The sequence below is a fragment of the Thalassophryne amazonica genome, chromosome 20 (genome assembly GCF_902500255.1).
Source record: "Thalassophryne amazonica chromosome 20, fThaAma1.1, whole genome shotgun sequence".
In the NCBI taxonomy this organism is placed as follows: Eukaryota; Metazoa; Chordata; class Actinopteri; order Batrachoidiformes; family Batrachoididae; genus Thalassophryne; species Thalassophryne amazonica.
The window spans coordinates 37,597,782-37,669,870 of NC_047122.1; the positions used below are offsets into that span (position 1 = coordinate 37,597,782).

The 72,089-nt window shown below is 42.5% G+C and overlaps 3 protein-coding genes across 3 annotated transcripts in view; 2 read left to right on the forward strand and 1 right to left on the reverse strand.

Annotated features, from left to right (window-relative positions):
* Positions 1 to 9,980: 9,980 nt before the first annotated feature.
* Positions 9,981 to 39,422, reverse strand: LOC117501865 (SH2 domain-containing adapter protein E-like). Its single transcript, XM_034160829.1, has 7 exons — positions 39,371 to 39,422; positions 34,543 to 35,490; positions 30,434 to 30,560; positions 17,904 to 18,140; positions 15,427 to 15,631; positions 11,172 to 11,291; positions 9,981 to 10,223 (listed from the first exon to the last, which is right to left on the reverse strand). The coding sequence occupies exons 2-7, from the start codon at positions 35,035 to 35,037 to the stop codon at positions 10,040 to 10,042; spliced, it is 1,368 nt and encodes a 455-aa protein (XP_034016720.1). The 5' UTR covers positions 35,038 to 35,490; positions 39,371 to 39,422; the 3' UTR covers positions 9,981 to 10,039.
* On the forward strand, positions 38,652 to 53,365 carry pygo2 (pygopus homolog 2 (Drosophila)). Its single transcript, XM_034160828.1, is given in 4 exon segments — positions 38,652 to 39,583; positions 40,177 to 40,229; positions 50,234 to 51,007; positions 51,010 to 53,365. Coding segments are annotated over 4 exon segments (1,755 nt in total). The 5' UTR covers positions 38,652 to 39,525; the 3' UTR covers positions 51,880 to 53,365.
* A 2,362-nt stretch (positions 53,366 to 55,727) lies between these two features.
* cgnb (cingulin b) overlaps positions 55,728 to 72,089 on the forward strand; it is a 66,795-nt gene continuing 50,433 nt past the window's right edge. The window contains 4 exon segments of the mRNA XM_034160389.1: positions 55,728 to 55,913; positions 65,545 to 66,481; positions 66,483 to 66,662; positions 66,751 to 66,845. Coding sequence (XP_034016280.1) covers positions 65,564 to 66,481; positions 66,483 to 66,662; positions 66,751 to 66,845 — 1,193 coding nt within the window. The 5' untranslated portion in view covers positions 55,728 to 55,913; positions 65,545 to 65,563.

The window sequence follows — 72,089 nt, forward strand, 5'->3', positions numbered from 1 at the left end:
AGTGTATGGCCAGTAAAATACCACAAAATACAGTTGCAAATGATCATGCAATATTAAAATGATTGTAAAACACAATTACTCATAGATGAAATTGCGATATCTGAAATAGTGTTTGAGGTCCTGCAACTTATGCTGTAGTGTGATTTATATTAAAGTTATTATTATTATTAAAGTTGAAATTCATCACACGTTTCATTTCTTTATGGATTATTTGTGGAGTTATCAGGTTTTCATCATTTTTAATGCTTTTATAATGAATTAAATGTGACTAAAACATTTGCACAGTAGAGGTGCCTAAATTCTTACCTTTGAAGGGTCATAAATCAATGTAGATGGAGAGCCATGGACCAGAAGAATATGTTGATGATGTGTGATTACATACAAAAAAAATTCATAATATTTTCACTTTATTTTATAGAAATTAACATTCTACAAAAAATTTAAAAAAGACCCAAAACATTTTCAAGATAACACAGTACTGTTTGGTTTCTCTTTCTCTGCCCTTTTAATCCTACATAGTCCCTGAGGTACAGTGTATCCAGAAAGTATTCACAGTGCTTTACTATTTCCACATTTTGTAATGTTACGCTCTAATTCCAAAATATAGTAAATTAATTTCCCCTGAAACTTCTACTCACAACACCCCATAATGACAACATGAAAAAAGTTTTTGGAAAATTTTACATCTTTTTTTCTGTTACAACCTTATTCCAAAACATGAAATTCATTTTTTTTTCCCTCAGACTTCTACACGCAATATCCCACAATGACAATGTGAAAAAGTTTTGTTTTTTTTAGATTTTTGCAAATTTATTAAAAATCAAAAACCAAGAAATCACGTGTACAAAAAGTATTCACAGCTTTTGCCATGAAGCTCAAAATTGGTTATCAGGAGCATTCTGTTTCCACTGATCATCCTTGAGATGTTTTCTACGGCTTAATTGGAGTCCACCTGGGGTAAATTCAGTTGATTGGACATGATTTGGAAAGACGCACACCTGTCTACATATAAGGTCCCACAGTTGACAGTGCACGTCAGAGCACAAACCAAGCATGAAGTCAAAGGAATTGTCTGTAGACCTCTGAAACAGGATCGTCTTGAGACACAAATCTGGGGAAGGGTACAGAAACATTTCTGCTGCTTTGAAGGTTAGACCTCAGACTGGGGAGGTGGTTCATCTTTCAGCAGGACAGTGACCCTAAACACACAGTCAAAATATCAAAGGAGTGGCTTCAGGACAACTCTGTGAATGTCCTTAAGTGGCCCAGCCTGAATCTGATTGAACATCTCTGGAGAGATCTGAAAATGGCTGTCCCCATCCAACCTGATGGTGCTTGAGAGGTGCTACAAAGAGGAATGGACAACACTGGCCAAAGATAGGTGCACCAAGCTTGAGTCATCATATTCAAGAAGACTTGAGGCTGTAATTGCTGCCAAAGGTGCATCAACAAAGTATTGAGCAAAGGGTGTGAATACATATGTACATGTGACCTCTTAGTTTTTATTTTTAATAATTTGCAAAAATTAAAAAAAAAAAAAAAAAAAAAAAAAAAAAAACGGTTTTCATGTTGTTTCATTATGAGTAGAATTTTGAGTGAAAAAATGAATTTAGCCCATTTTGGTATAAGGCTGTAACATAACAAAATGTGGGAAAAGTGAAGTGAATCCTGTCTGGATGCACTGTATATTCAACTTAGGCTTTGCATCAATTTGCAGATTATGTTGATAATAATGGCATCTGTATTAGTATATTCTTTACTGAAGAACTAGTTCAAAGTGCTTTGCAACATTCATGCAACACAAGGGTTTTAAAACATATTTAAAGCCATTTAAAAAGTTTAAAATAACAAAAATATAAAAAAAAAATTCATTGTCAGAACATTAAAATAATAACATAGTTTTAAAAGTTAACTGATAATTGAATATAGAATAATATCATTTTGACTTAGAAAAACTCTAAAACAAAGTTTTTGCAGTGCTTGACATAAATCATAAAATAAGAAAAAATGTTTTCTTTTGATAAATTATTCACTTATTTACTTATTTTAGCAAAATTGAAAATAGAATCTACAGTATACATGGTATACACACTTGGATATGCCACATGCTATACATGTTTCTTTTTCTGTGCTACTACAGTCTTTCTCCTGATTATGTTTCTCTTCTTCCCTCTCTGCCACAGTCTGAATTTCAGTCAAATGTTCACTGAATTTTTGTCATATGACTGCAGGTCTCAGCTAAATTATTCAAGACTTAAATGTTGCACAGAGGAATGCAAACATTTTGGTTTTAACAGAATGTAAATAGAACAAATGTTTGTTGTTGTTGTTTGTTTGTTTGTTTGTTTTGGTTGAAAGTTAAAATGAGAAGTACATGAATGAATTTAATAAAATATCACTACTGGGTTTGGACTTTAGTTAGTTTAAGTTTAAGGGCCTTGTAAAAATTTACAAAAACTTTTTTCATGTTGTCATTATGGGGTGTGGTGAGTAGAATTTTGAGGGGAAAATGAATTTACTCGGTTTGGAATAAGGCTGTAACATTACAATATGTGGAAAAAGTGAAGCGCTGTGAATACTTTCTGGGCCTACTGCATACTGGTGCTCATCCTCAGATTCTGTAGCATAAAGCAGATGAGAGTCTATGACTCTCTGTGGATGGGACACCAGTCCATTCCACATTACTTGCACAGCCAAGGCTGGTTAACCACATACAGCTGAGTGGACTGAGACAATACAGATAAAGTGTCTAGTCCAAGGAAACAAACTGGCAGCATGACTGGGCCTCAAACCCAAATCTGCTTACGAGTAGCCCAACTCCTTATCCCACTGAGCTGCTGTTTCATCTGCTTAAAATTAATTCATTAACTTGTAGAAAGTGTATCAGTTGTCATGGTGGGCCAAAACAAAGGGAGTGTAGATCAAATGTGTTCCACAGGCTCTACATTAGGAAATAGAGAATGAAGTCGTATCCTGGCTCCAAAAATGTGTGTTATTTGTGTTTTTGCACAGCTGCTGTTAAAAAGACTGGTTTATTTCTCTGATTTAGTACATTTCTCTACATGAACATTCTCTCTTTCACTCTCTCTCTCACACACACACACACCCAGACCACTGTGTACTTCACTCAGTCATCTCCTTTGCTCCATTTTTCCGCCGCTGACACAATTTCTGTTGCTGTCACTTTAAAAGGTAAGGAACTGTTGCTTCCCACATGGAACCACTCCATCTGTCTTCCACTGATCATGTGGGTGTGTCACACACAGCACACGCCATCTCAGTGGGCGTGTCTCATACAGAAAACAAAAGTCCAGATATGGAATTCTGTGACCTATGTTACAAAAGTCTGAAATGTCTATTCTTGTCTAAGTTTTTTGCTTAAAGTATCACAATTCTGTTTAATATCAAACCCACCTGTAAAATGTTGATTTAATTTTAAATTTTATTTATTTATTTTTGGCGGCATATGATATTTTTTTTAGCGTGTGCACATTATATAAATGTTCGTAGTTCCTTGTTTTGTGGTTTTAGCATCCAGGGATAAGTCAGATCTTGATTAGATTAGATTAGATTAGATTAGATTAGATTAGATTAGATTAGATTAGATTAGATAGAACGTTATTAATCCCTTGGGAAGGCTCCCTCAGGGAAATTAAGGTTCCAGCAGCATTGTATAGCAGCACACAGGGTAAGAAGCACACAGAGCATCAAAAGTGAAAGTAAAAAAATTATAATAATATATACATAATAATAAACTATAACATACTTCTTTTGTGATTGTTTTTATCCCCTTATTTAAATTCTGACACATTTTCCATGAATAGACCTGAACCTTTTCCATGTTTTTACTACATGTCACATCAGCGTTGGCAGGCCCATCATTCATAAATAACCTGAATCATTTTCTCAGAGATATTGCTTGAAATAAACAAAGTTACTTATCAAAAACTGGTGTTTATTGGTGGTTTCAGTTCTTTAAAGCCAAATGGCACATTGCATCAGGGTGAATCACTCATTGCTTCACACTGCAGCTAAACAGTTGAAAACAATTCCCTCATTCACAGTAAAACGGTGGAGATCCTCAAAGGACAGATAGTGGTTACGCAAAACTAACAGGGATAAAGGCATAAATTAGAAATTTGCCACCAGGCGAAACAGAGCATAAGTGGTCTTTGTTCACATCTTGATGTGGAATGACATGATACATGGATCATGAAAATAAAATAAAATCTTTAATTTTGTAGGCTGGTGTAGTGAACCATTGTATCCACAAGACGGAGGCAGTGAAGCAAAATTTGAAGGGATTGCCTCCACACAGGAAAAACACTATTTTTACAAAACACTATTTTTAATCTTTAATGGAGACTAATACATCACATCTTTGTATTTGTATATGTATTTGCATATGTATCTATGTACTTTCCACATCCATCTACAAGCATCAGTCACGTTTGATCCATAAAAGTGCTTTGCCATCTGTGATGGTTTCCCCTTGTGTTTACATGCAAAACACAAGCAGGATGTTTTGCATCAGATGCACATCAAAACAAATCCAGAAGAAGCCACCCAGAGAGTGAGCACAAAGAGTGTTCAATCGATCAAACTGAACTGCAAAAGCAGAAAAGCCTAGAAGGGCACCTATACATCCACTAAGGTCAAACAGTCCTTTGATCCTGATCCTTCACCTTTGGTCCCTAGAGCTGATACTTGATCCTAATGCCTGATCTTTGAACCTGGGTGACACAGGGTTAGCAGACTGTTCTCAATTTATATCTGGAGTTATGTCAGGAATGGCAAATGGTGTAAAAGTTGTGGTAAATCAGCATGAACCTCTGTGGTTCTCAATGCTGGTGTTTAATCTTTATCGTTCGGCTTTGATCCTGATTACTCATCCGAAATTCAAAACTTTGAGCTTTATTCTTTGATCCTCTCAAAGCAGATTATGTTGTTGCTTGCTTGCGTGTTTGTAGTGTATCTCTCATATTGTTTCCTTTGATCTGATCTTTGAAGCCTCTACTGGTGGTTGTCTCTCACTGCGGTATTGTATCACTTCCTGTTCCGGAGCACAGCGGTGTTTTGCTGTATCTGTTAGCTGTTTAATCTGCGCAGTTAGATTGATCTAGTTATCTAGATAACGATTTGTTTCCCAGTGTAATCTTCACGTGCCTTAACTAAAGCACTCCTTCTGCTGAATCACCTCTAAATTATTTACACATTATTCACTTTGCGTGTTTTTAGGAATCTGCTAGCTTAGCGCAGCTACTAGCTCTTAGCCGATTTAGCATGGCGGCTTCTCCTGTCTCTCCCGCACTTTTCTGCTCTGGGTGTGAAATGTTTAGTTATTCCTCGGCCTCCTTTAGCAGTAATGGTACTTGTAATAAGTGTAGCTTATTCATAGCTTTGGAGGCCAGGCTGGGCGAATTGGAGACTCGGCTCCGCACCGTGGAAAATTCTACAGCTAGCCAGGCCCCTGTAGTCAGTGCGGACCAAGGTAGCTTAGCCGCCGTTAGTTTCCCTCTGGCAGATCCCGAGCAGCCGGGAAAGCAGGCTGACTGGGTGACTGTGAGGAGGAAGCGTAGTTCTAAACAGAAGCCCCGTGTACACCGCCAACCCGTTCACATTTCTAACCGTTTTTTCCCACTCGACGACACACCCGCCGAGGATCAAACTCTGGTTATTGGCGACTCTGTTTTGAGAAATATGAAGTTAGCGACACCAGCAACCATAGTCAATTGTCTTCCGGGGGCCAGAGCAGGCGACATTGAAGGAAATTTGAAACTGCTGGCTAAGGCTAAGCGTAAATTTGGTAAGATTGTAATTCACGTCGACAGTAATGACACCCGGTTACGCCAATCGGAGGTCACTAAAATTAACATTGAATCGGTGTGTAACTTTGCAAAAACAATGTCGGACTCTGTAGTTTTCTCTGGGCCCCTCCCCAATCGGACCGGGAGTGACATGTTTAGCCGCATGTTCTCCTTGAATTGCTGGCTGTCTGAGTGGTGTCCAAAAAATGAGGTGGGCTTCATAGATAATTGGCAAAGCTTCTGGGGAAAACCTGGTCTTGTTAGGAGAGACGGCATCCATCCCACTTTGGATGGAGCAGCTCTCATTTCTAGAAATCTGGCCAATTTTCTTAAATCCTCCAAACCGTGACTATCCAGGGTTGGGACCAGGAAGCAGAGTTGTAGTCCTACACACCTCTCTGCAGCTTCTCTCCCCCTGCCATCCCCTCATTACCCCATCCCCGTAGAGACGGTGTCTGCTCCCAGACCACCAATAACCAGCAAAAATCTATTTAAGCACAAAAATTAAAAAAGAAAAAATAATATAGCGCCTTCAACTGCACCACAGACTAAAACAGTTAAATGTGGTCTATTAAACATTAGGTCTCTCTCTTCTAAGTCCCTGTTGGTAAATGATATAATAATTGATCAACATATTGATTTATTCTGCCTTACAGAAACCTGGTTACAGCAGGATGAATATGTTAGTTTAAATGAGTCAACACCCCCGAGTCACACTAACTGTCAGAATGCTCGTAGCACGGGCCGAGGCAGAGGATTAGCAGCAATCTTCCATTCCAGCTTATTAATTAATCAAAAACCCAGACACAGCTTTAATTCATTTGAAAGCTTGACTCTTAGTCTTGTCCATCCAAATTGGAAGTCCCAAAAACCAGTTTTATTTGTTATTATCTATCTTCCACCTGGTCGTTACTGTGAGTTTCTCTGTGAATTTTCAGACCTTTTGTCTGACTTAGTGCTTAGCTCAGATAAGATAATTATAGTGGGTGATTTTAACATCCACACAGATGCTGAGAATGACAGCCTCAACACTGCATTTAATCTATTATTAGACTCTATTGGCTTTGCTCAAAATGTAAATGAGTCCACCCACCACTTTAATCATATCTTAGATCTTGTTCTGACTTATGGTATGGAAATTGAAGACTTAACAGTATTCCCTGAAAACTCCCTTCTGTCTGATCATTTCTTAATAACATTTACATTTACTCTGATGGACTACCCAGCAGTGGGGAATAAGTTTCATTACACTAGAAGTCTTTCAGAAAGCGCTGTAACTAGGTTTAAGGATATGATTCCTTCTTTATGTTCTCTAATGCCATATGCCAACACAGTGCAGAGTAGCTACCTAAACTCTGTAAGTGAGATAGAGTATCTCGTCAATAGTTTTACATCCTCATTGAAGACAACTTTGGATGCTGTAGCTCCTCTGAAAAAGAGAGCTTTAAATCAGAAGTGCCTGACTCCGTGGTATAACTCACAAACTCGTAGCTTAAAGCAGATAACCCGTAAGTTGGAGAGGAAATGGCGTCTCACTAATTTAGAAGATCTTCACTTAGCCTGGAAAAAGAGTCTGTTGCTCTATAAAAAAAGCCCTCTGTAAAGCTAGGACATCTTTCTACTCATCACTAATTGAAGAAAATAAGAACAACCCCAGGTTTCTTTTCAGCATTGTAGCCAGGCTGACAAAGAGTCAGAGCTCTATTGAGCTGAGTATTCCATTAACTTTAACTAGTAATGACTTCATGACTTTCTTTGCTAACAAAATTTTAACTATTAGAGAAAAAAATTACTCATAACCATCCCAAAGACGTATCGTTATCTTTGGCTGTTTTCAGTGATGCCGGTATTTGGTTAGACTCTTTCTCTCCGATTGTCCTGTCTGAGTTATTTTCATTAGTTACTTCATCCAAACCATCAACATGTTTATTAGACCCCATTCCTACCAGGCTGCTCAAGGAAGCCCTACCATTATTTAATGCTTTGATCTTAAATATGATCAATCTATCTTTGTTAGTTGGCTATGTACCACAGGCTTTTAAGGTGGCAGTAATTAAACCATTACTTAAAAAGCCATCACTTGACCCAGCTATCTTAGCTAATTATAGGCCAATCTCCAACCTTCCTTTTCTCTCAAAAAAATCTTGAAAGGGTAGTTGTAAAACAGCTAACTGATCATCTGCAGAGGAATGGTCTATTTGAAGAGTTTCAGTCAGGTTTTAGAATTCATCATAGTACAGAAACAGCATTAGTGAAGGTTACAAATGATCTTCTTATGGCTTCGGACAGTGGACTCATCTCTGTGCTTGTTCTGTTAGACCTCAGTGCTGCTTTTGATACTGTTGACCATAAAATTTTATTACAGAGATTAGAGCATGCCATAGGTATTAAAGGCACTGCGCTGCGGTGGTTTGAATCATATTTGTCTAATAGATTACAATTTGTTCATGTAAATGGGGAATCTTCTTCACAGACTAAAGTTAATTATGGAGTTCCACAAGGTTCTGTGCTAGGACCAATTTTATTCACTTTATACATGCTTCCCTTAGGCAGTATTATTAGACAGCATTGCTTAAATTTTCATTGTTACGCAGATGATACCCAGCTTTATCTATCCATGAAGCCAGAGGACACACACCAATTAGCTAAACTGCAGGATTGTCTTACAGACATAAAGACATGGATGACCTCTAATTTCCTGCTTTTAAACTCAGATAAAACTGAAGTTATTGTACTTGGCCCCACAAATCTTAGAAACATGGTGTCTAACCAGATCCTTACTCTGGATGGCATTACCCTGACCTCTAGTAATACTGTGAGAAATCTTGGAGTCATTTTTGATCAGGATATGTCATTCAAAGCGCATATTAAACAAATATGTAGGACTGCTTTTTTGCATTTACGCAATATCTCTAAAATTAGAAAGGTCTTGTCTCAGAGTGATGCTGAAAAACTAATTCATGCATTTATTTCCTCTAGGCTGGACTATTGTAATTCATTATTATCAGGTTGTCCTAAAAGTTCCCTAAAAAGCCTTCAGTTAATTCAAAATGCTGCAGCTACAGTACTAACGGGGACTAGAAGGACAGAGCATATCTCTCCCATATTGGCCTCTCTTCATTGGCTTCCTGTTAATTCTAGAATAGAATTTAAAATTCTTCTTCTTACTTATAAGGTTTTGAATAATCAGGTCCCATCTTATCTTAGGGACCCCGTAGTACCATATCACCCCAATAGAGCGCTTCGCTCTCAGACTGCAGGCTTACTTGTAGTTCCTAGGGTTTGTAAGAGTAGAATGGGAGGCAGAGCCTTCAGCTTTCAGGCTCCTCTCCTGTGGAACCAGCTCCCAATTCAGATCAGGGAGACAGACACCCTCTCTACTTTTAAGATTAGGCTTAAAACTTTCCTTTTTGCTAAAGCTTATAGTTAGGGCTGGATCAGGTGACCCTGAACCATCCCTTAGTTATGCTGCTATAGACGTAGACTGCTGGGGGGTTCCCATGATGCACTGTTTCTTTCTCTTTTTGCTCTGTATGCACCACTCTGCATTTAATCATTAGTGATCGATCTCTGCTCCCCTCCACAGCATGTCTTTTTCCTGGTTCTCTCCCTCAGCCCCAACCAGTCCCAGCAGAAGACTGCCCCTCCCTGAGCCTGGTTCTGCTGGAGGTTTCTTCCTGTTAAAAGGGAGTTTTTCCTTCCCACTGTAGCCAAGTGCTTGCTCACAGGGGGTCGTTTTGACCGTTGGGGTTTTTCATAATTATTGTATGGCCTTGCCTTACAATATAAAGCGCCTTGGGGCAACAGTTTGTTGTGATTTGGCGCTATATAAAAAAAAAATTGATTGATTGATTGATTGATTCAACAATCAGGATTGCTGTAATCAAGATCAAAGATCAGCAGCAGAGTCACAATCAAAGGAATAAAGATTAAAGGTCAATGATCAAAGGCAAGCTAAATCCTTTGATCTGGATCTGCACCAAATTTTTAACAACTCTTCTTTGACCTAAAGCCTGCCTCACTACCAAACTAAATTACTAACTAACTAATACAAATAGCACCACAAACATAACTTCCTTGGTGGGGTTTTAAAAACGGGGCCACGTCTACATTTTAAAAATAGGAAACAGACACCTGTCAAAAATGCTTTAGTGGTAGAAGCACAGTTTTTGCCCAACCAGTCAGATGTCAGAAGGTGATTTTCCAGACGTGTGCTTGTTTTTTCCCAAGAGTTAGGGGATGCGAGGCACGGGGTGCAACAGGGTCATGTGTTCGGCACCGTTGAAAGGCAGCCGCTGATTGCAGTAGTAATGCACCACCTCTGGTATGCTGGGAAACACGCAGCTGCTCTGGTCCAGTGTGTAGCCATTTTCTTTGGTCTGGGCAACAATGATATGAACGCAGCTTTGACTCGTCCTGAAAGAAAAGAATGAAAAGGGGTTGTTATGCAGCTTTTCAGTAAGCTCATACAGGACATATGGTAGCTTAAGAGCAGATTTTAACACATGGACGCCAAAAATGCATCAACCTAGTGCCTATTGCTTTAAATGAAAAGGAACTGCTGCTCACCGCACCCCAACGGAATAGATGGGGAGCAGGCTGTGTTCTACGAAGATTTGGCCTTCCAAGACTGCAGAGGTGAGATGGTCTGGCTGGCTCTACCCCCTGTTGTCTAGCAATCTTTCATGCCACAAGCTACCACGGTGTGCATCACTCATACATTAGTAATCGTTTTTCAATATTTATTTCAACTTTACTTAATTTATTGAATTATAATTGTATATGTGCAGCCCAAAATTGTGCTTTTGTGTTGTTTAATTCACCAACCATTTTGACGAACAGGGATTGTTTGGGCTATGAAGGATACACCTGTTGCATCCTTTGTTTTCAGGAGAACGAAAGCTGCATTTTAGATGTAAAACAGCCTAGTTATGATGTATGCAGTTGACAAATGCATCCTTCAAAGGATGCAGCCCCTGAATTGAAACACAGCGAATGTGACTGATAGTCTGTCACTCCCTCCCATGGACTCTATGGACATGTTGCAAAAGGACCAAATACAACTCCAGGTCTTATTTTTGCTGATAACAGTGTTGGTTATATACATATAAAGACGGAGATCTGCGAGACTTTGAGGATGTTTAACATGAAACTCCAGCCATAGTTAACAATGAAACACAGATATTGATTTTGCGCAACGGGACCCCTGTAAAAACTGAGGAGTTAAACACTAAAACTCAAAGTGAGACATGTGCATGTCATCTGCAATCATTACACTGTAAATTCCATTGATAAGGTATGTGATTGATCAGTAAGTGGTGTAATGTCTGGATCAGTATAGCTGTAACTTCAGGTTGCACTCACTTGAGGGCGATGGAGTACTTGCTACTGTCTGATTCACTGTTCCTCACCAGGAAACTGGCCTCTTTGCAGGCCTGCAGCTGAAACTCCGCCTCCTGGCGAGTCACACATCCATGGTACCAGCTGAGACAGGGGAGGGAGTGAAGGCATTACATTTCATCTGCTATTGATAAAGTCCGGAAACAACAAAGCTTCACTCAAACCCTTAAAAATTAATAATAGTCTTCCACAATGCTGAAAGCCATTAAAATTCTGGGCTAAGACATGTTCCAAAGAAAGAAAAGAAAACACATGTAGCACAGCATTTTGATTTAGGACCAGTAGCAACACCAGAGGATATTTTTTGATGATTATGATGGGGTAGTGTATAAAAGATGGTCATCTTTGATAAGACAAAGTATGTTCCCCAATGCCCACCCACGAGAGCCACCTCATGGTTGGCCCTGGATACTAGAGGTGGGCGGATCAATCCTAATATCGATAATATCAATACCAACGCAAAAAAAAAAAAATCAAAGTCTCCTTAGTGTCTGTAAGAGCAGCACTTTTCTTTCTTTATTTATACTTTCTTTATTTAATTTTCACTTAATGTTTTTATTTTGTTTAAAGCCAGAAGTGCACTGAAGGGAGGAAATTCCTTATTCTTTGTATTATTTTCTTGTATTGTTTGACGTGAAAAATAACAAGTTTGAAACTGTTTAAAATATTTGTTGTGGTGTGTTATAGTTTTTCTCTATTGTGGTTTGTCAGCTCTCTAACCTCAGAAGATTGTTTTAATTTGCTTTAAGTTCTATTTTTTTACATTCTTTATTTAAGAAACAACGTAGAGAAGTGCACTGAAGGGAAGAAATTCCTTATTTTTTGTATTATTTTATTGTACTGTTCGACTTGAAAAACAGAATAAGTTTGAAACTGTTTACAGTATTTGTTGCGGTGTGTTAACTTTGTTGTATTGTGGTTTGTCAGCCCTCTACCTCAGGAGATTTTGTTTTAAGTTGCATTGAGTGATAGGTTTTTAAACAAAAATGTTGATTGTGATAATAAAGTATTTTGTTGTCACATACAATGTTTGGTGAAATTCTATCCTAGGTCTTTTGGATCCTTTGGATCCATGAAGCTTAAATATGAAAAAGTATTGGTATCTATATCAATATCGATATTGGCGATACTGGGCCTGTATTTACTTGGTATCGGATCATTACCAAAATTCCCAGTATCGCCCACCTCTACTGGATACCACCATGTCGTAGCGTAGACCATCAGCAGCATAACAGTTGGCGAAGCCCAAAACCATGCAAAGAAAGGGATATCGTGAGGGATACCAATCTATCGCAAATGGAGTACGAGTTATTCAAAGCTGAGAATGAGTTGACTGGAGATGAGCCAGAATATTTGGACGGTGTTCAGCGTGACTTTAAAAAAACACATTAAGCCACGTTATCAATCAATCAATCAATTTTATTTATATAGCGCCAAATCACAACAAACAGTTGCCCCAAGGCGCTTTATATTGTAAGGCAAGGCCATACAATAATTACGTAAAAACCCCAATGGTCAAAACGACCCCCTGTGAGCAAGCACTTGGCGACAGTGGGAAGGAAAAACTCCCTTTTAACAGGAAGAAACCTCCAGCAGAACCAGGCTCAGGGAGGGGCAGTCTTCTGCTGGGACTGGTTGGGGCTGAGGGAGAGAACCAGGAAAAAGACATGCTGTGGAGGGGAGCAGAGATCAATCACTAATGATTAAATGCAGAGTGGTGCATACAGAGCAAAAAGAGAAAGAAACACTCAGTGCATCATGGGAACCCCCCAGCAGTCTAAGTCTATAGCAGCATAACTAAGGGATGGTTCAGGGTCACCTGATCCAGCCCTAACTATAAGCTTTAGCAAAAAGGAAAGTTTTAAGCCTAATCTTAAAAGTAGAGAGGGTGTCTGTCTCCCTGATCCGAATTGGGAGCTGGTTCCACAGGAGAGGAGCCTGAAAGCTGAAGGCTCTGCCTCCCATTCTACTCTACATTCTTATGCCAAATTCTGCTATGCTTTCCCCAAAATAACCCGAGTATAAATTAAGCTGAGTTATTTAGAAGTTTAACAAGCTCCCAAAAGTTTGAAGATGTTAAAAACTAGTACAAGTTTAATCAACCTTTCTCAGCTTGCACTGAGCTATGCCGAGTAGTACTCTGAATTCCCTGTGTAGTATATACAAGTGCATCAAATTACTTGGGAAAATTCAAACTCAGCCAGGTATAACTTGTAACTCAGCCCAATATGGTCAAACTCAGCTAGGTGAGGAGCTGTTTAATGGTGAGGCTGCTCAATTCTTGGGGAGACTGCAACCCTCACAAAGTAGAATCAAGTATTTCAGGTATACTGCTCAAAAAAAATTAAAGGAACACTTTTTAATCAGACTATAGTATCAAATCAACTGAACTCCTGGAATTTTGATCTGGTCGGTTAAGCTGGTTTCAGCTGCTTTGGTGTTATAAAAAATAAGAACAGGTGCACTAGAGGGGCAACAATGAAACGACACCCAAAACAGTAATGGTTTTACAGGTGGAGGCCACTGACATTTTTTCCCCCCTCATCTTTTCTGACTGATTTTTTGCATTAGTTTTGTATTTGGTTACTGTCAGTGTCACTACTGGTAGCACGGTGTGGTATCTGGACCCTACAGAGGTTGCACAGGTAGTCCAACTCCTCCAGGATGGCACATCAATATGTGACATTACCAGAAGATTTGTTGTGTCTCTCATCACAGTGTCAAGAGCATGAAGGAGATTCCAGGAGACAGGCAGTTACTCTAGGAGAGCTGGACAGGGCTGTAAAAGGTCCTAAACCCATCAGCAGGGGCTGGTATCTGCTCCTTTGTGCAAAGAGGACAGGATGGGCACTGCCAGAGCTCTACAAAATGACCTCCAGCAGGCCACTGGTGTGAATGTCTCTGACCAAACAATCAGACACAGACTTCATGAGCTCGACCTGACGGCCCGACGTCCTGTACTAAGTCCTGTGCACACCGGCCGGCACCATGGAGCTCAACTGGCATTTGCCATAGAACACTAGAATCGGCAGGTCTGCCCTGTGCTTTCACAGATGTCACTTTCAATCTGAGCGCACGTGACAGACATTAAAGGGTCTGGAGAGTCCATGGAGAACATTACGCTGTCTGCAACAACATTCAGCATGACCGGTTTGGTGGTGGGTCAGTGATGGTCTGAGGAGGCATATTCCTGGAAGGACACAGTGACCTCTTACAGGCTGGACAACAGCACCCTGACTGCTGTTAGGTATCAGGATGAAATCCTTGGACCCACTGTCGGACCTTATGCTGGTGCAGTGGGTCCTGGGTTCCTCTTGGTACATGACAATGCCCGGTCTCGTGATGAGAGTATGCAGGCAGTACCTGGAGGATGAAGGAATTGATACCATTGACTGGCCCCCACACTCGCCTGACCTAAATCCAATAGACCACCTCTGGGACATTATGTTTCGGTCAATCCAACACCACCAGGTTGCACCTCAGACTGTCCAGGAGTTAAGTGATGTCCTGGTCCAGATCTGGGATGAAATCCCCCAGGACACCGGCCGTTGTCTCATTAGCAGCATGGCCCAACATTGTCGAGCATGCATACAATCCTGTGGGGCCATACAAACTACTGAGTACCATTTTGAGTTACTTCCATGAAATTTGGGCAAAATGGACAAGCCTGCCACATCATTTCTTTGCAGAATAATTTTGGGGGGGGGGTCTTTGAATTCAGCCCTCTGTAGGTTGATAATTTTTATTTCCATGAAATGATGTAAATGGTAAATGGACTGCATTTATATAGCGCTTTTCTGTGTGCATCAGACGCTCAAAGCGCTTTACAATAATGCTTCACATTCACCCCGATGTCAGGGTGCTGCCATACAAGGTGCTCACTACACACTGGGAGCAACTAGGGGATTAAGGACCTTGCCCAAGGGCCCTTAGTGATTTTCTGGTCAGGCTGGGATTTGAACCAAGGATCCTCTGGTGTCAAGCCCAACGCTTTACCACTGGACCATCACCTCCCCTGTGTGGCATCCTTTGGTTCCTAACACATTTCCCAGTCCAAATCAGTAAAGATATCCAGCATGATTTTTTTTTTTTTCCCCATTGCAATCTGTTGTGTTTTCAAAGAATTCCCTTAATTTTTTTTTTTTTTTCATAGTGGTACAACTATGATTTTTGCAAGTTTGCATCCACCCACTTCACATGATGCACCCAAGTTCCCCACCTCTGTGTCTCCAGGGGTAGACTGGGGTCAACACAGCAGCCATCAGGTTCAGGGCTACTGGTGGGGCTGGAAGAAGGGAACAGGTTCTGGGAGGACTTCAGGATCTTCTGCGTCCAGCTTTTCTGCCTCAGATGATGTCTGGTGAGACTAAGATGATTTGTCTCCTCTTTGGCTGTGTTCAGCCTTTCGGGATTGTCAAACTGAGCTGTGAGAAGCAAAATGACAAGAGCCAATATTAATCTGATGCAAATAAATGTCAAGAAAATGATATCTGCTTATGTTTGAACTGGATGCTGAGTCTTCCAGTGCACTCAAAATAAGAAGACAGCACTTTGATGTTGCAAGCGTGTTGATGCTCTGTGTGCTGCTGGTCTATGTACAGTATAAAATACAAATGTGAGCACAGGCCAGAGGTATTTTGGAGTTATTCTGGCAAACATATTTGTCTAAAACAGTAAAAAAAAAAAAAAAGAAAAAAAAAACAGGTTGGTATTGAAATCAAAGAAATGAAGTCAGTATTGTCTGTTATTTTTGCATTACAGCAAAAGAGCTTTCAGTTAAATACAGTGTGGTAAATTCTACAGGAAATAATCCCATCAAATCTGGTGTGATACGCCTGGTGCCAAGCAATGTAACAAGAAAGTCCCAGGTTCAAAGCCACCCATGTACCTGCTTTTTTTGTGCTGTGACTTTTTTTTTAAGATCCAGGCTTTCAGTGACTTTCTGGAGAAGTTTATCTGTATGTGGTTTAAGTGTTGAACTTTTAGAGACACTCACTTATCTCGGCCATGATGTACTTGTCTCAGGGTTCTAAGCCTTTTAGAATGAGAAACACCTGGGAAAAGATTTTGGAGTCAGGAGGTTGTTGGACAAAGGTATTGGCCGATGCCGATATCTCTGCAGGAGAATGAAGGTCCAGCTGGTGCTTCCTGTCTTACCGTATGATTGTGAGACTTGGACACTAACCAGTGACTGGATGTCTCTGTGGACATGATCCAGCATGTAGGTGCCCCAGGCAGCTGAAGAAGGTTAAGTGGACACCCACAATTCACTGGGCTGTGGCAGATAGATGGTTACTTCTGAGAGGTGGGAATGGACCAGTTGTCTGGGTGCCATTCAGGATCCAGGGTGGTCTGTGGTGTGATGATTCAGCAATGCATGACCAACCAACATGATCAGTCAGCACATGCTCCCAGACTTGACTTGATTTGACTTTCTTTAGTTGTTGTTGTTGTTGAGCACATTTTTTTCTGAAGTATGTGTTGCTCAGTGACTCTATAGATCAACTGTCACACGGTGGTGGGCACAGTTCCGCTAACCGCTAATTATCAAAGCTAATGTTTTCATTAGCAGATTAGCTTTTCAGATAACTTTGAAAACCATCAGCGGACCAATTAGCTTCTGATAAATTTAAAGCTGACAATTGTTAAACAGCTAACATATTTTTGCGGTCATAGTGAATAAAGCTTTACAGTTAAAAACATATGTAAAGTCTGAAATCAAAGATTTTAGTGCTTGCCTGTTACATGTTTTGCAGCAGGACTTCTTGTTCGATAGAAATAAAGTATTTTTTCCCAGAAGTCCCATCAGTAGACTTAGAGCTTAGTACCTTATTTCCATTACCGTAGGGAAGATGTCAGTTCATCAATAAAACTTTGTCCAATCACAAAGTGGTGTTATTCCCATTGAAGACTTTGAACCAGTGAAGAAACAAAAGGAGAATCAGAAAACAACGAATGTATCACTAGGAACAAAAAGGAAACCAGAAACTTTGATTTTTAATGCCCCACAACAGACACATTATTTTGAAATAATGGTAACTAGTTAATAATAACATTATTTTTTATAATTCTTACCAATTAAAACATTTCCTTCTTGAAGTAACTTGGTGCTGAGTTCACTTCCTGTCTTCCTCTGATCAATCTGCACATATTTGAATGGCGGACAGAAATTTACCGGCAGCAAGCTATTAAAATAAAATGTGGTTTCCCTGTTTCCAAACAGAAGTGGTCAATATTGCACTATGTGCCTTAGAAATGTTGGTCTTAAGCATCAACTTCATCAGAGTTTGATGGTCAGACTATTAATGTAAAGGAAGATGGTGCTGGAAATATTTAGCTAGCTCCAGTTAGGCTAAACAATGTGCCCAGTGTAGCCTAGCTTATTGACTGCGCATTAGCGACACAATATAGAGTAAGACTATATCAACAGACATTTTATAATGTCTGAAAGACACATATGTCAAACAGCCTAACAGAACGTCATTAACTAGTATTTCTTTTGGTTCTAACAAATTCAGGAACATTAAGTTGTAATCAAACTGACTAAAAGAAATTCTGTTTCAAAGCCCTGTTCTTATTATTTACTTATCTAACACTTTTTTGTCATAATTGCTACTAGGTTTTTCCTTATTCATGATTGTATTATAAAGCGCTTTATGCATATCTGTACAGTTTCATATATTTAGAATACTTTACCAGACAGACTTTTAACAACGTGCTCCTTCTTCCGATCCCAAGGCAGCTCGTACTCAGTGGAGGGGCGAGAGTCCAACTCTGGTCGTGTTGTTGTGGTCTTGTTGCCGTCGCCACTTCCCTCGCATGTGACATCATAGATCTGTAAGGTCGCAGGCTGACCTTTGTCACCTGTGCCCTCACTTCCATCCATTACGACGCACACCTTCAGCAGGTCCTTGGATCCTCGGCGTCTGATCTCTGCAGAAAGCAAAAGGTTAAAAGAGAGCCTATGGCTCCAAAAGCACAGTAACCATATCTGGTAGACATCAATTCAATTTATTTTTCAAATTATATAGTTCATATATCACCAGGTCACAACAAAACTGCCTCAAGTTGCTTCACACAAGTAAGGTCTAATCTTACCAACCCCTACAGCAAGCACACAGGCGACTGTGGTAAGGAAAAACTCCCTCTGATGATATTGAGGAAGAAACCTCAAGCAGACCAGACTCAAACGGGTGACCCTCTGCTTAGGGTATTCTAACAGTTACAGCATTTTGCAAAGTTTTATAAAAGAGAACATAACACAACAAAATCAATCAATCAATCAATCAATCAATCAATCAATTTTTTTATATAGCGCCAAATCACAACAAACAGTTGCCCCAAGGCGCTTTATATTGTAAGGCAAGGCCATACAATAATTATGTAAAACCCCAACGGTCAAAACGACCCCCTGTGAGCAAGCACTTGGCTACAGTGGGAAGGAAAAACTCCCTTTTAACAGGAAGAAACCTCCAGCAGAACCAGGCTCAGGGAGGGGCAGTCTTCTGCTGGGACTGGTTGGGGCTGAGGGAGAGAACCAGGAAAAAGACATGCTGTGGAGGGGAGCAGAGATCGATCACTAATGATTAAATGCAGAGTGGTGCATACAGAGCAAAAAGAGAAAGAAACAGCCCACGCAGGTGTCCAGTCCACAGGCAGGCGTCATCCATCAGTGCTCATGCCATTCAGTGGGCCTGTTCCTGTGGCCCACATCCATTTCAGAAATTATGCAGTCGTCAAAACCAGCCCATGACGTTGTGACATCATCCACACCTCCAGGTCATTTTATCAGCTGAATTATGAGGTCTGTGATAAAACTAACGTACCTTTTTATTTTTTTCAAAAACTATATGGATTTGAATCACGTGCGATTACATCAGACAACCTTGAACCCTCATGCGCATGCGTGAGTTTTTCACGCCTGTCGGTTACGTCATTCGCCTGTGGGCTGGCTTTGAGTGAGGAGTGGTCTACCCCTCCCATTGGAATCTCTTTGTCTGACAACTTCCTGAGAGACTGGCGCTTTGCTTAATCAAAATTTTTTCAAAAACTGTGAGGCACATCGAAGTGGACACCATTCGAGAAATTCAGCTGGTTTTCTGTGAAAATTTTAACGGCTGATGAGAGATTATGGACTGTTGCTGTCGCTTTAAGGACTGCCCACGGAGCAGGACGTCACGACGCGCCCTGAGCCGCCGCTGTCTGCCTGTTTCGAGCTGAAAGCTTCCAAATTTAAGCCTCTGTTGACCCAGGACGTCGTGAGAGAACAGAGACCTTTCAGAAGAGGTCGGGATCAGCAGTTTATCCGGACATTCCACTGTTAAAGGAGATTTTATTAATGAAAGACGTGTGGACGGGTCCGCTCGTCAGGATGCAGCCGGCGCGGTGCGGCTGCACAGGAAAAACACCTCCGTGTTGATAACCATTTGTAAAAACCAGGCGGCTTTTGATGGCTTTCAGTTGAGTGAGTATCTGAGAAATTGTTTAACAGCTGGACATGTTCCAACTTGTCCTTAAGGCTTCTAACGGAGGTGTTTTCCTGTGCCGCTGCACAGCGCCGGCTGCGTCCCGACGCACGGACCCGTCCGCACTTTCTTTCATTACAAAATCTCCTTTAACAGTGGAATGTCTGGATAAACTGCTGATCCCGACCTCTTCTGAAAGTTCTCTGTTCTGTCACGACGTCCTGGGTCAACAGAGGCTTAAATTTGGAAGCTTTCAGCTCGAAACAGGCAAACAGCGGCGGCTCAGGGCACGCCGTGACATCCCGCTCCGTGGGCAGTCCTTAAAGCGACAGCAACAGTCTATAATCTCTCATCAGCCGTTAAAATTTTCACAGACAACCAGCTGAATTTCTCGAATGGTTAGGGTTAGGGTTAGTGTTAGGGTTAGGGTTAGGGTTAGGGTCCACTTCGATGTGCCTCACAGTTTTTGAAAACATTTTGATCAAGCAAAGCGCCAGTCTCTCAGGAAGTTGTCAGACAAAGAGATTCCTGTTGGGAAAGTGTCGTGACACGGACCCACAACAGGGGTCGTAAATGAATGGACAATGGATAAGCCAAAAGTAACAATTTACTGTTGTGAAGTGCACAACGAGATACAAACAATTACAGTTTTTGGAGTCAAACAATGTACAACGGTGACGTGTGGGCAGGCTTGAGGATAGAAGACGTCTGTCCAGAGAAGAGCCGGTCCCACACGATTTCCACTGCAACGGATCTGGAACACACCGGAGCCACCAAGTCCTGAGTCCCCAGGTGGCCACCATCTCCAGCTGTCAGATCTGGTACTGCTGGCAGGAAGCAGAAACAGTTAATGGTAGGTGTGTGTGCACACACCCAGTAAACAGTCAGCAAACAGTTCCGTCCGGAGGGCAAACACCTCCACCTCCAAATAACCATGTGCAGGTCCTGACAACTATTATCGTGTAGGAGAGAGATACGTCATCTCCTGTTGGATGTACAATCCCAGCCTCAGCTGTGGAAAGGTCCAAGGAACGCCTGCAAGACAATCAAAGATCACTGTGCGATCGGCACCAAAACTGCTGAGAGGTTTACCTGCTAGGTAGGACTGATTTCTTGGCAGCGAGGTGGAGTTGCTGCCCAGATTTTATAGTGATGGTGATGATGATGAGGGACAGCTGTCAGATGGTGAGAGGGACAGCTGTCATCTCCAGCTGCTCCCGTGAGGCTGGTTGGCGCCCTCTCTGTGCCTGAAGCCCGCCATTCAGGCAGGACGCCCTCTGGTGGTGGGCCAGCAGTACCTCCTCTTCTGGCGGCCACACAACAGGACCCCCCCCCTCAACGTTGTCACCCCGACCAGGTTTGTCGGGGTGACAACGGTAGAAATCTGCCAGGAGGGTCGGGTCCAGGATGACGCTCCTCTTCACCCAGGAGCGCTCTTCAGCTCCATATCCCTCCCAGTCCACTAGATACTGAAAATGCCGGCCCTTTCGACGGACGTCCAGGAGCCTGCGCACGGTCCAGGCAGGCTCCCCATCGATAATCCGGGCAGGAGGCGGCGCCGGTCAGGGGGTGCAGAGTGGAGAGGAGTGGCAGGGCTTGATATGGGACACATGGAAGACGGGGTGAATCCGCAGTGAAGCTGGTAGCTTCAGCTTCACTGCGGCCGGACTGAGGACTTTGAGTATGGGGAAAGGTCTGATGAATCTGTCCTTTAACTTTTGGGATTCCACTTGCAGGGGAATGTCCTTGGTGGATAACCAAACCTCCTGCCCGGGCTGGTATGCAGGGGCCGGGGAACGCCGGCGGTCTGTTCGTCTGGGGATGGTACCTGGATGAGAGGCTCACGGTGGCCCCCAGTTCCCTACAGAAACTTCCCCAAACTTGCAAGGAGAACTAGGGACCACAGTCGGAAATGATGTCAGATGGAATCCCATGCAGATGTACGACATGGTGGACCAGGAGATCTGCAGTCTCCTGGGCCGTCGGGAGCTTCGGGAGGGCCACAAAGTGGGCCGCCTTGGAGAACCGGTCCACTATCATGAGGATGGTGGTCATGCCCTGGGACGGCAGGAGGCCCGTGATGAAGTCCAGGCCGATGTGGGACCAGGGGCGGTGAGGCACAGGTAGCAGTTGAAGGAGTCCCTGTGCCCGTTGGTGATCAGCTTTTCCCCTGGCGCAGGTGGTGCAGGCCTGGACATACTCCCGGACGTCGGCTTCCATGGACGTCCACCAGAAGTGCTGCCGAACCACTGCCATGGTTCTTTGCACCCCTGGATGACAGGAGAGCTTAGAACTGTGACAGAAGTCCAGGACTGCAGCTCTGGCTTCTGGTGGGACGTAAAGTCTGTTCTTGGGGCCGGTCCCCGGGTCCAGGTTCCGTGCCAGGGCCTCCGGACGGTCTTCTCCACGTCCCAAGTGAGGGTGGCCACAATAGTGGACTCGGGGATGATGGGATCCGGAGGATCTGACAGCTCGGTTTTGACCTCCTCTTCGTGGACCCGGGACAGGGCGTCAGATCGTTGGTTCTTAGTCCCGGGGCGGTAGGTGATCTGGAAGTCAAAATGCCCGAAGAACAGTGACCAGCGGGCTTGCCTGGGGTTCAGACGCTTGGAGGTCCGGATGTATTCCAGGTTCCGATGGTCCATGAAAACCGTGAAAGACACTGCAGCTCCCTCCAACAGGTGTCTCCACTCCTCAAGAGCCTCTTTCACACCGCTAGGAGTTCCCGATTGCCGACGTCATAGTTTCTCTCTGCCGGGGTCAACCTGCGGGAAAAATAGGCACAAGGGTGGAGGTCCTTATTGGACTACCTGTTCTGGGACAGCACGGCTCCTATCCCTGAGTCAGAGGCATCCACTTCAATGATAAACTGGTTGATTTGGGATCGGGCCTGCACCAGAACTGGTTGCAGTCGAGAACCGGCGTTTCAACCTCCCTAAACACAGCGTCACACCGATCGACCAGGTGAAGGGGACTTTAGTGGAGGTAAGGGCCTTCAGGGGGCTGACTACCTGACTGTAGCCCTTGATGAACCTCCGGTAGAAATTTGCGAAGCCGAGGAGCTGTTGTAGTTTCCTATGGCTTGTTGGTTGGGGCCAATCTCTCACCGCCGCAACCTTGGCCAGATCAGGGGCGACGGAGTTGGAGGAGATTATGAACCCCAGGAAGGACAAAGAAGTGCGGTGGAACTCACACTTCTCGCCCTTCACAAACAGCCAGTTCTCCAACAACCTCTGTAGGACCTGACGTACATGCTGCACATGGGTCTCAGGATCCGGGGAGAAGATGAGGATGTCGTCCAGGTATACAAAGACGAACCGGTGCAGGAAGTCTCGCAAGACGTCATTAACCAACGCTTGGAACGTCGCGGGCGCATTGGTGAGGCCGAACGGCATGACCAGTTACTCAAAATGACCTAACGGGTGTTGAATGCCGTCTTCCATTCGTCTCCCTTCCGGATCCGAACCAGGTGGTACACGTTCCTAAGATCTAGTTTCGTGAATATTTGGGCTCCATGCAGGGGCATGAACACCGAATCCAACAGCGGTAACAGGTATCGGTTGCGAACCGTAATTTCATTCAGCCCTCTGTAATCGATGCATGGATGGAGTCCGCCGTCTTTCTTGCCCACAAAAAAGAAACCTGCACCCATCGGGGAGGTGGAGTTCCGGATCAATCCGGCAGCTAAAGAGTCCCGGATGTAGGTCTCCATTGATTCGCGCTCAGGACGTGAGAGACTGTACAGCCTGCTGGACGGGTACTCAACGCCCGGGATCAAATCAATGGCACAATCATACGGCCGGTGCAGGGGAAGAGTGAGTGCCAGATCTTTGCTGAAGATGTCAGCAAGATCGTGGTACTCCTCAGGCACCGACGTCAGATTGGGGGGAACTTTGACCTCCTCATTAGCTGTCACACCAGGTGGAACCGAGGATCCTAAACATTCCCGGTGGCAGGTTTCGCTCCACTGCGTCACAACCCCAGACGGCCAATCTATCCGGGGATTGTGCTTCACCATCCATGGAAACCCCAAAATCACTCGGGAGGTAGAAGGTGTTACGAAAAACATGATCTCCTTCCTATGATTCCCAGACACAACCAATGTCACGAGCCGTGTCTGGTGTGTGATTAATGGGAGAAGGGTGCCATCTAGTGCCCTTACCTTCAATGGAGAGGGGAGAGCCACTAGAGGGAGCCCAACCTCCGTTGCCCATCTGCTATCCAGCATATTCCCCTCCGACCCCGTGTCTACCAGTGCTGGGGCGTGAAGGGTTAGATCCCCACTCAGGATAGTTACTGGGATGCGTGCAGATTTATCGGATTTTTCATCGTGAATGTTATGGCCCACCCTTAGCCCAGTCTCTAAGGGCGGGCGTTGTAGTTTAACCGTTTGGGGCAGTTTTTCTGTATATGCTCACATGAGCCACAGTAAAAACATTCCCCGTGGGCCAGCCTCCGTTGTCTGTCACTGGATTTAACTTTGGCCCTGCTCGTGTCCATAGCTTCGTCAGCAGGGGGAGCTGTTGCCACACGGAGCTCTCCGGCTGTGGAGTGTGGGGACGGCGGCACCCTTTTGGACCCGGAAGGGAGAGGGATGGCTCGCGCCCAGCCATGTCCTTCGCCTCGCTCCCGACGATGTTCTTCCAACCGGTTGTCTAACCGTATGACCAGATCGACAAGCCCGTCAAAATCCTGCGGCTCATCCTTAGCCAGCAAGTGCTCCTTCAGGACTGGAGACAGTCCGTTTATGAAGGCAGCGCAGAGTGCAACGTTATTCCAGCCTGACCTCGCAGCCGCGATGCGGAAGTCGACTGCATAAGCAGCTGCACTCCGACGCCCCTGTCTCATTGACAGCAGCACGCTTGAAGCAGTCTCGCCTCTATTGGGATGATCAAACACCTGTTTAAACTCCCTTACAAACCCAGTGTATGTGGTTAAAAGCCGTGAATTTTGCTCCCACAGCGCCGTAGCCCAGGCGCGTGCCTCTCCTCGAAGCAGATTAATGACATAAGCTACCCGGCTAGCATCGGACACGTACATCACGGGACGCTGTGCAAAGACGAGCGAACACTGCATTAAGAAGTCCGAGCACGTCTCAACACAGCCTCCGTACGGTTCTGGGGGGCTTATGTATGCTTCAGGGGACGGGGGGGGGTTCGTTGAACCACCACTGGAATGTCTGTATCCAATGCTCGGTCAGCAGGAGGAGGAGCTGCAGCAGCGCCCTGCTGGCATGCTTCCACCTGGGCAGTGAGAGCCTCCATCCTCCGATTGAGAATCACAATCTGCTCGGTCACCAAGTCCAACTGAGCAGTGAAGGCGGTTAAGATTTGCTGTAGCTCACCTAACACGCCTCCTGCCGACGCCTGTGCACCCTGCGTTCCCAATGGTGGTTCATCCGATGGTTGACACTCCTCGGGATCCATGACGCTGGCCGAGAAATCCTGTTGGGAAAGTGTCGTGACATGGACCCACAACAGGGGGCATAAATGAATGTACAATGGATAAGCCAAAAGTAAGAATTTACTGTTGTGAAGTGCACAACGAGATACAAACAATTACAGTTTTTGGAGTCAAACAATGTACAACGGTGACGTGTGGGCAGGCTCGAGGATAGAAGACGTCTGTCCAGAGAAGAGCCGGGTCCCACACGATTTCCACTGCCAACGGATCTGGAACACACCGGAGCCACCAAGTCCTGAGTCCCCAGGTGGCCACCGTCTCCAGCTGTCAGATCTGGTACTGCTGGCAGGAAGCAGAAACAGTTAATGGTAGGTGTGTGTGCATACACCCAGTAAACAGTCAGCAAACAGTTCCGTCTGGAGGGCAAACACCTCCACCTCCAAATAACCACATGCAGGTCCTGACACTACTTATCCGTGAGGAAAGAGATACGTCATCTCCTGTTGGATGTACAATCCCAGCCTCCAGCTGTGGAAAGGTCCAGGAATGCCTGCAAGACAATCAAAGATCACTGTGCGATTGGCACCAAAACTGCTGAGAGGTTTACCTGCTAGGTAGACTGATTTCTCGGCAGCGAGATGGAGTTGCTGTCCAGCTTTTATAGTGATGGTGATGATGATGAGGGACAACTGTCAGATGGTGATGAGGGACAGCTGTCATCTCCAGCTGCTCCCGTGAGGCGGCGGTGCCCTCTCGTGCCTGAAGCCCGCCATTCAGGCAGGACGCCCTCTGGTGGTGGGCCAGCAGTACCTCCTCTTCTGGCGGCCACACAACAATTCCGACAGGAGGGGTAGACCACTCCTCACTCAAAGCCAGCCACAGGCGAATGACGTAACCGACAGGCGTGAAAAAACTCTCGCATGCCCACGAGGGTTCAAGCTTGTCTGATGTAATCGCACGTGATTCAAATCCATAATAAAAAGGTCCGATACTTTTCTAACAGACCTTGTAGTGCCAAGATCTTTCAGTATATCAAAATGTAAAAGATATGTTTTACACTGAGTTGATGTGTCAGTTAAGTCATCCTGGTGGTTTAATGGTCTACAATGCATCCCATGCAACATCTCTGGTCTGATTCCAGGGGATCCATGTAAGTACTGTAATTATGAACTCATGCAGTTCATCTGGATCTTTCTGTAACATAGCCAGATGGTGCGGATACAGGTCCACATGCACACTTTTTATCTTGACCAGTCCAAGGCACACATGTGCAATAATCATGCTGTTTAATCAGCAACATGACATGTATGGCAAAGGTGCAATGCTCAATAACAAATTAGTGAGCAAGTTTTCAGAGAACTAAGCATTTAATGTGCATTGAACAAATCTTAGAGCTTTAACTTCAACACATAAAAAATGGACATTCCATCCTGTCAAAATGTAATTGTTATGACTTTTAAACATACAGTAGTGTTCAGAATAATAGTAGTGCTATGTGACTAAAAAGATTAATCCAGCTTTTGAGTATATTTCTTATTGTTACATGGGAAACAAGGTACCAGTAGATTCAGTAGATTCTCACAAATCCAACAAGACCATGCATTCATGATATGCACACTCTTAAGGCTATGAAATTGGGCTATTAGTAAAAAAAAAGTAGAAAAGGGGGTGTTCACAATAATAGTAGTGTGGCATTCAGTCAGTGAGTTTGTCAATGTTGTAGAACAAACAGGTGTGAATCAGGTGTCCCCTATTTAAGGATGAAGCCAGCACCTGTTGAACATGCTGTTCTCTTTGAAAGCCTGAGGAAAATGGGACATTCAAGACATTGTTCAGAAGAACAGCATAGTTTGATTAAAATGTTGATTGGAGAGGAGAAAACTTATACGCAGGTGCAAAAAATTATAGGCTGTTCATCTACAATGATCTCCAATGCTTTAAATGGACAAAAAAAACAGAGACACGTGGAAGAAAATGGAAAACAACCATCAATATGGATAGAAGAATAACCAGAATGGCAAAGGCTCACCCATTGATCAGCTCCAGGATGATCAAAGACAGTCTGGAGTTACCTGTAAGTGCTGTGACAGTTAGAAGACGCATGTGTGAAGCTAATTTATTTGCAAGAATCCCCCGCAAATTCCCTCTGTTAAATAAAAGACATGTGCAGAAGAGTTTACAATTTGTCAAAGAACACATCAACTGGCCTAAAGAGAAATGGAGGAATATTTTGTGGACTGATGAGAGTAAAACTGTTCTTTTTGGGCCGCAGACAGTTTGTTAGACGACCCCCAAACTCTGAATCCAAGCCACAGTTCACAGTGAAGACAGTGAAGCATGGTGGTGCAAGCATCATGATATGGGCATGTTTCTCCTACTATGGTGTTGGGCCTATATATCTCATACCAGGTATCATGGATCAGTTTGGATATGTCAGAATACTTGAAGAGGTCATGTTGCCTTATGCTGAAGAGGACATGCCCTTGAAATGGGAGTTTCAACAAGACAATGACCCCAAGCACACTAGTAAACCAGCAAAATCTTGGTTCCAAACCAACAAAATTAATGCCTCACAGATGTGAAGAAATCATGAAAAACTGTGGTTATACAACTACGAGGGCTGTCAATAAAGTAACAGTCCTTTTTATTTTTTTCAAGAACTATATGGATTTCATTCATATGTTTTTACGTCAGACATGCTTGAACCCTGGTGCGCATGCGTGAGTTTTTCCACGCCTGTCGGTGACGTCATTCGCCTGTGAGCACTCCTTGTGGGAGGAGTCATCCAGCCCCTCGTCGGAATTCCTTTGTCTGAGAAGTTGCTGAGAGACTGGCGCTTTGTTTGATCAAAATTTTTTCTAAACCTGTGAGACACATCGAAGTGGACACGGTTCGAAAAATTAAGCTGGTTTTCAGTGAAAATTTTAACGGCTGATGAGAGATTTTGAGGTGATTCTGTCGCTTTAAGGACTTCCCACGGTGCGAGACATCGCTCAGCGCTCTCAGCCGCCGTCGTCAGCCTGTTCAAGCTGAAAACCTCCACATTTCAGGTTCTATTGATCCAGGACGTCGTGAGAGAACAGAGAAGTTTCAGAAGAAGTCGGTTTCAGCATTTTATCCAGATATTCCACTGTTAAAGGAGATTTTTTTAATGAAAGACGTGCGGACGGGTCTGCGCGTCAGGACGCAGCCGCCGCGACGCTCCGCCACAGGAAAACACCTCTGTTGGAAGCCTTAAGGACAAGTTGGAACATGTCCTGCCTGTTAAACAATTTCTCATATACTCACTCCACTGAAAGCCATCAAAAGCCGCCTGGATTTTACAAATGGTTATCAACACGGAGGTGTTTTTCCTGTGCCGCCGCACCGCGTCGGCTGCGTCCCGCCGTGCGGATCTGTCCGCACGTCTTTCATTAAAAAAATCTCCTTTAACAGTGGAATATCCGGATAAAATGCTGAAACCGACTTCTTCTGAAACTTCTCTGTTCTCTCACGACGTCCTGGATCAATAGAGCTTGAAATGTGGAGGTTTTCAGCTTGAACAGGCTGACGACGGCGGCTGAGAGCGCTGCGAGACGTCTCGCACCGTGGGAAGTCCTTAAAGCGACAGAATCACCTCAAAATCTCTCATCAGCCGTTAAAATTTTCACTGAAAACCAGCTTAATTTTTCGAACCGTGTCCACTTCGATGTGTCTCACAGGTTTAGAAAAAATTTTGATCAAACAACGCGCCAGTCTCTCAGCAACTTCTCAGACAAAGGAATTCCGACGAGGGGCTGGACGACTCCTCCCACAAGGAGTGCTCACAGGCGAATGACGTCACCGACAGGCGTGGAAAAACTCACGCATGCGCACGAGGGTTCAAGCATGTCTGACGTAAAAACATATGAATGAAATCCATATAGTTTTTGAAAAAAATAAAAAGGACCGTTACTTTATTGACAGCCCTCGTAAATACTAGTTTAGTGATTCACAGGATTGCTAAAAAAACAGTTTGAACATAATAGTTTTGAGTTTGTAGCATCAAAAGCAGATGCTACTATTATTGTGAACACCCCCTTTTCTACTTTTTTTACTAATAGCCCAATTTCATAGCCTTAAGAGTGTGCATATCATGAATGCTTTGTCTTGTTGGATTTGTGAGAATCTACTGAATCTAGTGCAGGGGTGGCCAAGTTCGGTCCTCGAGAGCCACCTTCCTGACACTCTTAGTTGTCTCCCTGCTCCAACACACCTGAATCCAATGAAAGGCTCATTAAAAGTCTGCTAACGAGTCTTTCATTGGATTCAGGTGTGTTGGAGCAGGAAGACAACTAAGAGTGTCAGGAAGGTGGCTCTCGAGGACTGAACTTGGCCACCCCTGATCTACTGGTACCTTGTTTCCCATGTAACAATAAGACATATACTCAAAACCTGGATTAATCTTTTTAGTCACATAGCACTACTGTTATTCTGAACACTACTGTATGTGTAAATAAACGGCAGTGGACACTTTAATTGTGCCTTTAAAACCATATTTGCACACTTTCTGCAATTTCTGTTGCCCAAGTACTAAATTATTATGCAGCCTGCCCCATCAAGAAAAAAAAAATGCAGCCGTGACTGAGTCTGAAGTAGAGAGAGAAAAAAACAGTAGCTTGCTTTTAATACAACAAAAACTAATAGTATTTTATTTGCTTTCAGCATATAAGTTAATCAATAAAGTGGAATCAAATGTAACATGCGTGCGTAATGAACATTTAGTGAAATCAGGGAACTGTTGTGTTGTGTTACTCACAGCACTGCATAATGAGCCGCGCTGACATAATATTGTTGCTTATTTCCTCTGAATGATTTAAGCCTCATAAATCGACTTTTTCACATCATCACATCCTTTTGCAGGTTCTTCGGACAAGAGGCCTGGAAGTACTGCCTGAAGTAAAATCTACTACAGAGCAGTGCAGTGTATTGTGTAACCCTTTTAGGTCAAACAATGGAGTGATGGAATGAAAGGTCAGCAGAGCATGTGATTGAACAAGTGGCCACCAGTCTTCCTGGATGCTGGAAGTTTTGATAAATGGTCAGACAGGTCCATATAGGGGGATACACACACAGGTCCACGTTTGAGTGTGGGGAGGATGCTAAGGGCCAATATCCTTTATGGAGAACAGTACCAGGAAACAGAGACAGGAAAAAGGAAGCAGGAGCAGGAAGCTGCACCCATTGTGCTAGTGTGGCTCAGTCGCTGTGGCAGACCCACGGGATACGGGGAGTACACAGGGAGCGAGTTCAAGTTCTCACCACACTGGAAATGTAAATACCTTTATGAGAAACATGGACGTAAAAGGTACGGCGCTGTGGTGCGGATGAAATTCTCACCCGTAATCATCTGCTGGGCGTCATAAGGCTCCATGTAGCCATCATTCTCCCCGACCCTCTCTGCCTCCCTTTGCTCTCTGGTCTTCTGAGCATCAAACGGATCTGCATAATCTTCCAGGATGATCAGCTGGATTCAGGATGCAAGGAAATCAGTGTTTCAGTTCGGATACAGTTAAGCATAAATAAGTGAAAAGTTATCTGTGAACACCACACCGCTGACGTCGGACTGACTGAGTGTTATCAGTGCCATTTGATGATTATTTTAGAAACAAGCACATATTCTGCACGAACCAACAGCACCCTGCACAAACATTGATAAGCTTACCACTGACAAGTGATGCTTTTTGTGAAGAAGGCTTTTATAAACTCCTTTGACCTCTTGACCTCAAAAAACAATAGATTTCTTGGGGTCACCATACCTAATGCACATACCAGGTGTGATGACAATCAGCCAACTAGGAAAGAAGTTATTGCACTCACAGGCTTTTTACAAAGTACGCTCCAGTAAAAAGTACACTTTACCTTTGAGCACAAAATCAGTAGGCTACTTGGGGTCACTGTGTGTAATGCATAAACCAAGTTTGATGATATTCAGGCAAGTATAACCAAAGTTATCTCACAAGTGGAAAAGTACAGTGTAGCATGACTGAGTGAGTGACTGACTGGCTGACTGACTGACGGTTCATAAAAAGGAGCCGTTTCTGTGTAATCGCTTCATCTGCTTGTGTTCCCTCGTCAAAGCAATTCTGGCTCTTTGACTTCATTAAATGAAGTTAAAGAGGTTTGACAGGCTGAACAACAGTGTTGAAACAGATACAAACACACCCAGTACTTTGAGTAAGTGGTTTATTTTGCTTTATTTAAAAACTTTACTATTAAAATTGGATGGGTCATAAACATGGCAGGAAACACCCTGGACAGGACGCCGGTCTATCACAGGATCAAACCTACAGCATGTAGGACTTATGGGTGTTTATTAGCAGAAATGGAATATAGGAGTGATAAACATCTGTTCATTAGTGTTTACTTAAATGCACTGTAGATTTGATGTGATTTCGCTGTATCGGGCCGTCGTGGTGAAGAGAGAGCTGAGTAGGGGGGCAAAGCTCTCGATTTACCGATCGATCTACGTTCTGATCCTCACCTATGGTCATGAGATTTGGCTCATAACCGATAGAACGAGATCGCGAGTACAAGCGGCCGAGATGAGTTTTCTCCGCAGGGTGGCTGGGCGCTCCCTTAGAGATAGGGTGAGGAGCTCGGAGTCGAGCCGCTGGTCCTCCACATCGAAAGGAGTCAGTTGAGGTGGCTCGGGCATCTTTTCCAGATGCCCCCTGGACGCCTCGATGGAGAGGTGTTCCGGGCACGTCCCATTGGGAGGAGGCCCCGGGGAAGACCCAGGACACGCTGGAGGGACTACATCTCTCGGCTGGCTTGGGAACGCCTTGGGGTTCCCCTGGAGTAGCTGGGGGAGGTGTGCTTGGGGAGGTGTTCTTGAGCTGCTGCCCCTGCGACCCGACTCCGGATAAGCGGAAGAAAATGGATGGATGGATGGATTTGATGTGATTTCATGAGTTTATAATAAGCCTTTCATATCTGCATAGGTGTGGGGGCCGGGCTGTTGCACTGCCTTTTAGATACAGTAGCCCAGAAGGGACACACTTCCTCCACCTCAAGTGAAATTAAGGTAACAGTCTAGGGGTAAAATATAAAAGCTGCAGTAACATCTAGTAGGCTACGATGGCCCACAGACCCAAATGGGTAAGAGGATACAAAGTAACAGATTTTGAGAGGAAAACAGTAAATACTGCAAACATGAAAGGAATGAGTGAATGAATGTGTAATAATCCGCAGCACTGTTGGTTATTGTTATGGTTGGGGTTACCGATTCCTTATACTGCTACTTTTTGTCTATGTTTTTCTTGTTAGTTTATTTATTCTGTGTTACTTGCTTTTCCGTGATCACCCACAGAAGTCCAAATTTACCCTGGAGCTCAAGGACCCACCCCAAGAGTATAATGCCCATGGTCACCACAAGGATGCACCCCAGTCCACCACAGCATCCACAAACCCAAGAGACCCAAGATGCCGGCCGAGAAGACCTGATACAACAGAAGTGACCCCATCACCTCAACCACGTGGGTGGGCTCACACACCAAAGGGGCACCATGCTAGGAGAAAGACACTCCATCCACACGTAGCACCTGAGCAGGGAACACCAAGTCATGGATGACAAGACGGACATGGAAGCACATGACTTTGAGGGGAACTGTCCCAATCCTGGATTGAGCAATGCCTCACCTCTAGTCCTCCAATAATGTCAACCGGAGCCATTTCGATTAGCCTAACACACAGCCTGAAGACAACAATAAACAAGTACAACTGGAATCCACCAAGCCACACCCATGAACAATACCCTCAACAGAATACTGCCACCCACAGCACCTTACTGAAGCCATCCAGAGCCAACCCATCTCACATGTAAGCTACTCCAAGGCAGTCATCCCAAAAACACCAGAGGCAAGCTCCAAGGGTTGAGGCTCCTTTCCGCAACCCCACCCCAGGGTGTTCCATCTAACACTATTCTTATGAAAACATTTTTGTTTTACCTGAACGTTTATCTTTCAAAGGCTGATCTCATTTGTTAGTTTGATTTAACTAGTAAAAGCAAAAAGAACTTTAAAATCAGACCTATCAAACCTTGTGGCTTTGGCAAATAAGAATCTGTTTGACAGAATATAGATTTGCTCTCTTCCTCTGAAACATTATACACCCGCTTCTTCTATCTTTTATCTTTTTCTCACCGTCGCTCCTCTATGCCTCCCTCACCCTCCTTTTTTCTCAAAGCCAATAGCTGGAGGGTACCTGGGTTAACACCTGAGTATCAGATAACATGACGCTTTTTATAACATGATAGTCGTCACCGGGGGGAGGCCTGAATCTGGTGAAAGACAGGACTGACGTGAAGGGAACACTGAACCAAAGCTCGTCTGATGGTTACTTTGTACTGGAGATAGAGAAGGTGGGTGTTGGGATGAGGGGAGGGGAGGAAGACAGAAATCCAGACTGAGAGGAGTGGAAATAATGAGACAAAAAAACAGGAGGAACTAAAGCTGTAATATCAATTTTCACAGCTTGGCCTGTCTATCAGAAAGAAGGTCTTCCCCCCGTTTTGATTTGTCTGATATGGATGCCATCACTCAAAACATTATGGATGGATTTTAATGACCCCGTGGTGGAGAAATAGCCATTTAATCAATAGTGGCTGATTATATTTTTCTGTGGTTCTGGATCCAGATGTGAAAGGAGGAGCAGTTTTTATTTATTATACACTATATTCATGTTATATGGTGAAACAGCGCCCCCACTGGCCTTTCACAAGGGTCTTCATGAGGGCAGTTTTATACCTGTCTCTTTTTCACATATATATATATATATATATATATATATATATATATATATATATATATATATATATATATACACACAGCTAACATTACAACATAATAATTCCAAATGTAAAAATAAATAAGAAAAAAAACCCTGAGGATTATTCAACCTTGACTGCTTTTTTAGTTTTACTTTGTTTTTGATTTAGTTTCATGTAGTCTGCCATTTAAATAAGCAAAAGACTAAATAAATATTGATCCAGGTATCTGATTAAAATGTATCTATTAAAACAAATTATAAAAGAGGTAACAGCTGACTAATTCTAAAGGAAAATAACTCTTGGCTATTTTGATCACTGATTAATCAATAAAGTTATTAAACAACTACCCAATATTTTCTGGTCTTATAGCTTCGCCAATCTGCTGTTTGTCTGTTTTATATAATTTTATATTAATTGTAAAATAATAACTGAGAGATTACTCGGTGAATTAATGGTCAGCCCTATTGTACATATTTAATACACTTCAAAAGCATTTTATAGTTCATTGTCATTATTATTCTTACTATTGCAACACTTTAGACTGGTCAAATATCTACAGTAAATCTCTATAAGTAGAATAAATTTGACCTGATTATTAAAATGAGAATACTGAAAAACATTTTTAAATCCATAAAGCTCAGAATATTCATGTTTTGTGACCTTTAGGTCTGAGACTCACTGTGTCTGTTTTGCACTGAGATGGTTTTTCTTCTTCAGGCACCACTTGACTGATGGTACTGCTGTTGAAGTTTCCACTTTTGTCCTGTTTGTCCACTCTTATGAGCCGGTTGATGTAAGTATTTGTGGGCGTAGAGGTTTTCGGTGACCGGTGCTGCTCTTCGGACACCGGTTCAGTTTTAGAGTTCTTGCGGCTCTTCCCCGACAGGAGGTTATCCCATACCTTACTGTCCTTTGGAGAACCGTTTCTGCTCAGCTCAACAGCTGAGATTTTATGGTTTCTTCCAGACAGCAGAGATCCAACTCCTCCTCTACCTGGGCTCTCAGCAGAGGAGATTTTGCGAGGTGTCGTTTTGGAACCTGTAGCCTTTGTACCAATGCTGACCACCAGCCCGGCTTTACTGGCCCTTGTTTGTGGCCCTGACTCAGACGATGAGCGCATCCTGTCGGTACCATTCTTCAAATTGATGGGGAATTCCTTAAACCACTTTGCCATTGTAATATAGATGGAAACCAGTAACCTGTGTACCTGCTCCTACACCTTTGTGCGCCATGCACCAGCACCAAAGAATCACTACGCTTTCTAATAAAAGAGTTTGTTTTATTCCAGGATAAAGCTTTGCTTTTGTCATGAATTTTTTTTTTATCTCATGGCTCAGCCTGTGTGTAGTACAAACCACCACACTGCCTAGATGGCAATTAGAAAAAGAACCAAATAACCTTCCTTTATCCCATTTGTGATTTCCTTGCAGATGGTCCTTCTCAGCTCAGGGGAAAAAGTTATTCCATTTGTATGAACAGATGTCTTTGGAGTGCGAAGGTCTGAATGAATGTCAAGTTACTCTTGCTTCTGATTCGTGGTCCCATTCCCAGAATGTTTTGTCTGGTCTTTAAAAACCTTTCACTGCAGCGGCGAGGCTCCTGACTGTGCCTGGAGGGGTGGGGGTGTCTGAAGTTGAATGGACAAGCAAGACCATGTGGGCGGAGACACACCATAGGGACACAATCATGCCAGAACAAAGTAAAAAATACCTCAACGAGTTAATGGTCCTGAGACAGATCCAGCTGACTTCATGATATCAAATCAACTTATTATTCAATACATAACTATATTGTGATTTTTTTTTTATGTTTATGACTATACAAGATTATTTTTTAAAATGCTAGAGTAAAGCATGGTGGATTAGTGGTTAGCACTGTTGCCTCACAGCAAGAAGGTCATGGGATCGAATCCCACTTGTGGCCGTGTTTGCATGGGTTCTCTACAGGTGATCCGCCTTCCTCCCACATCTAAAGACATGCAGGTTAGGTGAATTGGAAATTTTAAAACTTGTCCAAGTCTCCCTTGTGAAAGAGATCTTGATCTCAATGGGACTAACCTGATTAAATAAAAAGTTTAAATGTGAACTTTTAAAATATTGTATTGTATTGTTTTTTTAATCTAAGTATAGTGATACCGGCGGCACGGTGGCTTAGTGGTTAGCACTGTTGCCTCACAGCGAGATGGTCGTGGGTTCAATTCCCGGGGCCTTTCTGTGTGGAGTTTGCATGTTCTCCCCGTTTGCGTGGGTTTCCTCCGGGTGCTCCGGTTTCCTCCCACATCCAAAGACATGCGGGTTAGGTGGATTGGAATCTTTAAAAATTGTCCTTAGGTGTGCGTGTGGGTGTGTCTGTGTTTGTTTGTCAGTTTGTGGCCCTGCGACAGACTGGCGTCCTGTCCTGGGTGTACCACGCCTCGCGCTCTATGACTGCTGGGATAGGCTCCGGCTCCCCACGACCCTTAATTGGACTAAGCGATAGAAGATGGATGGATGGATGGTATTGTGATATCATGAAAAGTCAACTATTGCATAGAAGAAATAACAAGATCTTGCAGAAGAATCATAAAGGATTTATAAATTACAGAAATAGAAACCAGATAACATGAAGTATTACCATTTATACTTCAAAATAACTTTTTAATTAAAGATAAGGTTTAAACAGTGATTTTAATTATGTATGTTATGAATTATGATACATGTATTGTGAAAGACAAGATTTTTTAATATCTATTTGTCATCATTCTACACCAGTTCTTTTCACAATATAAATAAATTATAAATATAAATGACATAACTAATAATATTACAATGGATCAGAATATTTCAGCCTAAAATAGTAAGCTATGCTGCAACTAGCTACCAACCCCATGTGACAGCTTGTTTTTTTTTTTTGTGTTTATTAATTTTGCTTGTAAAACTCAGTCATTTTTACTCAGGTATGCCACAGCAGATCCATAAGTTTTACGACAGAGGTCCTTCCTGATGCAACTCCACATGTGGTCTTGAACTACACACTATAGCCACTTGCACCACCACACAGCCCCTAACTATATTATTCACTCAGCTCCTAAATTAAATTTACAAACAGAAGCCACATGTCAACTATAACTCAAGTAATAGCCAATTTTGTCCACATGACTTGCTGCTTTACTGTAATATTTGTAAAATGACATAGAAGACAATCGCTGCCTAAAAATGGGTACATGCCTTTTGTAGATCCAGGTGCAAAATTAAACTTACTTAGATGCTGCTGTCAGACTGTACAATAACACTGTGAAATAACCACCTGCAATAATATGTCCACAAATCACGTGCAATAACAACTTGTTTACAGATCCCTGCACTAATGTCACCTTATCACATCTAAACCCCACTCAACATATTGTAAATAAGATGCTCCCATCTCTTTTCATCCCAATCATGTTTATATATATGCATATGTACTTAGATATGTACATACATATATATATATATATATATATATATATATATATATATATATATATATATATATATATATATATATATATATATATATATATACACACACACACACACATACACATACACATATATATACATATACACTCAACAAAAATATAAACGCAACACTTTTGGTTTTGCTCCCATTTTGTATGAGATGAACTCAAAGATCTAAAACTTTTTCCACATACACAATATCACCATTTCCCTCAAATATTGTTCACAAACCAGTCTAAATCTGTGATAGTGAGCACTTCTCCTTTGCTGAGATAATCCATCCCACCTCACAGGTGTGCCATATCAAGATGCTGATTAGACACCATGATTAGTGCACAGGTGTGCCTTAGACTGCCCACAATAAAAGGCCACTCTGAAAGATGCAGTTTTGTTTTATTGGGGGGGATACCAGTCAGTATCTGGTGTGACCACCATTTGCCTCATGCAGTGCAACACATCTCCTTCGCATAGAGTTGATCAGGTTGTCAATTGTGGCCTGTGGAATGTTGGTCCACTCCTCTTCAATAGCTGTGCGAAGTTGCTGGATATCGGCAGGAACTGTGTGTGTGTGTATATATATATATATATATATATATATATATATATATATATATATATATATATATATATATATATATATATACCTCATTTTCTTATGTCTTGCACTGTTACAAGTATAATTATTATTGCTTATCCTTGTTTGATGACCATTTTCCTCTACTTGCACCCATCTTGTGTGTTTTTTAAGAGCTGACGTAACATGTGAATTTCTCCTCTGTGAGATCAATAAAGTTTATCTTATCTTAGATTGTTTTTAATGACACATGATGTAAACTATTTATTTGAGACTTATCTGGCCCCCAGGCCTCCAATTTGAGACCATTAGAGTATAAAATCCTACATGCCAATTTACGTTTATTTTTTTTATTTTTTTTTGCAGATAACTTTTAAATGAAGCTGAGATTTATGATAATATTTCGTTAAGTTAATGTAGAGAGTTTAGTAATTACTTTAATTGAATGTATAATTAATGTGAAGTCTGCTTTCATTGCGAGGTAGCTTTAGAAATTGGTCCGTTTTGGCTGCTCTACAGAAAACACGGAAAGGGGGATACTACTGCAGTTTTTTTTTTAAATACCTTAAACGATGGTACTCGTTGGTAGACCTTTGAATTAATGCTATATAAATATTGTGTCATAAAAAAATAAGGCGTGTATTTCGCTGAATATTTTTTATTTTTTTTTAATTAATAATGGATATGTGACAGCACCCCTATTTTGGGCAGGATTTGTAACCGTCCACGGTGCGCGATACTCCTGCTTGTCCCTCTTTGTCCGGTGGCGATAGAAGGCCATGATTATATTATGGCGAAATTTGCGTTTTTTTAATGAATTATAGCCGAATGGTGGTTCAACAAGCATACACCGTGTGAGGACCGGTTTGCTGGCAATGACACACCAGAGAGTTTCAGTATAAAGGACAGCAGAGCAAGCAACGGAGAAAGGGTACAGTTTGCTTCCAAAGACAGTCTGCAAGATGGCTAGCTTTCCTTCATTAGCATGCTAACGTTAGCTGGCAGGCTAACGCTAGCATGGTAAACAACTGATTTTTCGATGCATGGTCGCTCACATTTTCTCCTAGATACGGTGGCAAACGGAACTAACCGCACATTTCCCCAAATTGAATGTAGACAGTCGGCGTTGACTGTGTGGTTACTCAGTGAAATCACAACGCTGGTAGCGAGCTGCGTTCGGTAACGTGGCTAACTAATTAGCCGCGTTAGCTTGCTTGAGATTAGCTTCACATCTGTAAGTAATCATCTGGGAGAGGCAGGGAGCGGGGTGTTCTGTTCTGCATGTACTGGCGATTTAGTTAGGTAGCAAACAACCAGTTCAGCCGACCAAGGAGAAGCTGTTGCATTTAAGCAGACGTTGATTTGGAGTCCAAATCCCGGCGTGACAGACACCGTGGCCAAAGATTTGCAGCCGGGAAAGGAGAGTTTGCAGACCTGGGCCGGTGGTTAATTACCTGTTGCTATGGTGATAAGTGTTCCACATTACTGACCCAAAGCCACGTCCCACCTACTCCTCCTAGCCTCAGAGACGTCTTTGGTATTTTTTAAACTTTTTTTTTTCTTGCTTATGAATGGTGATATGCCACTTCACCGACAGTCATATTAGCTAATGGCAGCCGAATCGGGGAGACTACTGGCGGGACAATGTCAAGGAAAACGAAGCAAAGGTAGGAATTAATTTCACCCATCTCCCAATCAGATCGGAATCATCCATTACTGCGCTGCAATGGGCTGCACTGGTGCTGTTAGCAAATCCCTTCTCGCCTTCCTCATATGTAAACTTCACGACTGTCTCCGGTGGTGGCTGTTTCTCACACAGAATGGATCTGTGTCCGGGGTTTATGTCTATCTTGCTATCAGTGTACCTTCAGCTCCGTTTTCTCGTTCTCATGTCCTTGTCTTTTCCTGTCTCCCTCATTGACCTTACCTTTTCTGCCTGTTTGCGGCTTTTCTCCCTCTCGCCTGGGTCATTTGGTCTGCCTGGGTCATTTGCGATTCAAGGCTTCATAACCTTGGTGATGATAACGCCTGGATGTTCAGCATCTTGTCCTCATGCCAGTCTGTGTCCCATCATTGAATCCATCTCAACTTGTTGGACTTGGAAAAACAGGCCCTAGGTCTAAAGCTGCTCCACTCTGTCACTAAGGGGTATTGGCCAATCCAAATGTGATGCTGCACTTAATTGGTGATGGACAAAAAGAATGAGAGGCGGAGGTTTGTGTTTGTTGTGGTTAATTGTTTCCACTATTCACTTTTTCAGCTTCACAGATGAAGAGCCCAGAGAAGAAGAAGGCGAGAAAATCCACCACTCAGGTAAATGCTGTTTCTGCTTATTAAATAACATTGCTGTTGCAGTATATGAAATGTGATACTGCAGAAAAGGGATATGCTTAGACCTGCCATAATAACTACTTTTTCGAGGTAGAGGAGGAGAATCCATTCTTGTGTGCATCGCAATGTAGATGTGGACATTTTTGAATGAATTCACAAATGTTTATAAATGTTACGAATGCAGCTGCTGAACACTGTTAATGACGACTTTTCATGTTACTTCTGTAAACCTGTGTTTCTGCTTTTACTCAAGTCACTTTTTGAACTGGTAGTGTACTTTTTATGCAAGTACATATGCCATACAGCTTTGTTACAGCCTCACTCATTGCAAACGGGACGAGACTGCACACAGAGCAGCTGCTAAGTTTAGCATCTAAAATATAGCGCAATGCTAAAATATCCTCAACTGTATGAGCATTGCTTTCTTTATAATTTGCAGTTGTTGAATCGTTATTGTTACATAATCTATGAGAAGCATGTTATATTTACACATAAACCATTTTTGGAACGCCAGAGAGAGACCAGCCACTGAAGTCACAGTGTCGCTCTGCTCTGATTGTCACCGCCGTCCCTCAAAAAAAAAAAAAAAAAAAAAAACTGATTTGCATGATTTATAGCATAAAGACATGAGACGGAATGTGACTTTTTAACCTCTTAAAATGAGTCAAGGTTATCCATCTTTGAACTTGCCCAAGGTCTGTGTCCCAGAATGTTCCCTGTGAATTTGAAGACTCTGGCAGTAATATGACTGGACTTATGCTGAGCACAGACAGACGCAAAGCCTTTGCAGTACTCGATGGCCATATTTGATGGCCTTGGGTAAAAACAACTAAACAGTTATGTGATGGAGCACTTGTTTGCACTGCAAAAGAAAATGTCCAGTTTTATCTTCACACTCCATCAGCACATTGAACGTTCAGCTGACTGTGCCGCTGAAAGTACACATTCTGTTGTTTTATAAAGGACTAAGAAAAAAATCCAAATAATTGTCTCTTATCATGGCTGATCGCCTAAAATAGTCTCCACCAGTATTTTAATTTTAATATGTGCTGGACAGTGCATTGTTGTGAAGTGCACATGCAAAAAAAAGGGCAGACACATCTGCAGCTTCTTTATGTTCACCTCATTGCAGTGTGTGTACACTGACTGTGCTGCACTAATGCACTTTGTATTTGCATCAGAATAATTTAAAACAAGGAAGTGTGCACATGCACTCCAATGCAATGCGTTACCCTGCACATATTAAAAGGAAAGTACTGGGGAAGATGATTTTAGGTAATCAGTCACGATATTTGGCAATTACGAGGTCTGTCCATAAAGTATAGGTCCTTTTTATTTTTTCAAAAACTATATGGATTTCATTCATATGTTTTTACGTCAGACATGCTTGAACCCTCGTGCACATGCGTGAGTTTTTCCACGCCTGTCGGTGACGTCATTCGCCTGTGAGCACTCCTTGTGGGAGGAGTCGTCCAGCCCCTCATCGGAATTCCTTTGTCTGAGAAGTTGCTGAGAGACTGGCGCTTTGTTTGATCAAAATTTTTTCTAAACCTGTGAAACACATCGAAGTGGACACGGTTCGAAAAATTAAGCTGGTTTTCGGTGAAAATTTTAACAGCTGATGAGAGATTTTGAGGTGATACTGTTGCTTTAAGGACTTCCCACGGAGCGAGACGTCGTGCAGCGCTCTCAGGCGCCATCGTCAGCCTGTTTCAAGCTGAAAACCTCCACATTTCAGGCTCTATTGATCCAGGACGTCGTGAGAGAACAGAGAAGTTTCAGAAGAAGTCGGTTTCAGCATTTTATCCGGATATTCCACTGTTAAAGGAGATTTTTTTAATGAAAGACATGCGGACGGATTGCAGCGTCGGCTCGCAGCTGCCGCGATGCTCCGCCACAGGAAAAACACCTCTGTTGGAAGCCTTAAGGACAAGTTGGAACATGTCCAGCTGTTAAACAATTTCTCATATACTCACTCCACTGAAAGCCATCAAAAGCCACCTGGATTTTACAAATGGTTATCAACACGGAGGTGTTTTTCCTGTGCCACCGCACTGCGCCGGCTGCGTTCCGACGTGCAGACCTGTCCGCACGTCTTTCATTAAAAAAATCTCCTTTAACAGTGGAATATCCAGATAAAATGCTGAAACCGACTTCTTCTGAAACTTCTCTGTTCTCTCACGACGTCCTGGATCAATAGAGCCTGAAATGTGGAGGTTTTCAGCTTGAAACAGGCTGACGACGGTGCCTGAGAGCGCTGCACGACGTCTCGCTCCGTGGGAAGTCCTTAAAGCGACAGTATCACCTCAAAATCTCTCATCAGCCGTTAAAATTTTCACCGAAAACCAGCTTAATTTTTCGAACCGTGTCCACTTCAATGTGTCTCACAGGTTTAGAAAAAAGTTTGATCAAACAAAGCGCCAGTCTCTCAGCAACTTCTCAGACAAAGGAATTCCGACGAGGGGCTGGACGACTCCTCCCACAAGGAGTGCTCACAGGCGAATGACGTCACTGACAGGCGTGGAAAAACTCACGCATGTGCACGAGGGTTCAAGCATGTCTGACGTAAAAACATATGAATGAAATCCATATAGTTTTTGAAAAAATAAAAAGGACCTATACTTTATTGACAGCCCTCGTACTCTTTGCCAGAATGAGTCTGCTTTCAGCTAGGGGTGCACCGATCCACATTTTTTCACTTCCAATCCGATCCCAATACCTGAACTTGGATATCTGCCGATACCAATACTATTCCAATACCAGAGCTCTGTTTGCTTTAATATTATCATTGTTGATTTTATATGAGGATATTTTGTATTCCCAGCTTCACAATGGAGTGGTATAGAGAAGTATTTTCTTTAAAAGATGACCTGAAAGTTCAGCTACAATTTGCCAGAAGGTACATCTTAAGCTGGGTTCACACGGCAGGATAATTAGGCTGATGTCGGACCCGATCTTCCCCTTCCGACAATCTTAAGGACGCCCCGACAATCATGATGACGCCAAAGATAATCTTATCAGATATTCCTGCCGTGTGTGGTGTGTTCAGAGCGCTCTGATCTGCTCGGTAGGGCGTCAGGAGCGCTCCGATCGCAAATCTGGGATATTCATCGTTGGATTTTTTTGGCCCAATATCGCAGCATGTGTTGTGTCCTCCGACCACAAATGAGCACGCAGCCTGCTGCAGCCAATCAGAAAGAGAGGTGACAGACGTACAGAGTGGAAAATAAAATCAAAACAGCTGTTCTGACTTACCAGAAAGTCCGGTGGTCGCGATGTCTCCACTCCTTTAAAGAACACCTTTTCTTTTTCTTTTTGTATCATTTTAAATAGTCCACAAAGTACCTCCGTTTGTTTACTCTGAAGTCACGTTTAATCTTGAGAGATTTTGCGAGATTTCCTGTCTGAGCTGTGAATGTTCGTGCGTGAAATCCGTGTGTGGTGGGTGTTGTCCTTACCGTGTGGCTGAACACCACACACTGTACGACCAAACCTGTTAGATCCATCATTTTTTTATCTTAACATGGGTGGTCTCTCAGGTTTTGGAAACCTAAAGATAATTTTTAAATCCTGTCGTGTGAACCAGGCTTAAGATGCAAGCCTAGATTTGATATGTGAGTGTAAGAATTAAGTAATTTTATTTATTTTTTGGTGGTTTCTTGTGGCATTTTGGAAATGCAGAAATGCATTCCTTCCTCAAAACGGTACCTGTACTCCTATGCAATTTTTGGGGCACCCCTGTTAAAAAAAAAAAAAAAAAATCGAGCACTCCCTGTCACAGTGTGCTCTTGTTTTTTGTTTTTTATACAGTGAGATCACTGTAGTTGAGCTCCCCATAGCTTTGCACATTTACATGACCATAATAATCAGATAATTGTTAGTAATCAGATGGCTGTTGTAATATCATCTCTTGTGTTTACATGCATTTCAGTAATCTGATATTCAGAAAAGCCTGATTTACATGATTTCAGTTTGTAATTTTTTTTTTTATGTGGAGAAAAGAGAAAACGGCAGTTTTGGGGGGAAGCATAGACTTTATAGAGAAAAGGTAGCACGCTCTCTCTAAGAAATTAGCTCTTTAGGATGCTGAAACACGTGCAAATGTAAAAGAATGAATAAATCTGATTAATGGTATACATGTTATGTACATGAAAATGGGGCCACTTTTGGGTCAGTGACCGAAGTTTCAACACCAGATGGCACACCCACCCTGAGTATATGTGCCATTTTGAGGTAGGAGCGCCTTTCCAAAATGCCAGAAGAAACCACCAAAAAAATAAATAAAAGTACTTTCTTCCGCCTCCTTCATCTTTCTGCCACAGGCTAAAAATCCTTGTGCTCTTTAATGTGGCATTTTATCAAATTTTTGATTACGTTTGCTGTATTGTAGGTCGTGACAGAGCTTCCGCCTCTCGGTGCAACAGTTTTGCACACATTGCACATTGCTGTCTTGCTTTGCAGTGGACATGTTGTGATGAAAAGTCGGTCAGCGACAGTACGCCTCAATGCTTGCCTGCTAGTTGGCTGCAAACTGTGGAAGGGATTTCCCGAACAAAACGTGTCTCATTACACTGTGTCTCATTGAGACACGCTTTCATTCAGGGAAACACCCACCCCCGCACTCCACAGAGCAGCCAGCAGCACTTGTGGAGAGTGGCCATACAATAATTATGTAAAACCCCAACGGTCAAAACGACCCCCTGTGAGCAAGCACTTGGCGACAGTGGGAAGGGAAAACTCCCTTTTAACAGGAAGAAACCTCCAGCAGAACCAGGCTCAGGGAGGGGCAGTCTTCTGCTGGGACTGGTTGGGGCTGAGGGAGAGAACCAGGAAAAAGACATGCTGTAGAGGGGAGCAGAGATCAATCACTAATGATTAAATGCAGAGTGGTGCATACAGAGCAAAAAGAGAAAGAAACACTCAGTGCATCATGGGAACCCCCCAGCAGTCTAAGTCTATAGCAGCATAACTAAGGGATGGTTCAGGGTCACCTGATCCAGTCCTAACTATAAGCTTAGCAAAAAGGAAAGTTTTAAGCCTAATCTTAAAAGTAGAGAGGGTGTCTGTCTCCCTGATCTGAATTGGGAGCTGGTTCCACAGGAGAGGAGCCTGAAAGCTGAAGGTTCTGCCTCCCATTCTACTCTTACAAACCCTAGGAACTACAAGTAAGCCTGCAGTCTGAGAGCGAAGCGCTCTATTGGGGAGATATGGTACTATGAGGTCCCTAAGATAAGATGGGACCTGATTATTCAAAACCTTATAAGTAAGAAGAAGAATTTTAAATTCTATTCTAGAATTAACAGGAAGCCAGTGAAGAGAGGCCAATATGGGTGAGATATGCTCTTTCCTTCTAGTCCCTGTCAGTACTCTAGCTGCAGCATTTTGAATTAACTGAAGGCTTTTCAGATAGAGCAAAACACCGCTGTGCTCCGGAACAGGAAGTGATACAATACCGCAGTGAGAGCCAACCACCAGTAACTACAATCCAATTCCCTTACAAAGAATTCTCCCCCTTACAAAGAATTCTCTTTTAGTGACCAAAGTCCCAGTGTTCACCATAGCTATCCATGGTGTCTTCAGTATTCTGCTCACGACAAAAATAAACCCCAGTAATGATCCATCAAGACATAAAAGTATGTTAAATTACACTCATGAATGCTGATGTTATCAGCAGTAGTCCAAGCTGTTGTCTAAAATACATTTGAATGTCATCTCTTAGTACCCTATTCTCTTTGGTTTTACTCTGCTTTCCTCACGTATGTAGCACAGACCCAGAAGCTGTAATGTGCGTGGTCTTCAACAGTATTTATGAAGAGAGAGGCTGTGATAAAGGCCTATAGCAAGTGTACTCACATGAAAAGTGCACTACCAGTTCAAAAATTACTTGAGTAAAGGAAGAAACACTGGTTTACATAAGGAACGTGAGAAGTGCTCATTAATGGTGGCCCACAGCTGTGTTCCTCCCACCCCAACCTCACCTCCAACAGACATTACATAGCTTCTGTTTATTCTGGCATCATGTAACTTAAACATTGGTGGCATAAACAGATGCTGAGAATGACAGCCTCAACACTGCATTTAATCTATTATTAGACTCTATCGGCTTTGCTCAAAAAGTAAATGAGTCCACCCACCACTTTAATCATATTTTAGATCTTGTTCTGACTTATGGTATGGAAATAGAAGACTTAACAGTATTCCCTGAAAACTCCCTTCTGTCTGATCATTTTTTAATAACATTTACATTTACCTGATGGACTACCCTGCAGTGGGGAATAAGTTTCATTACACTAGAAGTCTTTCAGAAAGCGCTGTAACTAGGTTTAAGGATATGATTCCTTCTTTATGTTCTCTAATGTCATATACCAACACAGAGCAGAGTAGCTACCTAAACTCTGTAAGGGAGTTAGAGTATCTCGTCAATAGTTTTACATCCTCATTGAAGACAACTTTGGATGCTGTAGCTCCTCTGAAAAAGAGAGCTTTAAATCAGAAGTGTCTGACTCCGTGGTATAACTCACAAACTCGTAGCTTAAAGCAGATAACCCGTAAGTTGGAGAGGAAATGGTGTCTCACTAATTTAGAAGATCTTCACTTAGCCTGGAAAAAGAGTTTGTTGCTCTATAAAAAAGCCCTCCGTAAAGCTAGGACATCTTTCTACTCATCACTAATTGAAGAAAATAAGAACAACCCCAGGTTTCTTTTCAGCACTGTAGCCAGGCTGACAAAGAGTCAGAGCTCTATTGAGCTGAGTATTCCATTAACTTTAACTAGTAATGACTTCATGACTTTCTTTGCTAACAAAATTTTGACTATTAGAGAAAAAATTACTCATAACCATCCCAAAGATGTATCGTTATCTTTGGCTGCTTTCAGTGATGCCGGTATTTGGTTAGACTCTTTCTCTCCGATGTTCTGTCTGAGTTATTTTCATTAGTTACTTCATCCAAACCATCAACATGTTTATTAGACCCCATTCCTGCCAGGCTGCTCAAGGAAGTCCTACCATTATTTAATGCTTCAATCTTAAATATGATCAATCTATCTTTGTTAGTTGGTTATGTACCACAGGCCTTTAAGGTGGCAGTAATTAAAACCATTACTTAAAAAGCCATCACTTGACCCAGCTATCTTAGCTAATTATAGGCCAATCTCCAACCTTCCTTTTCTCTCAAAGATTCTTGAGAGGGTAGTTGTAAAACAGCTAACTGATCACCTGCAGAGGAATGGTCTATTTGAAGAGTTTCAGTCAGGTTTTAGAATTCATCATAGTACAGAAACAGCATTAGTGAAGGTTACAAATGATCTTCTTATGGCTTCGGACAGTGGACTTATCTCTGTGCTTGTTCTGTTGGACCTCAGTGCTGCTTTTGATACTGTTGACCATAAAATTTTATTACAGAGATTAGAGCATGTCATAGGTATTAAAGGCACTGCGCTGCGGTGGTTTTGAATCATATTTGTCTAATATACTCAACAAAAATATAAACGCAACACTTTTGGTTTTGCTCCCATTTTGTATGAGATGAACTCAAAGATCTAAAACTTTTTCCACATACACAATATCACCATTTCCCTCAAATATTGTTCACAAACCAGTCTAAATCTGTGATAGTGAGCACTTCTCCTTTGCTGTGATAATCCATCCCACCTCACAGGTGTGCCATATCAAGATGCTGATTAGACACCATGATTAGTGCACAGGTGTGCCTTAGACTGTCCACAATAAAAGGCCACTCTGAAAGGTGCAGTTTTGTTTTACTGGGGGGGATACCAGTCAGTATCTGGTGGGACCACCATTTGCCTCATGCAGTGCAACACATCTCCTTCGCATCATCCGAGAAGAGAACACCTCTCCAACGTGCCAAACACCAGCGAATGTGAGCATTTGCCCACTCAAGTCGGTCACGACGATGAACTGGAGTCAGGTCGAGACCCCGATGAGGATGACGAGCATGCAGATGAGCTTCCCTGAGACGGTTTCTGACAGTTTGTGCAGAATTCTTTGGTTATGCAAACCGATTGTTCCAGCAGCTGTCCGAGTGGCTGGTCTCAGACGATCTTGGAGGTGAACATGCTGGATGTGGAGGTCCTGGGCTGGTGTGGTTACACGTGGTCTGCGGTTGTGAGGCTGGTTGGATGTACTGCCAAATTCTCTGAAACGACTTTGGAGACGGCTTATGGTAGAGACATGAACATTCAATACACGAGCAACAGCTCTGGTTGACATTCCTGCTGTCAGCATGCCAATTGCACGCTCCCTCAAATCTTGTGACATCTGTGGCATTGTGCTGTGTGATAAAACTGCACCTTTCAGAGTGGCCTTTTATTGTGGGCAGTCTAAGGCACACCTGTGCACTAATCGTGTCTAATCAGCATCTTGGTATGGCACACCTGTGAGGTGGGATGGATTATCTCAGCAAAGGAGAAGTGCTCACTATCACAGATTTAGACTGGTTTGTGAACAATATTTGAGGGAAATGGTGATATTGTGTATGTGGAAAAAGTTTTAGATCTTTGAGTTCATCTCATACAAAATGGGAGCAAATTGTTACGCAGATGATACCCAGCTTTATCTATCCATGAAGCCAGAGGATACACACCAATTAGCTAAACTGCAGGATTGTCTTACAGACATAAAGACATGGATGACCTCTAATTTCCTGCTTTTAAACTCAGATAAAACTGAAGTTATTGTACTTGGCCCCACAAATCTTAGAAGCATGGTGTCTAACCAGATCGTTACTCTGGATGGCATTTCCCTGATCTCTAGTAATACTGTGAGAATCTTGGAGTCATTTTTGATCAGGATATGTCATTCAAAGCGCATATTAACAAATATGTAGGACTGCCTTTTGCATTTACGCAATATCTCTAAAATCAGAAAGGTCTTGTCTCAGAGTGATGCTGAAAAAACTAATTCATGCATTTATTTCCTCTAGGCTGGACTATTGTAATTCATTATTATCAGGTTGTCCTAAAAGTTCCCTAAAAAGCCTTCAGTTGGTTCAGAATGCTGCAGCTAGAGTACTGACGGGGGACTAGCAGGAGAGAGCATATCTCACCCGTGTTGGCCTCTCTTCATTGGCTTCCTGTTAATTCTAGAATAGAATTTAAAATTCTTCTTCTTACTTATAAGGTTTTGAATAATCAGGTCCCATCTTATCTTAGGGACCTCGTAGTACCATATTACCCCATTAGAGCGCTTCGCTCTCAGACTGCGGGCTTACTGTAGTTCCTAGGGTTTGTAAGAGTAGAATGGGAGGCAGAGCCTTCAGCTTTCAGGCTCCTCTCCTGTGGAACCAGCTCCCAATTCAGATCAGGGAGACAGATACCCTCTCTACTTTTAAGATTGGGCTTAAAACCTTTCCTTTTCGCTAAGGCTTATAGTTAGGGCTGGATCGGGTGACCCTGGACCATCCCTGGTTATGTTGCTTTAGACGTAGACTGTGGGGGGGTTCCCATGATGCACTGTTTCTTTCTCTTTTTGCTCCGTATGCATCACTCTGCATTTAATCAGTAGTGATCGATCTCTGCCCCCCTTCTCTGCATGTCTTTTTCCTGGTTCTTGTCCCTCAGCCCCAACCAGTCTCAGCAGAAGACTGCCCCTCCCTGAGCCTGGTTCTGCTGGAGGTTTCTCCTGTTAAAAGGGAGTTTTTTCCTTCCCACTGTGGCCAAGTGCTTGCTCATAGGGGGTCGTTTGACCGTTGGGGTTTTTCATAATTATTGTATGGCCTTGCCTTACAATATGGAGCGCCTTGGGGCAACTGTTTGTTGTGATTTGGCGCTATATAAGAAAAAAGTTGATTGATTGATTGATTGATTGATTGATAAACATGCACAAAAACACAAGGGCAGTGTTGAGCTGAGTAAAAATGATCACGATCATGTCCAGATATTGTATGATAAGTCAGTATTGTATTATAATGACAGTCCCAGATGTGCTTACATTTTTTTGCTTCATGTTCTTTCCTTTATTATCTTAGGCGGCTGGGTTTTCTCACCTCACCGAGTTTGCGCCACCTCCAACTCCTATGGTGGACCACCTTGTTGCCTCCAACCCCTTTGATGATGACTTTGGGCCACCATCTCGACCTAGTGGAGCAGGTGGACCAGGTGGTTCTCCGTTTCTACCTAGCCCTGGTGCTGGTGGAGGAGGGGGTTATGGAGGGGGAGGCAGAATGGGTGGAGGCATGGGCTTCATGGGAGGCCCAGGAGGGCCAGGTGGTGGCCAGCCTGGGCGGAGACCACCATTTGGACCTCCATCCAATGCTGGGCCTCATCATCAGCTTGGGTTTGGAGGAATGCCTGGCTTTGGAGGAGGAGGTGGTGGTGGTGGTGGTGGTGGAGGAGGTGGTGGAGGTTTTCCCCCTGGAGGCCCATCACAGTTCAATATGCCACCGAACTTCAGTCCACCAATGCACCCAGGGCCAGGATTTAACCCCATGTTGTCTCCAGGGGCCATGGGTGGTCCAGGGGGAGCAGGTCCACCTCATCCTCGATTTGGTATGCCTCCACAGCAACAGCACGGACAGAGTGGGCACCCATTCAACAGCCCCCCATTATCTGCCAGTGGAGGTCCCAGGGGGCCCCCGCATGGCGCCATGAATCCCATGAGTGGAATGGGTCCTGGAATGAACATGATAGGTGGCATGGGTGGTGGTCCTGGAGGCAATATGGTAGGAGGATTACCAGGTATACCCCCACAAGGACAGTTCCCTCCCCCACAGGATGGCTCTTACCCTGGCCCCAGTCCTCCAGGACCAGGAATGAGGATGGAAAGAACTTTGGGGGTGCAGGGACACAGCCTGGGCCACAACAGCAGCAACAACTTTCGATGAATCCCAATGGGCCCCCAACTAATAACACTACTCCTGGGCCTCCTCCCAACTCTGGCCCACCACAGCCTGGGGGAGGCTTTCCTGGTCACCCTGACATCCAGCAGCCCAATGCCAACACACCTGGTCAGCCTCCTTCAGCACAACCCCAGCCGAACCCCAACGCTTCACCAACTGGACCCCTGAATGGATCAGGCCAACCGCAGCATCCACCGAACCAGCTACAACCACCCAGCAGTACCAGTGCACCCAGCTCTAACAATTCAACGCAGCAGCAACAATCTACTCCGCCTCATTCTGTCCCTGGTTCCACCCCTTACAACCAGCAGAACAACACTCCATCCAGTGTTGGTTCCGTGCCAAATGCAGCCCCCAATTCTGGTCAGAACAACATGACCAACAACAATGGTGGAAATACACCTGGTAGCAACCCCAATCCCCCATCTAACTCCACATCAACCCCAAACACCCAGTCTCCCCTTCCCACCGGCCCTGCTGCCCCCTCTGCAGGGCCTGGTTCTGGTCCTGGGAAGCTGGGCGGCCCTGGGATGGTCTTTCCTTGCGGCCACTGTATGGCAGAGGTGCATGATGACCAGGACGCCATCCTGTGTGAAGCATCGTGCCAACGCTGGTTCCACCGTGACTGCACAGGCTTGACTGAGCCAGCGTATGGGCTGCTGACCCGAGAGAGTGCTGCTGTTTGGGCGTGTGACTTCTGCATCAAAACCAAGGAGATCCAGGCTGTTTATATACGCCAGGGTTTAGGCCAGCTGGTGGCAGCTAATGAGAGTTGAGGAGCAGATGACAAAAGAGCAGCGTGGAGGTGTCATGCGTAAGGACAAACACAGACGGTAATTGCTCTGATCAAACTGAATGACCAGTGAGTCATATCAGCTATTGGCCCAATTTCTCTTTCTGACCCCTTTACTTGTTCACTATGGAGGAACGCTCATTGACATTCATGCTGATACATAGCACTTTGAGTGACAAGGTTACACCCCCCGCCCCGTCTGACTCAAAATGATAATGAATGTTAAACTACACAGTCCTACAGACATCTAGCCTGCCGACCAGCAAAGCACTGACTCCAACACACTACCTCACACACTTTGAGACTGACTGGCAGAGAAGCTCCCGCACTGACTGAAACGCCTCACTTGTACGCGACATCAACTGATGGGATTACAAACACACACATCAGGCAGGTGATTGAATGGCTGTAAACGAAAAATAATGTTTAATATTCCTTCTCAGCTGTTTTTACACTGATCCAAAGTTTCAAATTAAAAAAAGAAAAGTCCACAGCTAGAAATTAAGCTGTGATGAAACCTACTACATTTTGAGAGGGGAAAAAAAATATTTAAAGAATCCTTGAAAAGCTGTCTGTCTGGGTTTTATCTAAATATCAATTTGTGAATTTTATGCCATGAAAATGCTTCATTCAATTGCTGCTCTGTCACATTTTAGCCTTTTTTCTTTCTGCTGGCAGATGAAAGGAGAAAAGAAACTAGTACGTTGCAGTGTGAAATCTCTGCTACAGTTGTCACAAGTCGCTTGCATTCTTCAGTTCTCGTATCTACACAGACACACACTTCTGATTATTGTGTTATTTTATACCCAGTGTTGATTAAGTTAAAGGTGTGACACTTGGAGCATGTCACCTCCAAAGTAGTTTGTAAATATTAGGACAGAGCTTTTTTGTCTGGGACGCCATCCGTTGTGAACTCACCACCGCTTTGACCAGTGACCACGATAATGAGTTACACATTGTGTCTTGGTCTTACTGGATATGATATTTTGGTTTTTATACTGCACAGTGAGTAAACTTTCGTTTTATATCTGCAGTACACATGTGAAATCAGTGCTTTTGGGTGATGTTGGCATAGCGAGTAGTGACATGTCATATCAGATGTGCAGAGTTCTTTTTGTTTAAAAAAAAAAAAAAAAAAAAAGAAAACAAAAAAAGCAGGGTGGGGGTGCATGTTAACCAATGCAGTAATTGACCTGTTTTATATTTTGACCTCTGCTCCGCAGAAGGTTTGGAAGTAAACCAAATAACAAAATACCCAGTTTTCACATGTCTGTAACAATATGCGGTGTTCATAACTCTTCCGTATTTTCTTGACTCGATGTCCAAGTTGCCTTTCTTTTTCTTTCACGGCTCTTTTGTTTTGTGCTGTTATCTTGTTCTGCTCTGCCACCTCCTGGTGGAACCAGTGAATCCCACACGGGGTGGAGATGGGAAAGGTACTGAAAAAACGAAGTAAAAACATTTTTTTTGTACATATGCCTGTCAAGTTTTTATTTTTATACATTAAATATTTTAAAGGTTGTGAAGTGGTGGTTGACAAACTGAGTGAAATCAGTGTCACTTTCAAAGGTTTTCACTTGTGCTATTTGACTGCACATGTGCATGTGAGAAGGATCTTTACTTTTATTTGTATCAAGAAACTTGCTGCAACTTTTTATTATTATTTTCGTCATGGTGAAGCCAGAGGCCCAGACATTATGTGCGGGGAGTCAGTGACTCAAATGTGATTTTTTTTTTTTTTTTTTTTTTTTTTTTTTTTTTTTTTTTTTTTTTTTTTCTTTCCCCGGCCCCCCACTTGTGAGCAGGATTACTTCAGTTGTACTGGCCTGATTGTCACCAAACTTGGTATGTGTCTTCAGTACGGTGACCCTAAAAAGTCTTGATTTTTGGAGTCAAAAGGTCAAAATCACTTGACTGTACTTTATAATGGTGTTCTGCAGAAAGGTGTCACTTCTCAGTGGTAAGCTTAACATTTGCCCAGGGCTCCGTGGGTTATAGCAGACTATGTGGCTTGTTAGACTTCTGCGCATGACAACCTGTGACTTTGAAATATTTGATCCTTCATGATTATCAACCACCTAATATATGACATATGTTTGTTCCAGAAGAGAGCAGTCATTTCATTTATATTATCATTGGTGCATCATTGATATTAATGTATACAATAGAAATTGTTAATGATTTTTTGGATAATTGAGATTCATTGCAATATTTTAAAAATTGCAGTCAAATGCTTCTGTGTGCAGCTGGGGGATATATATATATATAGATATATATATATATGTGTGTGTGTGTGTAATGTCCCCTCAGTTGCTCCCTTGTTTGCACTCGGGATTGATACAGCAATCCGAGGTGGATTGGCGTCTTAATAATATATAATAATTTATTGATTTAAACCGCCAATCACAACAGTCGCCTCAAGGTGCTTCACACAAAACAAAAATTCAGAAAACAATAAAATTAAAAAAGCACAATAAAAGAGTAAAAAAACAAGTGTGTCTTAAGTCTGGACTTGAATGTCTCCACAGAATCTGACTGCTTTATTGTTGCATGGAGATCATGCCACAAAACAGCAAGATAAGAAAAAGCTCTATGACCTGTAGGCTTTTTATTCACCCTAGGGACACAAAGTAATCCTGCAGACGCAAAGCCGGGCTGGTACGTAGGGTTGTTGATTTTTGGCACAAGTTTTACACAACTGACGCAACTTCACAATAGACGGAGAAATGTGTCAGGAGTGGGGTTTGAACCAGGCACCTATCGTAAGTAATTAAATATATAATTCGTGATTTCAACAGCCCCTCATACCCCTCTAAAAATAACCAGCCACACCCGTTGTGTGTGAAAGGTGATGCACTCTGGAGTTTGAGAAGCAGGCCTGTGACCAGAGGATCATAGGTTTGATTCTCTGTCACAGGAAACTGCTTATGGTGCCCTTGAGCAAGGTCCTTGATCTCCAAGGTGTTTTTAGTCTGCAGTTGGGTGCCTTGCATAGCAGCACACTGACGTCCCAAAGAAATGTCCATTTACAAGTGCAGATTTTGAATAAATCTCTAAATCTGATTTCATCATCCTAAATGCATTTTCAGATTTGTTTTACTAATTTATATACTCATCTGGGCGTTAACTGAATATTTTTGGGCTGTGGATAAAACAGTCTTGGGCTCTGATGTTTATGACCATTTTTTTTAACATTTTACAGGCTTAACGAATTCAGCGATTTTTTTATTAATTTTTTACAATGACTCAATAATAAAATGATTGTCTACAGAATGTTTGTTACATTGGATTAACATTTTATCAACTGAATATAAACTTGATCTAATTTTGATTTAAAAGCAATAGCACGGTGGATTAGTGGTTAGCACTGTTGCCTCACAGCGAGAAGGTCGTGGGTTCAATTCCCGTGGCCTTTCTGTGTGGAGTTTGCATGTTCTCCCTGTGTTTGCGTGGGTTTCCTCCGGGTGTACCAGTTTCCTCCCACATCCAAAGACATGCGGGTTAGGTGGATTGGACTCTTTAAAATTGTCCGTAGGTGTGGGTGTGTCTGTGTTTGTTTGTCTATTTGTGGCCCTGCGACAGACTGGCGTCCTGTCCTGGGTGTACCCCGCCTCACGCTCTATGACTGCTGGGATAGGCTCCAGCCCCCCGCCCCCCTTAATTGGACTAAGCGGTAGAAGATGAATGAATGAATTAATTTTTTTGTGTGTGTGTGTATGTATATATGTATATGGTGTGTGAGTATACATATGTGTGTGAAATCGAAATATTTTATGTTAATTTACCAAGAAGAAGCATTGGCTGAATCCGGCAGGCTCCGCCCCCCGGGGAGCGTTGCTCCAATGAGATGCGAGCTGCGGCGGGACGAGGAGCCGACAGGCAACAGGTTGCGCTGGAAGAGACGCGCTCGCTTCCTCGGCAACATCTTGTCATCTTTGGTGTATTTTTACTGCTGGTGTGAGCACACGGTGGGTTGACGGACGCAGAGGAATACTCCGAGGTGCAGCATTCTCACAGGTGCAGTACAAAAAACAAAAAGTGGATTTAATTAGCTCCTGCGTGTTCAGTTAATCGGGTTTTAAGTCTGTCGGCTCCGGTGTAAAGAACACCTGTGGCTCATATTTGGGCTCTTTCGACCATCCTACCAAACTAGACTTCCCGAAAAAGCCTTTAAAATCCACTTTTTAGTTTTCTGTTTATTTATGGCTCCTCTCCGTTCTTGTAAATTGGAGGCGCGTGCTATGCGGAAAGACGGTATCTGGGCTTATTCCAGGCTTCAAATTGGACGAGTTGTTTTGAGCCAGGCAGCTGTGTTATTTGCTTATTTAGCTCTTTTACTTATTTGTTGCTGGTCTGTCTATGTAAACGAGCTCGGTTTCGACGCGCACCGATACTGACTGACCGGATAGGTGGGTGTGACGTAACGAGTCCACGACCAGACTTGATCCAATCATTTCACCTGTTAAAGTTGTATTTCTGTGTTAAATCACATGTAATTAATTCTTCAGTCTGCTTGATTACCATGGGATTAAACCGTCATTTCCTGGTCAGGAGTGTCCACCTGAAATCTGCTTGTTCCCGGTCACTTTGGGCTGTAGATTTAAAGTTGATGCTTGGCTGCACACAGCCAGCTTATTTTTGAAGTCTTCCAGCAAACAGGCTCCTTTAATGAGCCTACCCATTACCATAATGCTGCTGTTTTGCACAAACTGGCCTATTTCACCAACACTTCTGGTCTTTTGTAGTTTAAATTACCATGAAACATATAGTCCATGAGCCAGTCATGAATTTTGACCTAATCGGTAGCACTTAAGGGGAAAAAAACGACACTTAGATTCCAGCCTCAGTGTATCATGGCCTACACAAAAATGTATGATAGCCATCCCAGGGTGGTAGCTGTAGCCATAGGGGTCAATGAAGAATTACACAGAGGTCAAACTTTAAAAAATGCTCCAATCATGTCGAAAACTATATCACATTATTTGTCTAATCATAACAATTCCAAAAAGGTATATTTGGACTATGATGGAATGTTATGGGGTAAAAACAGCAAAAATGGTGACAAAGGTCAATTTCAGTTTGTACAGGGGTCAAAAGTTAAAGTTATCAAAATTATTGGTTGAAATAAAAGGATCAATAAATGGAATAGTTTTGACTGTTAAATGCTTTATCTCCAAAGTCCAAAGTAAAGGTCAAACAAGGTCAACATCCATTGAATTCCATGACATGTGACATATGTTACCCTGTAACATGATAACTAAGCATGACAGATAATGCAAACTATACTTTTTTTAGATCTCTATTAACCCACCTCCCACACAACCTTTTTGGAATTGTTATGATCAGACAAGTAATGTGATATAGTTTAACATGATTGGAGCATTTTTAAAGTTTGACCTCTGTGTAATTCTTCATTGATCCCTACCTGGCTACAGCTACCACCCTGGGATGGCTATTATACATTTTTGTGTAGGCCATGATAACACTGAGGCTGGATTCTAAGTGTCGTTTTTTTCCCCTTAAGTGGTACCAAAAACCTGCTTGGCCCATGGACTAATACAAATATTAATGTATTTAAAGGAGGAGCCTCCAACTGGCACCCCCTGGGCCACATAAGACCCCATAAAGTCACATGCCTTATAGAATAATTTGGGGGTCCTGAAAGTGACATCACGCAAATGGCCCTGGCTATCCATAGAACAGGCAAGACGTGCTGAGTGTTTGAAGTGCAACTCCGTCCAAGTAATAATGGACAAAATTATGTCTGATATTTCAACATATGTGAAGATTTTGAACACAGAAGTTCGGCAAAGCTACTTAACCAAACTGAGGTTTGATAATGGGGTTATTTCACAAGGCGCCGTTCTGCTGTGATCACCCACAATCCAAAAAAACATTGCTAAAAGGGGTTAAAACTACTGAAACAGTGTTGCTGACCAAACGCCCCCCCCCCCCACTGTGCATGCCTCAGCAGCAATTCACCGATTATCACCTCGTTTCTGCTTAAAACTGCACTCCAATCATCATCTGTCTCAGCGACAGATATGTGAAGCTTTTGTACAACAATAATTTCCACATGAATTCAGCATTATTTCATAATAAAAGACAGGGAACCGATCAGAGCGCGACAGTAGCACGTCTGAGTCTGACTGTCTTGAGTCTGACACTCCACACCCAAAGCGATCAAAGGGAATAATGTGATTATTAACCATCAGATGACAAAGTAAAACCTCTTAAATCATTCATAAGTCAGTTTTAAGCAGAAACGAGATGATAATCTGTGAATTGCTGCTGACGCTCCGAAATGACGCATGTGCAGCAGCACGTCAGAATGTGTTTTGTTTCAGTCTGTAGTAATATTATTTAAAAATGGTAACTAATTGTAACTAATTTTACAATTAGTTTTTACAGTGCATGCTACAGTTATTTAATATTTGTGTTTGGCAAGTGAGTAATTACAGTTGCATGTCAAAGTTTTCTGAAGTAGTATTACCGTTTTTGTTGTTCAGATTTCAACTTTGGAAATGTTCCCAGATTATGGAGGAGGAAGTGCCAGGGCTGGTAATGATAGCTTGGATGTTTATCATCATAAAGTATTTTGTTCTTCAGTGGTCCTCTCTGGGACAAATTTGACTGGTCGCCTTCAAGTACCAGTAATTTGAGTTTGAGACAATTAATTCAGATAAAATAACACTGGCTGGTGAGTTGATATTTTTTATCTATGTACTCATCGTTATGGTGCATCTGGAGAGTATTCAGAGCGGTTCACTTTTTCCATATTTTATGTTACAGCCTTATTCCAAAATGGATTTTTTTTTTCTCAAAATTCGACACACAATACCCCATAGTGACAATGTGAAAGTTTTATTTATTTTTGCTAACTTATTAAAAAAGTGAAGAAATCACTTGTACATAAATTATTCACAGCCTCTTTGCCATGAAGATCAAAATTGAGCTCAGGTGCATCCTGTTTCTACTGATCATCCTTGAGATGTTTCTGCAGCTAGATTTGGAGTCCACCTGGGGTAAATTCAGTTGATTGGGCATAATTTGGAACGGCACACACCTGTTTACATATAAGTTCCCACACTTGACAGTGCAAGTCAGAGCACAAACCAAGCATGAAGTCTTAGGAATTGTCTGTAGACCTCTGAGACAGGATTGTCTTGAGGCACAAATCTGGGGAAGGGTACAGAAATATCTCTGCTGCTTTGAAGGTCCGAGTGAGCACAGTGGCCTCCATCATCTGTAAATGGAAGAAGTTCAGATCCACCAGGACTCTTTCTAGAGCTGTCCACACATCCAAAGTGAGCAATCAAGGGAGAACGGCCTTAGTCAAGGAGGTGACCAAGAACCCGATGGTCATTCTGTCAGAACTCCAGCATTCCTCTGTGGAGAGAGGAGAACCTTCCACAAGGACAACATCTCTGCAGCAATCCACCAATCAGGCCTGTATGGTAGAGTGGCCAGACGGAAGCCACTCCTTCATAAAAGGCACATGGCTGCCCACCTGGACTTTGCCAAAACGCACCTGAAAGACTCTCAGACCATGAGAAACAAATTCTCTGGTCTGATGAGACAGAGTGAATTCTTGGCGTGAATGCCAGGCATCATGTTTGGAGGAAACCAGGTACCATCCCTACAGTGAAGCACGGTGGTAGCAGCATCATGCTGTGGGGATGTTTTTCAGTGGCAGGAACTGGGAGCCTATTCAGGATTGAGGGAAAGATGAATGCAGCAATGTACAGAGACATCCTGGAAGAAAACCTGCTCCAGAGCATGCTTGACCTTAAATTGGGGCAACGGTTCATCTTTCAGTAGTACAATGACCCTAAGCACATAGCCAAGATATCAAACACTTTAATCTCCCATGTGCAGTATACCTGCAGTGTTTATTTTCACTTAATTCCCAGTGCAATATTATAGTCTACTTGCTGTTCACACTTATATTTGGTATTAAACATAGCTAATTTTGGCTTTTATTTTAATAGTTTATATCTATAGTTTTTAGAAGGCTTTTTAAAAATAACCAGGACCTGAGTACTAATTTCGTACCATTAACATGTAAATGTGAGTTGGCACGACAAATAAAGTTCCTTGAATCCTTGAATTGGCGCCCCTGCTTGTTAAAGGTAAATAGCGTGAGACAGATGCAGATTAGATGAGCAGTCAGTATGAGTTGACAGCGGCAGAGGAGGATGTGTAGCATGGTGGCAGATGGGCCCGTTTGGTCACATTCCTGTCTCTGTTGACACAGCCTTTCCCTGTGACCACAGGGCCTGAGAGGATATGAAGTTGTCACTATGTGCCACTCGGCTACTGTCTGCTGAATGCGTACAGCTGAGCTTTTGTTACTGTCTGCTTTAGCAAAGGGACACTTGCACACCTAAAAGCCTCAGTCTGGATGCTGAGAACTGAGCGTTTTAATAGCAGTTTCAGGAGAGGGGCATATAACTTTTTATTATATGACTGCAACGCTATGCACACTCTGATTGGCTGATTACCGGTTGAATATTTTCCCATGTCCGGACCGGTTTCCATGACAGTCAGTCCGAACGCGTATTTTCTTTACAAACCAGGAAACACGTTTAGAAAAACCAGGTCAGACATGAACGTACTCCATAAATATCTAAACAGCATCGGAAAAAACACAGATTGAAAGCTTACCAACTAACGACCGGACCATCTGTTAGCAAGTTGCTCTGCTGCGGTGTTCTGCCGGGACACCGGCCGTCAGCTTGGAGGTGAGCTGAGGTGAGCCGCAGCTCACTTCAGCTTTGGAGTTTTTTTTTTTTTTTTAGGTGAATTTGGCTGCTCACCTCAGAGCTGATGGCTCGGAGGTGAAGCGAACAGCTTCACTTCCCCTCTGACTATGAGCTCTGTCTTTGAGCATTCACATTCAGGCGTTCACGTGTTTTATTCATATATATATTAGACCCCGACCCATATATCGGCTGGCCGACATTATCGGCCGATATAAGCACTTCAAAGTACTCACTATCGGCCGAAATGTTGCCGATAGAACGGCGATAATTTCTCATAAGCAGAACAGTTACTGAAATAATGTTTGTGTCGGCAGTGTAAAATGTCCTTGCACCGTTTGTCCAGTAGATGGAGCTCTGACTCCATTCAACTGAGAGCTGCTTACACCCCTGCTTAAATGTGTTCATCACCAGCCCCTGTAGTTCTCCATCACACTGCACTGATCGGCTGACAAAAGCATACAAGTTTATAAGGATGTTGTTTGTAATAACTTTGCGATTACATTCACCCCACATTTCTCCCTTTCAGTTCAACTCAATTTGATTAACTCAGTTTATGTAGTAATGTGTCAAATGTGCTTCATTGCGTCGGTCACGCTTTTTATTAAGCCCACGTTGTGTAGACCTTATTTCTAGCATGAAAAACTTTCATTTACTGCTAAGAGGTTGAAACATTCAGATTCATTGGTCGTCCTGAAGGGTTCTGGGAATTACTGCCGTTCGCCATTAACCCTCTGGGGCAGACGCCGTCGTATACGACAGCTGGGACCAAGCTTTACTAAATTGTAAATAACTCTTTCATGATATGAGATAGAAACTTACTCCTTTTTTGCTGAAATGTTAACTCGGCGGACTTTCGATCCACCGTCAGCCATCTTGGTACTCCTCATAGAAGATGTGTGATGACGTGCGCAATGTGAGTGTCCAATGGGAATTGGTTCTCCGTCACATGGTTTTCCAAAATCCAATCGTAGGGCAGATTTACCTCACGTGATATGGCAAAGATCGTTTTCAGGAGTGATATCTTACTAGTTGGTCCGTTTGAATAGCCCCCTAACTGCTCCAATTGCATTTTTGCATTTTTTTAACTTGAAAATTCTTCTCTGTTATAAAGTTAATCAATATGAGGACAAAGCTTCAGCTTTCAGCTCATACCTTTTTTGTTAAGGGTCCAAAAAAATAACTTTTTATTCATTTAAAAAAATAAATAAATAATATCGGCTCATTTATCGGCTATCGGCAAATCAGCCGATTTATGGATTATCTGCATTTTTTTTCATCCAAATATTGTTAGCGGCATCAGCCTCAAAAAATCCATATCCGTCGGGCTCTAATACACACACACATATAATTAAAATTAAATAGCCATATAATAAACAAATTATTAACCTCACTTGCTTGGTCTGTACGGGAAAATCAGACCTGTGTTTTTTTTTTTTTTGTAGAGACCTTGCTAGCACTCGGTCCATCCTTACACCGCAGGCTGATATTTTTACATACAGACCTCATGTTCGGTTAATAATCCATTAATATTTATGTTCACACAGTTTCTCCAATGGCAGAACGTTGGCTTAGTGGTTCTACTGTTGCCTTACAGCAAGGAAGTCATGGGATCGATTCCCACCTGTGGCGTTCGGATGTTCTCCCCATGTCTGGATGGGTTTCCTCTGGGTGCTCCAGCTTCCTCCCACATCCAAAGACATGCAGATTAGGTGGATTGGAAACTTTAAGTTGTCCATACGCGGGTGTGAATGTGTTTGTTTGTCTATTTGTGGCCCTGTGACAGACTGGCGTCCTTTTATTCTCGAACACCCTTTTATTGTGGCCAGCCTAAGGGGCTTAGGCACACCTGTGCAATAATCATGCTGTCTAATCAGCATCTTGATCTGCCACACCTGTGAGGTGGGATGGATTATCTCAGCAAAGGAGAAGTGCTCACTAACATAGATTTGTGAAAAATATTTAAGATAAGTCTTTTGTGTATATAGAAAATGTTTTAGCTCTTTCAGTTTAGCTCGTGAAAAATGGGAGCAAAACAAAAGTGTTGCATTTATATTTTTGTTCAGTCTATATGCAGGCTAGATTGGGTGGGTTGTGTATCACTGCTCCTTTGATGGAGGTGTGCAGTTTCTGTGTGTTCTTGTTCCACCTGCTTTTCTCGCTGTGACATGCTGTGTGTAAAGCAGTTGCCTTGTGATGTCAGTTATACAGTCTGTAATTCTGCTGGTTAGATGAGTGCAGGAGATTTAACCAGTTTGTCCTCATTTAAGTAGCTTCTACACTTTTGAGTTTTTGCTTTTCTCTCTGTCACTCGGCATGAACGGGAAGGCCTGGAATCCTAAGAATGTTTTTAGTAAAGACAAAGGCTGACTTTGATTCACTATCTTCCAGCAGTGAGGGTCAAGGTGATGCACATTACACTGTAACCGCTGGGCACAGTCAAGGTTTTGTTTAATGTTCTTCACATGCACAGGTAACACATGAAATTGCTTTCTTTTTTTAATACTGTACATGTCCTGCTGTGTAACACACTGCCCCCTCCCCCCCACCAACAAAAGCATATTTATGTCCCTGTTATATTTGTGATATCCATTTATTCTCAGTTTGCAAAAAATCTATTTCATTTTGTGTTACATTACCATACGTTGACTGACATTGAACTCTGATTTCTTTACTTTCTTTCAAATTTACTGTTCACTTTTGCCGAACTGCTATGGACATACATGGGGGGGAGGCGCATGTCATTGGGGTCAAATTTTAAAATGCAAATTTCTATTAACTTTCAAGAAAAAATATTTAATTGGAAGAAAAATAAAGACTTGGGGTCTGGGTCATTTCAGAGAAATATCTGCAGTGTAGTCTTGTTGTCTGTGGAGATCTGAGTAGTGCCATTAGATAGTGGAAATGGGTATTTTGTAATATGCCAGTGCGAGATGCAACATTACCTGACCAAAAAAATGTAATACTTCAATAAAGACATTGCAAACATGAGCAGTGTTAAATACATGTTCATTCAGTAGTTATTTTGTGTCTCATTTGTTATGTTATATTAAATTGTTGTATCACATCCAAAAAGACTTTGATATTTTACTTTAGACTAAAGGTATAAAAAGGTGGTGGGGAAAAAAGTCTAATAAAATATATATATATATATATATATATATATATATATATATATATAAAAAATTATATATAAAAACTTGTCTGAAGCAGTTACATCATTTTCATCGCTGTTTTTTTTTCATCGTGTTCACGTTTATTACAAAAATGGCAATTTTTTGCAAGCTCTTCATTTCTTATTACAAAGTTGTCAATATTTTTATATTGATTGACAAGTTGACTTTTCATCAAGTTATTTGAGCTCTAACTGAAAGAAGTTGTGTTGAGTAGGTTGGCGAGATCGCTGTGTGTCATAAGAACATGACACTTTTATTGCTGATACCAGTTGGCTTGTGCACACGTTTGGGTTGCAGCATGTGCACATGCACAGCTCAGAGTAAACAGACTACGCCTGAGTGATTCTACTGTGAAGTCTGATGACCGCGTAGAGAAAGGGGCCCTTTCCCAACACAGTCCTAAATATTTAATGCTCCAGAGGGCGAGGACAATAAGATGATTATTCACCGGTTTCATTATCAAACAGTGAAACGTAAAGATGCTTTGATAGTGCTTAAATTGAAATTTTTAAGGGTTATTTTGTGCCTTTTTAAAGCATTATGATGAAGCTCAGCAGCAAGGGTTGTTATGCCTCCTTGACAACATCAGCTCCTCTGATCTGAAAAGTCATTTCAAACCTGCACCCAGGTGTTCTCAGAATGTTGCTGGCATATTTGGCACATCACGAACACAATAGGTTCTGGTTATGAGGAGGAATTTCCCATGTCGGGCAGCAGGGGAAGATGACAGTTTCATCCAGATAAACCCAGCAATCTGGTACGCAGGGAGATTCCAACTTTGACTGAGAGGATCGAGGCGATTTGCACAAAAGTTTGTAAACCAATCTTTTGAAGGAAGAGCAGTGGTAGTTCAGACGAGAGGCATCAGTTGAGTGAGTAATTTAATAATAAAGCAGGTGATGCTCTGTGATGTGTGAGGTACGTACTGCCAGGGCAACATCTGAAACAGGATTTTTTTTCTTCTGAAGGTCTGTGCTACTGTTTCCTCCTCTATGAATAATTCATTAAAAAAGTTGGAGCACCTGCTCTTTTATCTTCAGTGTGTGCTGCGCTTTTGTGGCTTCTTCTTCTTCTGATCCACTGAATTTGAATGAGAACCCAACCAATCTTTCAGTTGTCAGATAATACTGGCCAACATGAGCGTTTCACAAACATATTGGTGTCGCCATTACTTTGCCAATAGAAAAAAAATTTACATTGTAGAAGAAAAACACTTTAGCTGTTTGAAATGGTGTCATTACATAATTTGTCCAGCCAATGGCATTTTTACAATACTGTCATGCATGGTTGGGACCCTCATCAACCTTGGTCAAATTAAATAAAAGAGACATAGGCAAAGTGACCAGCTGCCATTCATTTTCAATCAGAATGTGTGTTTTACAGCAAAGAAAGGCAAGTGGTTGCTATGCTGCCAGCTAGGTGGCTCCAAAATAGACAAGAACTGTATTTTTTTGCAAATGCTGAGTGATGTGATGCAGCAACTGCCAATCCAATTGAAGGCAGCATACCGTACCTTGTTTGGTTGTTGGTTATATTTATAGTTACTAATATGTTAGAAATGATTGCCAATTTTTATGTATATATCAGTAGATACATTGGTGTCATAAATTTTTTCCTTCCTAATATCTGTATGGGCGCCCTCCCCCCCAAAAGAAGTCATATCGGTCGAGCTCTGATTTGAATTTCTGCTGTTTTTCTTTGTCTTCCCAGAATTCACCAGCAAGTGAGCATGAGCACTCTGCCCAGCGACAAGAAGCAGCTCGTGGACTACGGCGTTCAGATCCGCTTCATCAACGATCTCCATGACACCGGCGGAGGTTATTCTGAAAAGTCTAGAGCAAGCAACAGCGCAATTCTCTCTAATAAGTATGGAGTGGCAGTGCGGGTTCAAGGGATCTCTGGACAGCCTTATGTGGTCCTGAAAGATGGCAGTAAAGGTGACTCATATGGAGTTCAGCTAAACGGACCAAACCCCAGCTCGGGGCCCCCTTCACCCTACGACAGCTTCCCCAAAAGTAGAGACCGGGTAGATCTTCCAAACCCCTATGGTCCTGTTGCAAAGACAGCAAGCTCTCCTGCTCCTCCAGCAGAGGATGAGGTCCAAGAGATTTTTGGGAGCCCTCTTAAGCGACCTCCAGGTGATGGGCAAGCAGGCACGCAAGTAGAGGAGGAGGGTGGAGCTGTACGAGGAGGACAGGTGGAGAGGATGAAGCCCGAGCCCCAACTCAAAGCAAAGGAAATGGAGACACGTCTGACCGAGTGGAGCAGAAAGGATGAGGAGTACAATGAGGCAGGACTGAAACCTGTCAAATTAACAGGTGCAGGGTCAAGAGGGGTCAACCAAAATGGTGCTGACTCCTTGTTAGAATCTTTCCCAGACCCACCCACCCCAGTGTCAAAGGATGAAGTACCTGCCCCAGCCATCGACACAAACTCCCTCGCTCCTATCAACAAACTCATAAGCAAGTTCAACAGCGGCTCACCGGGTGGTGGCACACAGACCAGGGGGCGCTCTGGAGCAAGGCAGCGGCTCAAATTTGACCAGCAGAGACGGTCCAGAAGTCTTGACGCAAGACAAGAAGTCAAGGCTCCCAGTCCGGTGTCCCCTCCCTCTTCCCTGTCTTCCATTCTGAATCCCTACGGACTCCTGTCACTCCCTTTCTGCCTTTTCCAATTCGTTGACATCGTCTGCCTCAGTGAGCGGTAGCCTGAAAAGAAGCCCTGTATCCGTTTCCAAGGTGACTGGACATGAGGCACTCAAGATGAGCTTTAAGTCACCAGGGACGTTTGTTACCAAGGACACCCCTCCAGCTGTAGTAAAGAAGCCTGTAAGTACCAAAGATTAGACTTTTAGAAGCTATTACCTGGTATAAAATGAGCTGGGGGGTTGTTACTTTGCTTGCTTTCTCTTTGAAGGAGATACCTCAGAAGAGTCCATCTAAAAACAATGAAGTCATGCTTCAAGAGGAAGCACAAACCAAACAAGTTATTTATAACATTCTCAAAGAGGGGTAAGTAAGACTGCAAAGATGAACCAATGGCTGCACCTACTGCTCAGGGGTAGATATTTGGGCTTTCCAACAACCTTTATATTTCACTGGCCCAGTGTCCACCACACAACTTCAGCACTTGCAGGGCTTGCAGGTGCCAAAAAGCTACATGACTGTGGTGTGTGTGTGTGTGTGTCTGTCATAAAGGTAAATACCACAGAGACACGACCCTTTACTTTCCCATTGGAAGCTTTGAAGCTGTGGCACAATCTCAATCAGAATTGGTGGATAAACTCAGTATATCATCCTCTTGCAACACATTATGTCAAAATCATAGGGCAAAAGTCAAGATCAGAGCAGAGGTAATCATCTAAAATCCATTAATGACCATCTCTGAGAAATTAGACGAGATGGTGAAACTGGGTTTTCTGCAAAGACCTGTGCTGTCCTGGGGGTTAACATTGGTATCAGACTTGTGATGCCAGTGAAGTCAAAAAATACAGTGTTAGAAAATTTCAAGCTTCATGAAAGCTGTTGTAAAATATGAATGTTTGCACGCACTCCCATGCAGTTGCCGCATACATACATAGTATTATTGTAATCCAAATACATTTTTCCACAAATCTGCTAGGTTAATCGTGTGAGATTTCAGACCATAAAATATTGGGTAAACGGTGGTAAAATATTAAATCGTTTCACATTTAATGTATTATTCCACGCCCTGACCACACGCGCTGCTACGCAGATGTAAATAATTGCCTGAGGGTGACAGAAACTAGTGCAGCGAGGACGATGCAGAACTGCGTGGATTTAATGAATTTAACTGGATTGATTGATGGTTTTAACTCACGCAGCTGATGAGATGGAGAAATCTGTGGGTATGCTCACCGAATTTCCAGTCTGGCATAAACACACTGTTGATACAGTAAGCTTTGACGGCTGACCACATTCGTTTCACAATGATTCACCGACTGAATTACTTACAGAAAAATAACCGTGCAAACGTTGGAATTGGATTAGAATGGATATAACCCCCTTCCGTCTGATGAATTGTGGATGTTATGCTGGATTCCAGTCGCAATAGCCATTTTCCGGGCTCTGCTAACGCGTCACTAGTAAAGCTCCTTTTAAAACTCAATTTGCGGCCATAAGATTCAGCATTAACATACGCAAATCATCAGACACAACAGGGTTATTCCCTAATTAAACTGATACTATGCTACCACCGCATCCATAACTGGCATTAGTGATGCACCGCAGTCATCTGGATGTCTTATTTTTTGACATTTTGCAATACAGTTATACAACCCCGATGGGCAATAATTATGGAATCACCGCCTCGGAGGATGTTCATTCAGTTGTTTAATTTTGTAGAAAAAAAGCAGATCACAGACATGACACAAAACTAAAGTCATTTCAAAAGGCAACTTTCGGCTTTAAGAAACACTATAAGAAATCAGGAAAATAATTGTGGCAGTCAGTAACGGTTGCTTTTTTAGACCAAGCAGAGGGAAAAAAATATGGAATCACTCAATTCTGAGGAATAAATTATGGAATCACCCTGTAAATTTTCATCCCCAAAACTAACACCTGCATCAAATCAGATCTGCTCGTTAGTCTGCATCTAAAAAGGAGTGAACACACCTTGGAGAGCTGTTGCACCAAGTGGACTGACATGAATCATGGCTCCAACACGAGAGATGTCAATTGAAACAAAGGAGAGGATTATCAAACTCTTAAAAGAGGGTAAATCATCACGCAATGTTGCAAAAGATGTTGGTTGTTCACAGTCAGCTGTGTCTAAACTCTGGACCAAATACAAACAACATGGGAAGGTTGTTAAAGGCAAACATACTGGTAGACCAAGGAAGACATCAGAACGTCACGACAGAAAACTTAAAGCAATATGTCTCAAAAATCGAAAATGCACAACAAAACAAATGAGGAACGAATGGGAGGAAACTGGAGTCAACGTCTGTGACTGAACATTATTTAATGCTTTGATCTTAAATATGATCAATCTATCTTTGTTAGTTGGCTATGTACCACAGGCTTTTAAGGTGGCAGTAATTAAACCATTACTTAAAAAGCCATCACTTGACCCAGCTATCTTAGCTAATTATAGGCCAATCTCCAACCTTCCTTTTCTCTCAAAAATTCTTGAAAGGGTAGTTGTAAAACAGCTAACTGATCATCTGCAGAGGAATGGTCTATTTGAAGAGTTTCAGTCAGGTTTTAGAATTCATCATAGTACAGAAACGGCATTAGTGAAGGTTACAAATGATCTTCTTATGGCCTCGGACAGTGGACTCATCTCTGTGCTTGTTCTGTTAGACCTCAGTGCTGCTTTTGATACTGTTGACCATAAAATTTTATTACAGAGATTAGAGCATGCCATAGGTATTAAAGGCACTGCGCTGCGGTGGTTTGAATCATATTTGTCTAATAGATTACAATTTGTTCATGTAAATGGGGAATCTTCTTCACAGACTAAAGTTAATTATGGAGTTCCTCAAGGTTCTGTGCTAGGACCAATTTTATTCACTTTATACATGCTTCCCTTTAGGCAGTATTATTAGACGGTATTGCTTAAATTTTCATTGTTACGCAGATGATACCCAGCTTTATCTATCCATGAAGCCAGAGGACACACACCAATTAGCTAAACTGCAGGATTGTCTTACACACATAAAGACATGGATGACCTCTAATTTCCTGCTTTTAAACTCAGATAAAACTGAAGTTATTGTACTTGGCCCCACAAATCTTAGAAACATGGTGTCTAACCAGATCCTTACTCTGGATGGCATTACCCTGACCTCTAGTAATACTGTGAGAAATCTTGGAGTCATTTTTGATCAGGATATGTCATTCAAAGCGCATATTAAACAAATATGTAGGACTGCTTTTTTGCATTTACGCAATATCTCTAAAATCAGAAAGGTCTTGTCTCAGAGTGATGCTGAAAAACTAATTCATGCATTTATTTCCTCTAGGCTGGACTATTGTAATTCATTATTATCAGGTTGTCCTAAAAGTTCCCTAAAAAGCCTTCAGTTAATTCAAAATGCTGCAGCTAGAGTACTGACGGGGACTAGAAGGAGAGAGCATATCTCACCCATATTGGCCTCTCTTCATTGGCTTCCTGTTAATTCTAGAATAGAATTTAAAATTCTTCTTCTTACTTATAAGGTTTTGAATAATCAGGTCCCATCTTATCTTAGGGACTTCGTAGTACCATATCACCCCAATAGAGCGCTTCGCTCTCAGACTGCAGGCTTACTTGTAGTTCCTAGGGTTTGTAAGAGTAGAATGGGAGGCAGAGCCTTCAGCTTTCAGGCTCCTCTCCTGTGGAACCAGCTCCCAATTCAGATCAGGGAGACAGACACCCTCTCTACTTTTAAGATTAGGCTTAAAACTTTCCTTTTGCTAAAGCTTATAGTTAGGGCTGGATCAGGTGACCCTGAACCATCCCTTAGTTATGCTGCTATAGACGTAGACTGCTGGGGGGTTCCCATGATGCACTGTTTCTTTCTCTTTTTGCTCTGTATGCACCACTCTGCATTTAATCATTAGTGATCGATCTCTGCTCCCCTCCACAGCATGTCTTTTTCCTGGTTCTCTCCCTCAGCCCCAACCAGTCCCAGCAGAAGACTGCCCCTCCCTGAGCCTGGTTCTGCTGGAGGTTTCTTCCTGTTAAAAGGGAGTTTTTCCTTCCCACTGTAGCCAAGTGCTTGCTCACAGGGGGTCGTTTTGACCGTTGGGGTTTTACATAATTATTGTATGGCCTTGCCTTACAATATAAAGCGCCTTGGGGCAACTGTTTGTTGTGATTTGGCGCTATATAAAAAAAATTGATTGATTGAACTGTAAGAAACCGCCTAAAGGAAATGGGATTTACATACAGAAAAGCTAAACAAAAGCCATCATTAACACCTAAACAGAAAAAAACAAGGTTACAATGGGCTAAGGAAAAGCAATCGTGGACTGTGGATGACTGGATGAAAGTCATTCAGTGATGAATCTCGAATCTGCATTGGGCAAGGTGATGATGCTGGAACTTTTGTTTGGTGCTGTTCCAATGAGATTTATAAAGATGAATGCCTGAAGAGAACATGTAAATTTCCACAGTCATTGATGATATGGGGCTGCATGTCAAGTAAAGGCACGGGGGAGATGGCTGTCATTACATCATCAATAAATGCACAAGTTTACGTTGATATTTTGGATCCTTTTCTTATCCCATCAATTGAAAGGATGTTTGGGGATGATGAAATCATTTTTCAAGATGATAATGCATCTTGCCATAGAGCAAAAACTGTGATAACATTCCTTGCAAAAAGACACATAGGGTCAATGTCATGGCCTGCAAATAGTCCGGATCTTAGTCCAATTGAAAATGTTTGGTGGAAGTTGAAGAAAATGGTCCATAACAAGGCTCCAACCTGCAAAGCTGATCTGGGAACAGCAATTAGAGAAAGTTGGAGCCAGATTGTTGAGTACTGTTTGTCACTCATTAAGTCCATGCCTCAGAGACTACAAGCTGTTATAAAAGCCAGAGGTGGTGCAACAAAATACTAGTGATGTGTTGGAGCGTTCTTTTGTTTTTCATGATTCCATAATTTTTTCCTCAGAATTGAGTGATTCCATATTTTTTTCCTTCTGCTTGGTCTAAAAAAGTAAACGTTACTGACTGCCACAATTTTTTTTCCCTGATTTCTTAGTGTTTCTTAAAGCCAGAAAGTTGCCATTTGAAATGACTTTAGTTTTGTGTCATGTCTGTGATCTGCTTTTTTTCTACGAAATTAAACAACTGAATGAACATCCTCCGAGGCCGGTGATTCCATAATTTTTGCCAGGGGTTGTATGTAAAGAATAAAACTTCCAACTCAAACATTATGTAATAGGAAGCTAATATAAATAAATGTGCAACTGTAGCTTAGTCATTTGTTATTGGAGAGAGTTGTCCACTAACTGAATGGACAGTGGGTTTAATCCCCAATTATGGCTGAATGCCGATATGTCCTTGAGCAAGACACTGGACACCTAACCTACAGAACCTCTAGGGACACTGGCCAAATAAGTGCCAGATTAAAACGTAGAGAAAGATGAAGCTATTGGGAAAGCCCAATGTTAGCATTTTGATCTTTTTTTGGGGGGGGGTGAGTCTGTGTATGTGTATTGAAAACACTTAAGAGCTTTTATTTTTATGTCACAGAGTAATTCTAGAATTTCACAATGTGTACATTTTTCTTGTTGACTTGT

Coding starts and splice junctions, on each gene's coding strand:
- LOC117501865 (XM_034160829.1), bottom strand. CDS start 35,037: ATGGCAAAGTGGTTTAAGGAATTCCCCATCAATTTGAAGAATGGTACC. Junction 30,561..34,542: donor CTCAGTGCAAAACAGACACA/GTGAGTCTCAGA, acceptor TCCTGAATCCAG/CTGATCATCCTGGAAGATTA. Junction 10,224..11,171: donor AAGTACTCCATCGCCCTCAA/GTGAGTGCAACC, acceptor CTTTTCTTTCAG/GACGAGTCAAAGCTGCGTTC.